The sequence below is a fragment of the Cynocephalus volans genome, chromosome 1 (assembly GCF_027409185.1).
Source record: "Cynocephalus volans isolate mCynVol1 chromosome 1, mCynVol1.pri, whole genome shotgun sequence".
Classification (NCBI taxonomy): Eukaryota; Metazoa; Chordata; class Mammalia; order Dermoptera; family Cynocephalidae; genus Cynocephalus; species Cynocephalus volans.
The window spans coordinates 51,331,234-51,386,712 of NC_084460.1; the positions used below are offsets into that span (position 1 = coordinate 51,331,234).

General features: G+C 43.5%; 1 protein-coding gene across 1 annotated transcript; it reads right to left on the reverse strand.

Annotated features, from left to right (window-relative positions):
* Positions 1 to 15,240: 15,240 nt before the first annotated feature.
* On the reverse strand, positions 15,241 to 42,552 carry CTCFL (CCCTC-binding factor like). Its single transcript, XM_063106922.1, has 13 exons — positions 42,025 to 42,552; positions 41,404 to 41,617; positions 34,090 to 34,260; positions 33,615 to 33,748; positions 31,029 to 31,149; positions 30,273 to 30,422; positions 27,894 to 28,054; positions 24,703 to 24,885; positions 20,767 to 20,890; positions 18,899 to 19,071; positions 17,805 to 18,248; positions 17,322 to 17,478; positions 15,241 to 15,389 (listed from the first exon to the last, which is right to left on the reverse strand). The coding sequence occupies exons 1-13, from the start codon at positions 42,550 to 42,552 to the stop codon at positions 15,241 to 15,243; spliced, it is 2,709 nt and encodes a 902-aa protein (XP_062962992.1).
* Between the last annotated feature and the right edge of the window lie 12,927 nt (positions 42,553 to 55,479).

Genomic DNA, 55,479 nt, shown 5'->3' on the forward strand with positions numbered 1-55,479 from the left:
AAATTTTATTTTAAAATAAACGTATTTGATTTTTTAAAGTGAGTTGAAAATAAGTCAGCGATACCCAGATGTGGTCCAAATCCTGAGGTGGCGTTCCACCGCTGGGTCCAGGACCACAGGGGAAAGGAGAGTCGCTTGGGGGAAGCTTCTGCAATCCAGCCCCAGGTCGCCTGCGGACAGTCATGGCTCTTGTATCCGCGAGGCCCGGCGGCGTGGGTGTCCTGTAGAGAAGCCGCGGCGCCCTGGAGGCGGTGAGGGTGCTTTGCGGGGACCCCACGCTCTGGCCGTCTTTCCACTGCCCCGCTCTGCGTGCAGCCTCCACCCAGACCGGCCTGGTATTTTTAGCACGCAGGCACCCTGCACAGCCCTGAACACTCTGACCAAATTTAGAAATCTCAAGAGGTCTCTGCACTTCCACGCCCTCGGAAGGAGGAATGAATGAAGAGGCTCCCAGCCGCCAGCCCAGCCCGGGCCAAGCCCAGCGTCCGCGGGGCTCTCTCTGTTGACTGGCAGGGAAGCCCGGGCTCACGGTGCAGCGAGCAGCAGCAGCAGCGTGCACGGTCACGGGCGTGGTCTGAGTGCACTTCAACAAAAGCACCCGCCCCGCCCCCGCCCGTGCGTCGGAGTCTGGCCAACCCGCAGAGGGGCGTGGGCGGGGGCAGGGAGAGGGTGCTGAGGGCAGATGCACGGAGGGGCTCAGGAGGCGATTCACTCTGTCCTTATGCAACTAGTTAAAAGTAGTGCGTATTACTGCTGAAATCTGAAAACCTTAAGCACCAAAAAGTTTTTTAAAATCCCCAAATTGAAAAGCCTCAAATGGAATGTTTACATGGGATTTCACAGTTGACCCAGCGCTTCTGAGGCTGTGTGGTGGACCCTCACTGTTTCTGACTGCTGGATAGCCACATCTCCCTAATGCCACCAGATGGTGCCCAGGACGCTGCCTCCACCTGCAGCACGAAGGGGCGTGGACAGAACTGGCCAGTCAGAGCACTGCGTGCCCTGGTCTGGACATCCTGGGAGCCCCATGCCCTAGACCCTCTGCTGGGGTTTACCAGGAGGGGAGCTGCTGGCCGCTTCTGTGCCACCAAGAGAGGATAGCCTATCCCAGATTGGAGTGACACAGGAAAGCTCTGTTTTGGCTTGCGTGGGAGGATCTACTGTGGAACATTCTTTCCCACGAGCCAGTTCATTCCCGAGTGGTCTGAGCCAGTCTGAGATGGGACTGGGTCTCTGCAGGTAAGGAGGCGGTGGTGTGTTGAGCTGATGCCTAAATTATCAGGAATTTTGCATATCAGTTGCTATACATGGCCAATATTAAAATTAAATTATATCAACTTACGATTAAATGCCTTATATTGAAAACAAAGGTAATAAGTACTCAGAACTTATCCCCCTTAATGATTGCACTGCACTTTACTACCGTCCATGCTCCATGCGTGGGGTTACTTACCTCCCAGGTATCTGCAGAAAGGAAATGCCAGAGGGCGGATGCTCCTGGGTGTGTTCCCTGACTCCACACTCAGCAAGACTCCATGGTAGCTTGAAATCTGCCACGGTGGGAATATTTTCACCATGGAAATTGGCAAATGCTACAAATAGGGCTCCCTGCCCAAATCCGTGGTTATTTACCAGCACGCCCCTGAAAGGAAGCCTAATAACACATGCAGGGTGGTATGTGCTCTTCAGGAGCCCCAAGCCACAGGAAGGAGAGGTTTTGAACATCTCCAGGGTGAGGTCCACGTTCTGTCTCTCCTGGCTTCCCCAGCATCTAGCAAGGGCGTTCAATCATGTGTACTGATTGACTTGAGGAAATCGGTGTCCAAGAAGTTGAGGGCTTTGCCCGAGGTCACCTTGTGATGGGACAGGGACCTGTGCACAGTGTTAGTCTTATTCCAGGCCTGTGGCCACCTCGGGATCAGCTCTTCTCCGACGGTGCTCCCCGCACCTTGGTGACTGCAAAGCCCTGCAGGTAGCGGGGCACACATGGCCTGCAGCCAGCATCATGGCTGTTCCAGGCTTCCGTTCTCAGCAGCTTGCAGCCTTGCAAGATGCTTTGGGCAGTGTGTGGGCACAGTGATTAGAAACATGGAGTCCCAAGTCCAAGCAGGTCTGCCCCTTCCAATTCTCTTCCAGTCCTTCTGATTATAAGGAGAATGTCTTATTTTGGGATGAGCTGACTTTTACACTTGGGCAGCCTCCACAACCCCCATCCCGCAACCTCACCAGCATCTGCCCAGAGGTTGAAAATGCTAGGAGGGTTCAATACACTTAATTTGAAGGATTCCTCCTACTTAGGGGGAAACTGATTTTTCGTTTTTGGTAATGGAACAGTTTTCTTTTAAAATAATTGATAAATTAATTGATGATTGTATTGAAAGAAAGCTAGAAAGTACCTAATGATACAGAGGGCTACGGAGGACATTGTCCCAGGCTGATGGCAGCTGTTGGATTTTGGGGGGAACCCTGGCCTGGTTCAGTTTCCCAGAGAACCCGAGGTCTGGTGAGGGAAGGGAGGGGACGGGTAGAGGAGAACCCAGGATCCTGCCCCTCATCCTTGCTCTGGGGCATCTTACTGCTTGAGTTTTCAAAGCTGGAATGCAGCCTGCCTTGAAAAATGCTGGCATTAACGAGGCAGAGAATAAAAGAACACTTTCTTCTCTTCTTCCTGAGTTAGAGGAAGAGCTTAACACTATTTACACAGAGATACTCAGTGGCTTCCAGGAAGGTGGGTGCATCTGCTGTCATTTACTAATTGTCACGGGATTTGTGTGTGTCAGGACGTGGGAACAATCCCTAAATGGGTGGGAATCGTGTGTTTCTGCTAAAGTCCACTTCAGCAATGCAAGTCTTAGGATTAGGTCAACATCCAGTAATAAGAACAAATCCAGCCTTTACAAGACTTTGGAGAATTCCGACAGCATTTACCACTGAAGTTTTACTTTATTGGGCCTGGGAGCCAGGGCCAGCTGTGTGCCAGCTGAGTGGCTGCTTTGCAGGAAGATGGAACAGAGCAGGTGGGTGACATTTATAAACAAATGGAGAAGATTCTCCAACCTGGACCCCTGGACGGATAAGGATTGGTGGCCAGAGGCCACAGCTGTCAACTTTCTCTTCATCAATACTGACTAAAAAGGACCAAACTGGCAAGTGTTCCTTCTTCAGTGGCAGAGGAAGAGGGGGTCACTGCCATGATTTCAGTCTGACTTATGTCATTTTGGGTGGCATCTAAGCAGTGCTGTTGGTCACCAGGGGATGAGCATTGGGGCAGGGCTGTGCAGTTTGCAGCACAGCAAGAGCGGTTCTGCTGCCTGGAAGCTCAGAGGGCTCTTCACTTGCTTCTGATGAGAGTAGTCTCTCTCTCTCTCTCTCTCTCTAGCTCCATCTCTCCCTCCCTCCCTCCCTCTCCAGAGGGTTGAGTCATTTCTCAGTAATTAAACTTCAAGTTTTAAAAATGGAAACTGTCAATCTAAGTGTCCATCCACAGGTGAACAGATAAACACCATGTGGTACATGCATACAATGGAATATTATTCAGCCTTAAAAAGGAAGGAAATTCTGACACATGTACAATGTGGATGAACCTTGAGGATATGATGCAGAGTGAGATAAGCCAGTCAGAAAAGGACAAATACTGCACGATTCCACTTATTTGAGCTACCAAGAGTATCAAATTCATAGAGACTGATAGTTGGAGAAAGCGGGGAAGGGACAGCTGTTTAATGGGTACAGAATTTCAGTTTTGCTAGTGAAGAGAGTTCTGGAGATGGACGCACAACAATGTGAATGTACCTAATACCACTGAAAATGATTAAGATGGCAAGATTTGTGTGTATTTTACAATTAAAAAAAAAAAACTGTCAAGAACAGTGGAAACCCAGTGTGCTGGGCTCTACAAAGACCTGGCTGACTTCAGTCCTGCTCAGCGAGCTCACCGGAGGCTTGCTCTGGCTTCTGATGTCCACCGTGGCTTGAGGTTGTTTCTCCAGACAGAGTATAAATAGCCAAAAGTCAACTCTCGGTGGGTTATTGACAGTAATGACTGAACAGTGGCTAACATCTGCTGATTGCTGTGCCAAGTGCTTTCTTACTTTTTCACCACAACCAGAGGACAGGCTGTGGTAGTCCCTAGGGGCCAGTAGACAACCAATGGTCTGAGAGGCCCAGGATCCATGACCAGTATTCCAGCCCAGGTTCTGTCTGAGTCCAAGGTCCACACCATTCTTCCACTTGGAAGAGTTCAGTGGTCCTGATTTTTATGCCTTAACTCTGCTGCTGAGGGTGTCCAGCAAGGGCTTGGCCAGCTGCAAAGCTGTACAGTAGGGTCGATCAAAGTTTGGGCTCTGAGCCAGACTGCATCTTGGGGTCAAGTCCTCATGCCACTCTTTACCGGTGGGAGTGCTGGGCTGCAGGACTTCAGCTCTCTGTCCGTTTCCTCTTCAATAACATGGGCGTCACAATAGTACCCACCAGCCATTAGGCTGCAGTGGGGACTAAGGGCAATGATGCATGCAAAGTGCCTCGTGTAAAATAAATGTTCTGCAGGTGTCAGCAGATGCAAAGCTGCAGAAGTATTCACAACCATAGGCAATGACTTTCTGGAATCACTGCTGAACATAGCAGAAGCCTTTAAAAAAAAAACACACACATATATATATATATATATATATGCAACAACAAAAAAAATTAAAATGATCCAGACTTCTGCTTTAGATATGGAAACTGGAAAGGGTATCACTTCCACCCTAACAATAAGAAAAATGCCAGATAATTCACAAAATTGTAACTTTCTTGAACACACCAGAGAGCTGAGGATGTGGTGTAACCAAACGTATTAGTCCATTTCTGTTGCTTATAACAGAATACCTGAAACTAGGTCATTTATGAAGAAAGAGGTTTATTTCTTACAGTTTTGGAGGCTGGGAAGTCCAAAGCCCAGAGAACACATCTGGTGAGGGTTGCCTTCTACAGTGACGCAGGGTGTCACGTGGCGAGAATGGGCTGAACAAGAGAGAGTGAAGTTTCCACTTGCTGTCCTTATGAAGCCATCAGAACCACACCTATGGCCATCCATTAAATCATCAATGGATCAATTTATTCACAATGGTACAGCCTCGCAGTCTAATCACTTTTTAAAGGCCCCACCTTTCAATTACCATAATAGGATTTCCCAGTCTCTTAACACTGTTACAATAGAAATAAAGTTTCCATTACATGGACTTTTGTGGAACACATATGACCCATAGCCATAACTAACATGAAATCCAAGAAAATGTGGGTATCTCCAAGGAGATAGGGAATATCATCACTGGCTTATCTGGCATAGCACGGGAGGAAGCCAAGATGGTTGTATAAGTGGGTTTAAAAGATTTCAGCTAAAATTTTAAATGCATTGCAAAAGGCCTCTCATGTGGACTATAAAGAGTATAGAACCCCTGGGCATGGCTGGATGTGGCCTTGGTCAGCTGAGATTTGGGCTGTAGTTTTTGGATACTTGTTCTAGGAAAATTTTAAGCTGGTGATGCACTGGAGGTTACCATAGCAACAACAAAACAAACCCAACTCAACTTCTGACTAGATTGACTCAAATCAACCCACACTAAAGACCTTATAACAGAAGAGGTGTGCCTATTTCTGTGCATAAATACTATTTATTTTAGTCTTACACATGATGTTTGGCTTCCAACCAAAAATTGAGACATATGAAAAAGTAAAAAAAAAATAGAGAGAGAATAAAAAAACCCCCCAACCCACTGACAAGAGGCAGAGCAATAAAGAGAATGAGACTAAACATGGCTCCAAATTTGAAACTACCAGACAGGGAGCTTAAAATAATTATAAGCAATAAATTAAAGGCTCTATTGGAAAAGGTTGAAAGTATAAATGAACAGATAGGGATTTTTAGTAGAGAAATTGAAGCTACAGGAAAGAATCAAACAAAAATCCTAGAAGTAAAAAACAGTGACAGAAATGAAGAATGCATTCAGCAGACCCATCAGTAGAATCAATACAGCTGCAGAAAGAATGAGCAAATTTAAAGAGAGGTTAATAGAAATTACCCAAACTAAAACACAAAGATAAGAAAGAATAACAGAAAAAAAGAACAGTGCATCCAAGAGCTCTGGGACAATATTAAATGGTCTAACATATTTGTAATGAACACCGATGAAACACAAAGATTGTTGGATTGGGTAAGCTATTTAAACATCCATTTGTAATATAAAGACATAAGTAGCTAAAAAGTAAGATGATAGAAAAGGATAGACCTTGTAAACTTTAATAAAAATTCAAATGACTGGACATTGAATTTTAAAAATAGTAAAATTTATAGTAGCACTCCCCCAAAAAGTCATAAAATACTTTGGTTTAAACCTGACATCTGTGCAAGATCTATATGCTGAAAACAACAAAACAACAATGAAAGAAATAAAAGAAGACCCAAATAAATGGAGAGATACACTCCTATGTTCACAGATTGGAAGACTCCACATTGTTAAAGTGTAAAATTCTCCCCAGATTAATTTATAAATTCACCCCCTCAAAAATCCCAGCAACATTTTTTTGCACAATCAACAAGCAGATTTGAAAATTTGTATGAAAAGGTAAAGGATCTGGAAGAACCAAAACAATTTTGGAAAAGAACATGTTGGAGTACTGTCACTACCTGATTTTGATGCTTACTATAAAGCTACAGTAATCAAGTCAGTGTGGCTCTGATGAAGGAGCAGCTCAAGGGGACAGAATGGAGCCCAGAAATAAACTCACACACGTGGTCAATTCACTTTAACACCGCTGCAAACGGAATCTTATGGAGAAGAATAATTTTTTTCAGTAAATGGTGCTGGAACCTCGATCCATACCTTTTACCATTAAACATTTGGCTCAAAATGGATCACAGAGACTTACATATAAAACATAAAATTGTAAAACTTCTAAAAGTAAACCTAGGAAAAGATTTTTGTGACCTTGTGTTATGATTTCTTATGCAAAGATTTCTTAGCGATAACATCAAAAGAATGATTAATCAAAATAAATAAATAAATAAATAAATAAATAAAAGGATACGTTAGACTTCCTCAAAATTTTTAAAATATCTGCTCTTCAAAAGACACGGTTAAGAGGATGAAAAGACAAGACACAGACTGGGAGAAGGTATTTGCAAACCGTGTCTACTAAAGACCTTGTGCCCAAATATATAAATATAACTCTCAAGCCACGCAGTGTAAAAAGTGGTCAAAAGGTGGGAACAGACATTTCACCAAAAAACATGTGCCGATGGCAAATAAGCACATGAAAAGATTTTAGTCATTAGTGAAATGCACATTAATGCTGTAATGTGATATCACTACACATCTACTAGAATGGCTAAAGTCACAAACGAAAACCAAAACCTGACAGCACCAAGTGACAGTGAGTGCGTGGGGCAACCGGCTGCTCGGACCTTGCTGGCAGGACACAGGATGGTACATTCGCTTTGGGAAATTGTTTGGTAGTTTCTTAAGAAGTTAAACATATATATATATATATATATATATATATATATATATACACACACACACCTTATGACCGCCGGATATTTGCCCAAGAGAAATTAAAATATATGTTTATACAAAACCTGCAAGCAAATGTTTATAATGGCTTAATTCATAAACCTCCTAAATGAAACAATGCAGATGTCCTTGTACTGGAGAATGGATAAGCAAACCTGTAGAAAATGCATCCAGGGCCCATGGCTCAGCGGTAAAAAGAAAGGAACAGGTGATGCTCCGTGGGCAGAATGAACCGCAAAGTCGTTGTGTTGAATGAAAGAAGCCACATGCACACATGCAGTGTACGATGCTCTCCACGTGCATTCTGGAAAAGACAGTCAACAGATCGGTGGTTGCTAGGGATAGGGTTAGCTGCAGAAGAGCACAGGGGATCTGTGGGGCGATGGAGGTGTGCTGCGTCTCAGTTGTACTGGGGGGGTCACATGAGTATTCATTTGTCAAAACTCACAGACATTTAAAAGGGGGAATTGTACTGCATGTAACTTGTGCCTCAAAAACTTAAAATTTTTTAATTTAAAAATTAAAAAATATGTCAAGAAAAAAATGTATTGTTGGAAAGAAGCACTAAGAATAATTCTGGTACCCATTTCACTTGGGATAGAAAGTTGTGTTGATAAACTAAGTTCCATTTGGCCAGCATTTGAAGGCCCCACCTTCTCATGACTAACTTCTGATTCTTTATGAAATTTTTTTAAAATAAAAATTTGAGGGGTTTTTTTGAATATCAGCAAGTACCTATCCATACACATCCATCCATCCAAACATTTAACGTCAGCCTACCTGTCCAGTACATGGAAAGAATAATTTTTAAAAAGCACCAGTTGTTCTTATTCAGAAGTGAGTCTGCATTACTCAGAGTGGAATGTCATCCTGATACAGGACAAAAGAAGTTTGGGAAGCCAGACAAACGAATGTTCACCCTGTTCCTGCTTTCTGTGACCCCGCATGCTGTCCAATGTGGAATATAAATCCTGTGCAGTTAGATCCAGAATCTTCTCGCTGTCTCCCTCCCTTCCCATGGGCCACACTGCCTCTGTGAAACAGCTGTCTCATCTGCTCCCACGTCACCTGAGTGTGCAATCACGGTGGTCATGCCGGGGACGAGGCCCAGCGAATTCCATAACACAGGTCACATGTCACTTCCAGAGGCTCCGCCTTCTTCCATTCCCTCTGGAACAAACACCAGTTGACAGGCCTCTGGAGAGATGCTGAGCTACTCTTTTGGGTAGAACCACCCAGAATAAAAGGCTGAGGGCCTGGCTACTCAAAGAGTCTTCAGTTTTTTCAACCTGTGTAAAAGCAGGAAAGAAACCCAGCCTGGAGAGCAGGTGGCCTCGGGAGCTGATTCTGGTGTGCCACACCCTGAGACTTAAATTTGTGGGCTGGGGGAGAGGAGTGTCCAGGAGCCTGTAAATATAAGCTCCCTAGATAATCCTTATGCCCAGAGAGATTTATTTATTTAATTTTTTTGTTGTTGTTTTTTTATTGAATCAAAATTGATTATACATATTTTTGGCATTCAATGCTGACATATGTTGATCAAATCAATATTACTAGTATGTATATCGTTACAAATTGTACTTATTCTTTATGCCCCTTGTCCAATCTCTACCTCTCCCCCCACCCTCCCCCACTAATTACCCTAGATTTCTTCTCTCCTTCTGAAAGAATAATGGTTACTCTGTTGATTTGTTGCCTAGATGATCTGTCCAATGCTGAGAGGTGTGTTCAGGTTCCCCAATACTATCACAGAGCAGATGCTTCTTCTGTCACTCTGAACGGGCTTTGTGGAGAGAGACGTCCTCTTCTTTTCTTTGGTCTCTGCTGGTGAGTCTCCTTGTGTCAATGCACTCCAGTGGCTGATGGGCCATCTGCGTGGTGGTTGTGGCGTCTAGCCACTTTTGTGGTAGCCGTGGTTACTGTGGTGGCTGTGGTGGGCCACCCACATGGAGGTGATGTTTTTGGCATGCTCTTTGGTGCTGGTGATGTGCCTAGTTGTGGGAGGGGGGTCTGGTCCCTGGATCCATGCCCTCCCTGGTTCCCTGGGTGGGTCCCTGAGGCACTGGTGGTGTGCCTGGGCCGGAACTAATTTTTTGTCCTTTTCTTACTTCTAAAACGGGGGAATTTCCTGTGGGAACCTGTACTTGAGCTCTGTGGTTGAGCTAAATTGCTGCTTTGCTGCTGTTTCCCTAGGGAAGGATTTTTGTGCAGCTCAGGGTTTAATGGTTGACCTTATAGGTACTTCTGGCTCTCCAGAGACCAGGTGGGTCTGGGTTGTATAGAAACTTTGATCTGGGCCTGAGTTTTTTCATCAAACTGCACCCCATGCAACTCTGCATTCCTGACCAGTCTCCTCTCAGTGGCCCTGTGCTGATTGGGGAGCGGGTCAGCTGTCCTTGCTCTGTCCCAGGGTTCTCCTGGTGGGCCCGTCTGCCCAATGCCCGTACTGCAAACACTTCCCATGGGATGGGCTGTGTGCCGGTCCCTTGTGATAACTCACCGGCCTCTGAATGGCTCCCCTTTTTCAGCTGTTCTGGCTCCTCGCTCCTGCATGGGACCACCCTATTAGTGGTCTTGCTGTCCTGGAAGCCACCAAGGCCCTCTTCTCCCCTGCTGCCTCCAAGTAACTCCATCTGAAGGACACAGCAGCAGCTTTTTTGCCAGCTCCTGCTCCATGTGCTCAGCAGTTCCAGCCTTAAAGTGGCTGCAGCCCGAAACACTCTGAGCAGTTTTTTCTTTCTCTCATTGTGTTTTCTCCCATCTTCATGAACTCCGTAGGTCTCTCCTCCTCTTCCCTGAGCTCCAGCAGACCCAGCTTGGCTGTTGTTACATTTTTATAGTTGTAAATTGGTTGATTTGTGGGAGAGAGTGACACTGGGGACCATCTATTCTGCCATCTTGACTGGAACCCCAGAGAGATTAATGAACCACCTCTGCTGAGGGCCTTGAACATCAGGGGAAGGAGGTGAGGTTGTATCCACTAGATGACTGGATCAGATGAAGGCCTGGTGTGCCATGTGGAGGATGAGGAGGGACTCCACAAGGCTGCTGCCAGAGCACGAAGCACCCCCAAGAGGACTGTCAACTCCACACCTCCCAGCAAAGGCACCAGGTCTCAACCTGGCAGCTCCTAAACCCTGCTGTGCTGCTAATAATTTCTTTCAAAATTACTTGCATTTAGTTTTAGCATCTGGAGGGAATTCGAAATTCAGTAACCAAATATATCATGGGTTAATACATACTGTGTTACATTTTATGTCAACATCTTTGGGATCATTTCCAAAACTGCAGTCACACAAAGTCAGAAGAGTGAGGTCAGTGATCGTGGCCATTTTTAGGGGAGAGTATGCAGTTTCGAAGTCAGGTGGGGCTGGCCCAGGGGCTTTCAGTGTTTGTCCCGGGGGTAAATGTGCCAGGATCTTAAGCTAAATTGTCTGCAATCACTGATAAACTTGTCCAGCTTCCTCCACCACCTCTGAGAGACTCCTACTTTCAAATATTAGCTTTTTTCTTTTCTTTTTTTTTTTTTTTTTAGGGCATTGGCATCAGGAGGCCACAGACTAATGATGTTCTGTAGCAGACACAGAACACACATCTTTGTTCCTGTATTCCATTTTAAATCGATTTTTGATCTCTCAGGGCAGCTGTATTTAAATCCTTCTATAAGAGCAGCAAACCTAGGTGTACCAGAGTAACAAGACTTTTTCTTTTTTCTGCTTAAGACAAATTATTTAACTGACAAAATGATTGTTTTTATGTAACTGAAAACTCCTTGGATTCCTTTTAAAAGTGTCAGTGTTCACAGACAATCTCAACGCTATAAGCATGTTTCTTCATTTTTAGAGGGAAAGTGGTTCTCGTGCCATAAAACAGTAGATGAGCTTCTTTCCACAAACTATGTGTTTAAAGTTCTCCAATTTCCATTTAGTGAAAGGGCTACCTTGGAAGAGCAAGAGAAAATACAACTTTTTCTATGGAATGTAGTGACTAATGCTGATTGATGTGAAGTAATTCATTGTCTAGTAAGTTAATTTCTGTTACTTTACTGTTTTTGATAGTTCAGGCCTTGGGGTATAACTATAATAATTATCAGGATAAGTCTTTTAATCAGCGACCTTTGGGCTCATACACAAACTGTCATACTTCATTAAGAGGAAATGACAGCAACATGCCATTTGGGCTCATTTGGTTGCTCCTAAGAGGCGTATTTCACTAAGAGAACTATCTGCAGCTTTTCTGTGTGATCTCTTGTGAGCAGCTTCCACCCACTGTGGCTCAATTAGGATGTGTTTTACTGCAGTTTTTGTCCCGACAAGCACGGTGAGCATCCCGTGTACTATCTGCATTGCACAGAAAAATAAGGATATGCATCTTTTGAAATCCTAAATTCTGCAACTTTAAAAGATAATGATTTATTAGGAACCAGGTCCCCAATCATAATCATGCCTTGGAAACGATACAAAAGTCACTAAAAGTAGCATCATAATCTAGGCTGCTGGTTAAAATCTGTGTTTATTTGATACACTCAAAAATAAACTGCAATAAAAGGATGGGGAAATGTGGAAGTAGTCAATTAGATAAGCCAGATGTCCTAAGGCCTTGATTGAACATGTTTAAATAGAAATAACAATGTCCTTTAATAACTAGTACTCATAAAGAATACACTTACGGGGCTATTCAGAAAGATTACCAATGGTTATCAGAAAAAATTAAACATGAATACTGGAAACAGTATCTGGAAAATAAGAAATTCCTGCCATTTTTGAAAGATAGGATGTTGAACTTTATAATAGAAAACAACTTCCGTTTCATCAGTACTAAACCCGGAGTAGCCAGTCTTTCCAGTGACTGAGCTCAAACAATAGAGATTGTTAACATGCATGAGTCAGGTCTTCGGTTTGTTTAGAAACCATCCTTTATATAGTAAAACTGTTGTCAAACAATGTTGTAATTTAAACACTCTCTCCCTGCAAAACAGAGATGTTAAATTGTGCAAGAGGTGTACATTCCAGAATTATTTCCTGCTGAATCTCAAAACTATTTTAAGCTAAATTGTTCTGAAGATGCGTCACTCACCACACATCCTAAAACTCAGAGCCGATGAAAGTGTCCTCACTTACAGGTTTCATAAAGGGCCCTTCTCTCACTTAGCAACCTCAAGTGCAAGAAATCCTCCTGTTACTACTGAAGACAAACCACTTTTAATTTCTCTTTCTGTATGGTACGAAATTAACACAATTGCCAAGACTTTGCTATAACAACTTTGTGTTAGTCACGAATAGTGAATCCATCTCGATGTGTGAAAAGAGAGAAACCACTGCCCTCTTGTGGGCACTGTTGTCACTGTGTCTGTTGCAGAATCAAACGCACAAACGGCACTTCAGGAACAGGTGTTTTGCCTTTTATCCTGGTGTTTGGGGGGAAATTTGGGCATATAACTGAATCAACATCGACCATCCCATCTGAATTTTGTTCTACCTATCTCCCCCAGGTGTTACACATGCAAAACACTTCAATTACCTGTAAAAACCTTGTTTATAAGGAGTTTTGAATGGTGTTTAGTCACCAACTGTGCTTGTATTTTCAAACATGCTTCTTATATTAATTTTTTTAAAAAATTTTGCTGTGGTAAAATACACATAAAATTCAGCATCTTAACCATTTTTAAATGCACAGTTCAGTGGTATCAGATACATTCACATTGCTGTGCAGCCATCACCACCGTCCATCTCCACAGCTCTTTTCATCTTGCAAAACTGAAACTGTGCACCCATTAAATGACTCCCCATTTTCCCCTCCACCCAGCCCCTGTTAACCCCCAATGTGATTTCTGTCTACGAATTTGATTACTGCAGGTATCTTGTATAAGTGGAATCATACAGTACTTGTCCTTTCATGACTGACTTATTTCACTTGGCATATGTACTCAAGGTCCATCCGTGTTGTAGCGTGTGTGAATATTTCCCTACCTTTTAAGGCTGAATAATATTCCACTGTATGTACATAAACCACAGTTAGTTTATCCACTCACCTGGATGGAATTCAGGTTGCTTCCACCTTTTGGCTATTGTGAGTAATGCTTCTATGAAAACAGGTGTGAAAGTATCTCTTAGAAACCCTACTTTCGATTCTTTTGGGCATATACCCAGAAGTGGAAATGCTGGATTCCATGGTAATTCTACTTCAGATTTTATGAGGAACTGCCATACTGTTCTCCACAGTGGCTGTATTATTTTACATTTCCCACCAACAGTGCACAAAGGTTCCAGTTTCTCCACATCCTCTCCAGATAAAGATGACATGTTTAAGGACCATTATTCAATATAACAATGATAGCAATTTTAAGTCATTTCATTTTATTGAGTTATGCAAAACATCTTTAAACAGTCAAAAAATATGAAATTATCACAAAATTCAAGTAGTCACAATGAGAGCACACAACAGACCCCAGAATTTAAGTCTTATTATGTCCATTGAATTAATTTGCTGGCACAAAGAGAATACAGTGCCTTTCCTGCTGGGAAATCATTTCCACAGGTTCACACTGTACAGGCCTTCTGAACTCAGGATATTTTTAACAACAGGTCAACATTTTAAGAATCTGAACTGAATACTAATCAATGACTTTGAAATATGGGAGTGGGAAGAGGTTCACAGCAAAAGCAGCTGCTGAGCTAAGCAAAGAAGAAAAACTGGCTTCTTATAAAGATAGGTACTAGTTAATTTTAAGTGCTAAAGAAGCATTATGCATGCTGCTTGAGGGTGGGAAAAATCTCTTCAACAGGCAAAAGAGAAATAGTCGTTATCAGGTGTTATAAAAAAGTACAATTCTTTGCAATTTACATTATCAGATGTTTATGTTTCTCCTCACTCTGCCAGTTATTTAAATAATATAAACAAAATAGTTTTAGCAAATCAAAAAGGTTATGAACTGACATGCTAATGAGCAATAATGGAATGTAACCAGGGCAATTTCATAGCTGCCAAAGAACATAATTAAAAGAGAATAAAAGAGAACTTGCTCCTATACCAAAGTCAAACAAATTGCTCATTACTGTCTCATCTAGTCTTTCAACTTCTACTCAGTCTTCTTTTTTATAACATTTATTTATAACACTTATTGTTATGTTCATTTACTGTTCTTTTTTTTTATAACATTTGTTTCAAAGAAGTTTTTTTTATAACATTTTTCTGGTTGAACTTAGAACTAATTAAAAGCCTTATGATAGCTTTAAATTTTATAGAAAATTCATCTGTCTGAAAAGGACATAAAGTTAATTTTTAATGTTTAATAATAATATTAGAAACATCGTGGGTATGTAAAATGCAACTTGAAGTTTTCCAGCTTTGACCTGTTTGCTGAAGCACCAGCTGGTCTAAACTACTGTTGAAATGACTATAATCCAAAACTCATTACTCATTCATTGTGGGCCACCTTACCAGTATCAAGTGAATGAATTCATAGGTTTAAGGTGTTACCCTCTGATTCAAGGTTTAAGTCTTTATAAAACATCTGCAGTTTTTAAAAAAATATTCAGATAAAAATAGGCAAAGAATTCTAGGCACTACCTCAAACTTTGGAAAAACTGTGACCATCGATTGTCATGAACTTAATTGTTCCAAGTAGATGCCAAAAATGTCTAACTTGCTTTAAGAGATGAGGGCTATGACAACAAAAGCATGATCGCTGTCACTTATCCATCAGGTTGAGGATCACCTCGCAGGTCGGGTCTCCAGCCAGGTCCATGCTTTCGGCTGTGACTTCTTCGTAGCTAACAGGAACCGTCTCACCTGGGGACTGTCCTTCTTTCAGGAGGGAAGCCTCCTCAGCAGCAGCATCTTGGGGAAAAGGCATGGGGCAAGCAAATGTGAGAGAAAGCCGAGAAACTGGAATGGATAAACTGTGCCAATGTATTCTGCAAATGGTCACTTAAATCTTAACACAGCAGCAAGCGTGTTACAAAACAATCTTTTAATTGATACAGCACAAATACTCTGGTCTCAACTATTTGCTCTAAGACAGGGTTTCTCAACCTCAGCACTCTAGACATTTGGGGACAGAGAGTTCTCCAATGTGGGGTGGGGGCATCCTGGGCACCATAGGATGTTAGCAGCATCCCTGGGCTCTACCCTCTAGATGACAGTAGCACCGTCCTCTTCAGCTGTGGCAACAAAAATATCTCCAGACATTGCCACGTATCCCCTGCACGGCGGGCACAAAATCGCTCCTAGCTGAGAACCACTGCTGTAAAACTGAATGCAGACCTTACAGACGTAAATCGCAGCTGAGCTGCTACCCAAGTCTTGTTTTGGTACCCACAGAATGACACTGTCAAAATGAAAAAAGCCAGCTGCTCCAAGGACATTTGTCCTTGTGGCCAATCAACACAGACTGAGTACTTATACTATGTCGAGTGTCTTGCTAGGTACACCCTATGAGCCACACCCAGGTCCATAATCTGCCGTAACCTGCCCACCCTCCAGCAGCTTATAAACCAGTTAGCACAACTTCGAGAGTTCAAAAACAGACCCCCGTAAACCGACCATACTCAGTCCTCTACCCCTTTCCAAATTACCTCCCAAGGACACCTGTGGAACCTCACATTTAACAATTACCTTGGGTTAGTTCAAAGTTGGTTAAAGATATTTTTGCCTGTGTTTCCTTGACCATTTTGGGGGAGTGGGGGGTGGGGGGGCTGAAGGAGGGTAATAAGACCCAATTCTCATGTATGAAAATAAACTGAGTTCACAAAACTGGAGCCCCCAGACGGTCACTTGCAGAGAGCTACTGATGAGCCGGCAGGGGGGTGGACTCACTATCAGGGCAAACGTAGAAGTGAGACAGGTGTCTGGACAGCAGGGGTTACGAAACCTTGAAATGCAAAAACTGAGTCATATTTTTTGCTAAAGCCAGGTCACTCGTCTTAATTCCCACTTTGCTTTGGCTACAGTAGCTGTAGCTATTTTAAACTATTTAAAAAGTTTGAAAATGTTCAATCTTATCATCATTGAGTGGTGAACCTACAGGATTCTCGTGTCGGCCCTTCTGGAATGTGATTGCTCCACGCGAGCAGCACTCCGGCTGCCCCATCCGTGATCTCGTCTAAATGATGCTCCCGCCTCAGAGACAAGTGAAGGTAAGAGCAGAGAAGTACATGCGGCCCCACCTTCCGTGTCTCCAAAGCTTTTTCCCTGACTTCACCAGGCAGCGTGTGGAGACGTCAGCTCAGATGAACAGCGCAAAGTGCTCCTGCGATGCTGCCGGGGTCACGCTGGGGAAGCCACGCTCTCCTCTCCCCAACTCTTCTCCACAGCAAAAACATCACCTACTGGGTGACACTTTCAAAAGCCATCCCAAATCATTTAGTCTTCTAGTGAAGCCTACTTAGAATTTTCACAAAGGTTTTTAGGGGCTTTAACAGATAATTTTTAAAAATACTACATTTAGTTGTCAAGAGAGGGAGAATTGCAGAAGTGCCCTTTGGGTACCTAATTAGCTGGGAAGTCACGTATTTCCATGGACGGTTTAGGATCTGTCCTAAATGTAGAGCTCGGGTCCTGGTATCTTGGGAACTGCACAGTGACATCTAAAGGACTGAGTTGAGTTTCACAAGTCCACCCCTCCGATGAAGGCTGTGTTTGTAACTCGTTGATTCAAGAAGTGGTGGATTAATGACCCCCTGCTGACACCAGGGCTGGTGGGAGGTGCTGGGGATGAACCCAGACCTACCTTGGAGGAGAGCACAGTCCAGGTGGGAAGCCAGCACTTACTGGAGAGGGAGGCAGGTGCACAGGCGTGGTCCTGCCAGCGCCTATGAGGTGGGACTAACTGGGGGATGGTGGTCAGAGCTGAGATCTGGGGACCTGCTGGTGCACAGGAGTCATCGGGAATCGCAGGCAAGGAAAGGGCTGGCCTGGCCTGGCCTGGCTGAGGGCAGAGAGGGCAGTGTGGCTGGGGGCCGAAGCAGGCAGGGCATCTGAGATTGGTGCTGAGAAGTGGTGTCATGGGCCAGGGTGGGGACAGGGATGGACACAGACATGCAGGAGCTGAGGCCGGAGGTCAGGTGACTCTCAGGGCGAGAGGCAGTGGTCAGTGTGCTCACAGACCCAACTCTCAGTGTGGATCAGGTGTGGAGGGAAATAGGCTAAGGATGGCAGGGACGATGGAGGGGACATCTGGAGTCCAGTCTGGGTGGCTGAATCTGAGACAGCCGAGGAGAGATGCCCACCAGGCAGGTGAATATCCACACCCACCTTCAGAGGTGGGCAGGAGAGGGAGTGCCAGGTCACCAGTGATGTGCCATGGAAAGCAATGGAAGCCTTAGGAGAGGGTATGGGCCTGATTGTGGGCCCAGGTGTGGACGAAGGTGTGGGTGGCTGGTGGTGTGGGCACAGGTGGTGGTGTGGACGGGTGGTGGTGTGGGCACAGGTGGCGGTGTGGATGGGTGGTGGTGTGGGCACAGGTGGCGGTGTGGATGTAGGTGTGAGCGCAAGTGTGGACATGGGCGTGGGTGCAGGCAGATGTGGACACAGGCATGGGTGCAGGTGGATGTGGGTGGTGGTGTGAATGCAGGTGTAAAGCGCAAATGTGGACACAGGCATGGGCGCAGGTGGGTGTGGACGCAGGTGTGGGTGCAGGTGGATGTGGGTGGTGGTGTGGATGCAGGTGTGGGCGTGGATGGGGGCCAGCCTGCTCATCTATGGGAACCAGACTGAAGGTGGAGAAGGAAGAGGGAGGAGAGCTATGGGTAGGAGAAAGAGAAGCGGCAGCTGGTGAGGCCCGGAGCCACAGGATGATGTGTGGAAGAAGTGTGAGGACAAGGGTCAGTGGCGCAGGTGGCCACAGAGTACAGGAAAAGGTCAGTGGACGTGGCAACAAGGGGCCCCTAGTGACCTCAGGTGGCTGATGGGGACAGAAGGCAGACAGGGGCTGAGGAGTGGGTGGGGGTGAGTGCACAAAGTCAGGATTGGGGGACCAGGGGACAGAGAGGTCAGCACAAGACTGGGTGGGTGGGAGTCATGCCAAGTGTTCTAGTTTTTTCTCGAGACTCTGAGCACGTTTAAGGCTGATGGGAAAGATCAGGCCGAGAGGGACAAGGTGGCCATGGGAGAGAGGGAAGGAAAATGAAGGCTGCTGGAGAGGGAGAGGATTCCAGACCCAGAGTCACAACTGAGCCTTGGAAGGGAGGAGTGGCTCTTCCTCCATAAAAAAGTAAGAAAAATGATATTTGACGTCGCGGGTACAAAGACAAGTCTAATCCAGGCTGGATTCGTTACTTTACACCCATTATCATGAGGCTCATTTTTCTTCTGATTTGACTCCACAAGTCCCATGGGTAGCCCCGTGCCCAGGAGGCCTGACATAGAAGGCTCTGGAAGCTGGCGAGGGTGGTGGGAACGCCAGCTGGCAGTGGGAAGAGGCAGGACGGGAAGGAGCCACTGCAACGGGGTCCGTCTGCGAGTGACGGGTCGGCCAGGCCCCTGCTCCGAGGCAGGCACCAGGGGTCTGGGATGGAGAAGGCTGTGGAAACCAGCTGGAAGGTCGCGGATGCCCAGGCCCAGGACGAGGGCTCCGGGGTCCGGTTACAGCCTCGCCCTGCTGGACCTGGGCTCCAAGACTCAGTTCTCTCCTTCCTACGTGGAGGACGATGTCCCCTGCTTAGGGTGGCGGTCAGGATGAAAAGGGACAGGCGTGAGCACACAGAGACAAATGTTAACTCCCAGAGGAGAAAAGGAAGGTGCTGCAGAGATAGGCAGTGCGTGTTGATTCTGGAGAGTTCTGACAGAGCAGGGTGACGGGGCACAGACAGGGGGCCCTCGGTCCTCCAGGTCCCCTGCCCAGCAAGGCCTGGCTGCCTGGTGGAGGCGTGAAGGCGGGTCTGCCATGCAACCAGGGCTAGAGTTTGCCAGATGAGTGAGACGTGGAGAAAGAGTGAGGCACTCGGCACAGTGACAGAGGGACCCAGAATCAGTCTTGTGCAAAGGGGAGAATGAAGGACTGCAGGAAGCTCAGTCCAAGTTGAGTTTCAGATAAAAGATGAATAAGGTTTTTAGTATAAGCATATCCCAAACAGTGTGTGGGCTATACTTACACTAAATAATTATCTGTTGTTTACCTAAAATCCACACTGAACTGGGCATCCTCTATGTGACCTGGCAAGTCTCGAAGGAAGAAAAGGGTAATGATTGTCTGTGGGTACATGTGCTTCAAGGATTGAGGCTGGAATAAAAACGTAGGGCGTTTAGAGAATGAGGATGTGTTTTTGCTGTAACAGCATCTGGTTTTCAATCATCTCTCTCTACAGTTCTCAGGTTCTCACAGGAAATGAGTGGAGGTCAACAGAACACCTGTACAGGTGCCAGGTCGCCCCTCAGAGCAGAGCCATTCACAGGGCATGAGGGACACAGCCAGTCTTTGTGCTAAGCTGGGAACTCACGTCAACTCCCTCAGGCTGGAGGATCATGACCAATGCCTGGATGGACTGGCTGGTGGTCCCTAAAGGGATCTGTCCACATCCTAAACCCCCTAACCTGTGAATGTGACCGTATTTGAAAAAAGGGTCTTTGCAGATGTAATTAAGGATCTCAAGATGAGGTCATGCTGGATTTTCCAGGCAAGCCCTAAATCCAATGACAAGGGTCTCTAAAAGAGACGAAAGAGAAAACACAGAGGAGAGGAGAAAGCCACATGAAGACGGAGGCAGAGACTGGAGTGATGTAGCCATAGCCAAGGAATACTGGAGCCACCAGAAGCTGGAAGACACCAGGAGGGACCCTCTCCTACAGCCCCCAGGGGAGTGGGGCCCTGCCATCCCCTTGATTTAGAACTTCTGACCGCCAGAGCTATGAGAATCAATTTCTGTTGTTCTGAGCCACCTAGTTTGTGCTCATTTATCACAGCAGCCCCAGGCCACAGGGATGTGTCACAGGAACCCAGGTGATAAAATGGGGAGCTGGGTGGACCCTCTGGGGCTCTCCCACTGACTTCCTCCTTCCATCCGCTGCCATCCTAGGAGGCAGCTAAGGAATCACTCCCACTTGGCCAGTCCTCAAAACCTGCCCCACATGGCAGGCAGCAGTGACAGAGCCACGGTCTTGGGGGACAGACAAACAGGGTTTCTGGCCACATCCCCTGCACAGTAACCCTCAGTGCCCAGGAACATTTACAACGAGCAAATCACTGCCAAATTAAAACAAATCCCTTTAAATGAGGTACCAGCTTCCTTTTCCTCCTCTGGTGTGGCCGGCTGCCTTCTCCTTTTCATTCTCTGTCCTTTTCCAGAGGTGGCTGGCTTCTCTTGCCCCAGGTCACACTTCTCTGAATGTCTGTGCACGTAACTCTGTTGGAGAGAAGACACAGAACACACGGTGACAGTCAGCATCGCCAAATGCATTTAAAAACGCATAGTTAGAGAGACAGGCTTTGGGAAAACAGTGGCTCACACGTGCCTTTTATAATCTTGTACACAAAAGATGTCTTTTTAAAGGTGACCCAATGTACTGTACTTAGGTCTAGCCATAGAAGTCAATGAGAAGACAACATTTATTTTTCCAGAATGCTTCTACTCTCTAACATGAGGATTGATATTATACCAAAACCTCAATATATCAGTCAATTTTATGACAGTCAACGATATACCACGGAGACTTTACTGCCCTGCCAGCTCCTCTCCTGAGCCTACTGCGCGTGGTCTTGGGGACGGTTATTAAAACTACGTACAACATTTAGAATTAAAAGAAAAGTCACACATGTCCTAGTCAAACCTATTAGCAGCATATTCTTATGTAATAAACTCTTAGGATAATTTAAAACAAGTTAGAAAATGTTCACTTTTTGAGAAGTTCACATGCAAAAGTAAAAAACTGATAACATGTCTTTAAATGTGCTGCTTATATAAAACATCCCACCTCATTTCCATTTCGACCATGCTGGTTTACGGGCAGGAGTGGGAAGGTACAGGTGAGTGGAGGGTGTTATGGGCTATCCAAACTTCCACCACATTGTGCTTATCTGTACGGGTTGGCAAACTATGACGAGAGGGTCGCATCTGGCCTGCCAACTGTTTTTGTAAAGCAAGTTTTACTGGAATGAAGCCATGTCCATGCACTTACAAATTGTCCATGGCTACTTTTGTGGAACAGTGGCAGACTTAAGAAGTCGTGGCAGAAACTGTGGCCTGAGAAACTGAAAATATTTACTATGGGGTTCTTTACAAAATACGCTTGCCAAGCCCTGGTTTATATGATTATGTATCAACCAAGCCTTTTGGGGGGTCAAGGATGCCTTGGAGAGTGATATAGGCTATGGCTCGTTTCCCAGCAAAGAGCACATACACAACCACACACCCACAGGCTGCCTACAACTTCATGAAGTCAGGGTTAAGAACTCCTGATGTCAGTCACGTATGAAACAAAAAGTAATATACACCCATTTAAAAATAATTGGATTAAGATTTTAAGTAAACCAATATAATATTTAGGCTGTTTTTGGACTCAGAGAGTGAATATGACAAACACCTGTGTCAGAAAAGTTTCTCAGGAGAGGGGGAGCCCAATATTCTGCACCCAGAACAGGGTCCTTACTGGGAAGAAAGAGGGTTTGGCTCTTTGGGGGATATTCTGGTATGAAGATAATATGTGACTATCAAATGTTAAAGAATGGAAATTTGTGAATAATTTACTTTTTAAAAATTAAATTGGATTCAAGGAGCAAGATATGCTATCTTTTATTTTTAATAGCTTTATAAAAATATAATTCACATATCATACAATCTGTCCATTTAAAGTGTATGATTCAGTGGTTTTTAATCTATTCACGGAGCTGTGCAATCATCATCACAATCAATTTTAGAACATTTCTTCACCCCAAAAAGAAGCCTCATACCTACTGGCAATCACTATCTTCCTCCTGGCAGCCACTAATTTACTCTCTGACCTTATGAATCTTCCTATCCTGGACCTTTCACATAAACAGAATCATACAATATGCAGCCTTCTGGGTCTGGCTTCTGTCAAGGCTCGTCCATGCTGTAGCAGGTGTCAGTCCTTCATTCCTTTTTCTGGCTGAGTAATATTCCATTGTGTGGACAGACCATGCTTGGTGCATTCATCAGCTGATGGACATGTGGGTAGTTTCTTTTGGCTCTTATGAATAATGCTGCTATACACATCTGTGTTCAGGTTTTTGTGTGCTCCTTTGTTTTCAGTTATTTTGGGTATGTATCTGGGAGTGAGATTGTTGGGTCATATGGTAACTCTATGTTTAACTTTTTGAGGAGCTGCCACTTTCCAAGGTAGCTTCACCATGTCACAATCCCACCAGCAATGTATTCGGGCTCCAGTTTTCCCACATCTTTGCCAACACTTGTTATTGTCTGTCTCTTTAAAGTACAGCCCTCCTAATGGATGGTCCTGTGGCATCTCATTGTGGTTTTGATTTGCATTTCCCTACTGACTGGGATACTGAGCATCTTTTCATGTGCTTGTAGGTGATTTGTACATCATCTTTGGAGAAATGTCTATTTAGATCCTTTTTTTTTTTTTTACTTTTTAAAATTTTTAATTTTATTTATTTATTTATTTTTAAAAGATGACGGGTAAGGGGTTCTTAACCCTTGACTTGGTGTTGTCAGCACCACGCTCTCCCAAGTGAGCTCACTGGCCATCCCTATATAGGGATCTGAACCCACGGCCTTGGTGTTATCAGCACCACACTCTCCCAAGTGAGCCACAGGCTGGCCCTCTTTGTTTTTAAATTGGGTATTTGTCTACTTATTATTGAGTTATAAGAGTTCTTTATATATTCTAGAAACAAGTCCAAATATGCTTTCTTGAATGGAAGAAAAATGTTTCAAAACTTCTGGTTTTATGTTCCAAGGGGCTATATGAGACTGACTCATTCTCTTATTTCTTGTTTCTTGCACCAAAGGGCAGTTTCTACTCTTTAGAATTCTACTGTTTAATTTTAACTCTTTAAAATGCTAACTCAGTATGAGTGATACTGTTTTGAGAGTGAGGCCATCACTTTTATCTGAAATTTTGAACTCATAGGGTTAACAATCCAGAACTATCCCACTAGGCTACTCAGAAAAACACAACTACCCTACGATGTTCTTTTAAGAAAAAAGATTAAGTTTTCCCTTATAAAAATAGTGAACTTCAGATAATTCAAAACATTTATAAACTGGGCTGGAGCATACCTTGTCCAGGGATCTAGTTAGCCATCTGTGGTGGTTTTAAAATGTCCACAAGTTCTTCAATACTCTTCCTTTCAAAAGGTACTTCACGCCCCCTTCCTTAAGTGTAGGCTGGACTTAGTGATTCACTTCTAGTGAACAGTAATAATTTTGTGTCACTTTTAAAACTAGATTGCAAAGGGCACTGTGGCTTCCTTCTTGTTCTCTCTCACTTGGTCATGAGGACGATCAAGCAGCCCTCAGGAGGAGTCCTCATGGCAAGGAACTGAGGCCATGCGCCCACAGCACGTTGGTGCGCCATCTTGGGAATGGACCTTCCTGCCCCGCTCCAGCCTTTGCATATAGCAGCCCCCATCGACATCCTGCTGCAACCTCATGAGAGACCCTGAGCCAGAACCACCCAGCTAAGCCACTCCCAAATTCCTGAGCCACGGAAACTGTGAGATGATAAATTGTTGTTGTCAGCCACTAAGTTTTGAGGTAATCTGTTACACAGAAATACATAACTTATACAACACCTAAATGAATAAAACTGAAGAGTAAATCTATTTCTCAGCACAGTTCCAACAGCACTTCTCTAAGAACATCTAAGAAATATTTGAAAATTGCATTCTCTCTGTGAAGAAGCCTAAATCTAGTTCACAGGAACCATTTAAAAATATACTAAAAGCTGGGGTTTTTAGGGAGTCAGAGAACCCCCTAAAACTATTTGCCTGATTTCATGTGTTGGATTGTCCTTTTTCAGGGGGAGGGGAGATCACACTTTCGAAAGATTCTTCAAGAGTTCTGTGACTCCAAAATACCGATAACCACTTTTTTTTTGTAAGACATCAAAGATGCTATCATAAGTCCTGGCAAGTTTTCTAATCAGGTTTAAACTCTACCCGTGTGACACTGTCCTTCTGAGATACAAGAATTTTTTCATGGAGAACTTACTGTGACTTAAATAAGCTTACCCAACGGGAAAAGCCTTTGCCACACTTAGGACATTTGTAAACAGTCGGGATGAAATTTGAATCATGGTGTTTCTTGAAGTGAGCGTTTAGAAGTTGCTTCTGTCGAAAACATTTATCACAGGAAGGACAGACAAATGGTTTCTCTCCAGTGTGGATACGTACATGAACGGTCATATGACGTTCCTAAGATGAAAGAGGAAAAAAAGAGCTTATCTATTTAAAGGAACTTTTTTTTTTTTGCTATTAGACATTCTTATTTATTTTTATAATACCTTTTCCCCCCCAAAGATGAGCGTGCTATTGAGCAAATTACTGCAAACGTATTTTCAACAAAGCACCGCTAACTCTCTCAGTGCATGGCTATCTGCGAAACAAACTTGTACCCAGTCCCTCCTACCGAGTTATAAAGGTCTTACAATTAATTCCTCACTGGTTCTCCAGTCCTGTGGGGGATGCAGTAGCACACATCTTGGGGAGTGAAACGATTGATCATTTTTCCCCTCCAAAAGAGGTTATGTATTTGGAGTCTGCTATAGTTTGAATGTTTGTCCCTTCCAAAACTCATGTTGAAACTTAATGTAACGGTATTGAGAGATGGGGTATTTAAGAGATGATTGTGTCAGAGCAGAGCCCTCATGAATGGATTAATCCACTCGTGGACTAACAGACTAAGGGGGTCTGTTATAAAGGCCAGTGTGGCCATCCCTCGTGTGCCCTCTCACCCTGTGATGCCTTCTGCCATGTTATGAGGCAGCATGAAGCCCTCACCACTTAAACCAACCAGATGCTGGCGCCATGCCCTTGGACTCCCCAGGCTCCAGAAATGTAAGAAATAAATTTCCTTTCTTTCTAAATTACCCAGACTCAGGCACTCAGTAATAGCAAAAGAAAATGGACTAAGACAGAGTCTTTCTCCTATGTAATTGTTTACAATTACCTAAGTTTACGAGGAGTATTCAGAACCTGCAAACTTAAAAATCTAATGTTAGAGTTTAAATTCAGCGGACATTTGGTGTTGGAAGTGTGTTAAGTATCTGAACATTTTCCCCTCTACATCCCAATAGTATTTTACCCCCAGAAATTTAATTTTTATAACTGCATTTTTATGTTTTTTTAATAGAAACATAATTGATTGTACATAGCACTGAATATCAACACTGACCCACATATCTTAATATGATTTTAAAGCATAATGGTGAAGATAATTGCTCTTGGCATAGAAATAACCAGAGATTTTAACTAAGAGTTAGAGGAATAAATAATTTGGGAAATCAGGGCAAAATTATGTATAAGGTGAAGCAAAAATCCACATTTTATTTGTTTTATCCAGAAAGCTCTTCTAGTTCCTTTAACAAATGTGAGCCTGGGGCCTCAGAACATTCTATGCTCAAACTCCACTAAAAAAAAAAAAACCCTCTTTTCTTTATTCTAAGCATTTACTAGTCATAGCCCACACTTTAAAGCACATTAAGTATTGATTTCCACTTTTGATAACCATTGGTGACACAGTCACAATAGCAGACAATGCTTTAAAGCAAAGGTTTGGTTCTCAAACTTCTGGTCTTAGGACCCATTATGCTTTTAAAAATTACTGAACCCTCCAAAGAGCATCTGTTTATGCAGGTATTATGTATTAATATTGATTAAAAATCAAAACTGAGAAATTTAAAAATATTTAGAAAAATTTTAAAATGTATCAGTTCATTTAAAAATAAACCAACTACATATTAACATATTTCTATAAAAATATATTATCTATTTTTTAAAACAAAAAATCACCAATGTCTGGCTTAATAGATAAGGTTGCCAGTTAAAATATAGGCCACAATATTTGGGACATACATATGTACAAAACTACTCACTGTTTATCTAAATTTCAAATTTAACTGGGTGTCCTGTATTTTTATTTGCTAAGTCTGACAACCCTATTTAAACAATTCGGGTGGACTCCCACCTCTGCTACTCCCCTCTATCTGCTGGGGTATGCTGAAGTTTATATGAAAGAAAATGTGGTCTCACAGACGTGTAGTTGAAAAAGGGAGCAGAATTTTAGTAACTTTTTCAAATAATTGTGGACACTCTTTGATATTAAACCCAAACTTGAGTGGTAATTTCTTAAAGGTTAATTGCAATGTGGAATCTGAAACCATACCAATGAACTGTTCTGTTTCATTGATATCCATTGGTCTATCTTGTACTTTGAATGGGTCTTTCACCCATGCATGATTCTGTAACATCATGGAGTTGTCGTTTGGAAAATATCAGTTTACTGAGTCATGAAGATGTTCTAAATGTTGACACATTTCATGACACTATATATAAATATATTTTTAAAAATGTTTTCTTAAAATCATCCCAACCTTATCAGAAAAGTCTTAAGTATTAGAAAGCTCTAAAGCCCAAAGTCATGAATATAAATTTTCCAAAATTCTAATTCTAATTTTCTCCTGAAAGGTGAAGTGGTATCAGTAGTAACACATTTCCCTTAAAGGGGCAGGCTCATGTTCATTTTCAAGAAAATGTCCACCAAATGCCTAATAACCAAGTTAGCAGAGTTCATCTGTCACTTGTTCTTTCAAGTGGAAATGGTATTCCATGAGCACATGGCTAGTTGAGCTGGCAACGCAAATAGTGCCACAGGGCTTTTCCTCCAGATGCCCACAGGGCTTTGGAAGACAGCAGGGCTGCTTTACACCAGCTTCCCATCTCATCAAACAGAATGTTAAAAAGAAAGTACCCAGGATCAAGATATAACACAGTTAAAAACTTTCACTACTTCGTCAAGGACATTCTTAAGTGAAACTACCCTATATTTTTGCTGTCAGTGCATGAAGGTGAAAAATACAGTGAGGACCAGTCCGACTGGGTGTCGATGCTTTGATTCATGCTAAGACACCACCATTGCTTTAGCACCATGGGTGCAAATGTTATTACAGTGAAAAGGGCAATGACAACAGCTTGGATCATGTGGGCCCCTAATTGGTTGTAAGGACCTCTAGGGGTCTGTGACATACTTTAAGAACTGTTGCTCTAAACTATTGGCTCATGGCTGTTTTCTGGCTACTCTGAATAGGCTTATTATATTAAAGCATGACTTTTTTCAATATTTTCCAAGAGGTAGAGAACCCCACTCCAGCCCCCCCCCCTCTTCCATGTCCCACTGCCTCCTCAAATCGACTCCAGCACGGTACCTCCTTGCACGCGTAATTGCAGTGTTCGCACTTGAATCTTTTCTCATTTTTGTGAGTTCTCTGGTGCTGAATGAGGGGATAGCGTTCATGGAAGACAGCAGAACAGTAGCGGCACTTCATCTCTGCAGCTCTGTAGGTGTGTAAGTTGTGCAAATGGACACCTAAAACAGTTACAGAACATGGCACACTTGAAGAGTGTTATTGTCTGTTAGACCAGCTGCCCCCTACCTTAAATCAGGATTTCTCAGCCTTGGCACTATTAACATTTGGAGCTGGTGGGGAGGGGCTGTCCCATGCATCGTAGGATATTCAGCAGTAACTCTGCCTCCTCCCCAGTAGATACTAGCAGCACCCCTTCTACCTCAATTCTGACAGCCAAAATACATCCAGATATTGCCAAATGTCCCCCAGGAGGTACAATCATTCCCAGTTGAGAACCACTGCTGTAAATGAACAGAATACTAAAACATCATTTTAATGCCCTTTCAATATGGAGTTAAATATTATATAAGGCAGGTCATATTGGACCTAAGGTGTTCATTTAACAAAGCACCTTGAGAACCTTATTATGATATAGGTCAATTTTAGCATAACGTTAAGGTGGCTTTACATAACAAAGATATAATCTTTGTATTTTAACTTAAAAAAAAAAAAGCCAGATGTTCTGTTAGAGGTCAATACCCTGTTATTTCCTATGCTGTAACTGACCTGAGATATGTAGTGAATAAAGTCTGATGGTACATTCCAGAATAACTTTTGCTCAACTGAGTCTAAAACATGGTAGTTTTGTGATACTTTGTGTAAGAGGCTGAAGAAAAATGGACAAGTGCATGACAGAGGTACACCCTACCATACTGATTCAAACATTTAAAGAGCTTGGCTTCCTTCTACGGCAACAGGAAGGATGATTTAGCACGTTTACAAAGCATCTTACAGGGGATATACGAAGTGTGTCACCTACTGGCATGAGATATAAACTATATCACTTTTTCACGGTGTCAAAAAAGTCTTGTATTTTTTCTAGACAACAGACTCATGATCCTTGTGCCCAACCAGTTCCTACCAGGCTGTGTTTCATGGTGTACTGGTATCTATGGCAACACTGACAGAATGTTCCAGATGAAAAATAAAAGTTAAGACTTTGTTAAAGACCTTTACTCTTTCAGAAATGTTTATAAAACAGTTCACCTCATCTCCAGAATTTCTCTGGGCAAACTGGTGAATTTTTATTTTTTCTAACATATGTTGGGGCCATGCCTTTGGGAAAGAGAGAAAAGGTCACAAAAAAAAGGGAGGCCTAGGAACCCTGAAGCAAAGATGAGAGGCTCATTCACACTCTGTTCCTGCTTCTCTCCCCACTGCTAAAGACTGGCTGGTTTTCCCTGCAGGTGGCTGAAACCCCAGATCTGGCCTGCAGAACTGTCCTGACGATTCTATTCTTGTTCTGTGTTGTTCCGTACTGATAAGAGGGCTTGTCATGTTAGAATATGGACTTCAAGTCATAGGCCTGCCTCATTAACTGAAGTGAGTTCCTTAAGGGGAGAACTACGTGTCGGTTCTTATTTTTGTACTCTAGGCTCCCAGAACTTGTTAAGCTCACGCCAAGGGATTACAAAAGCTGGCTGAGTATCTCTGGCGGAACACTGAGTCAAAACCTATAACCTGGCCGTCTCCTAGCATCCCCAGTCACGTGATTCTCAGGCAGTTCACACTATGTTTCTGAACCCCAGTGTCCTCATCCGTAAAACAGGCCCAACATGGAATAAAATAACAACTGTGAAAGTGCTTTATTAGCTTAAATATCTGTGAGGTCTTATCATGGGTAGCCGGCCTTCCATGTTTGTGGGTTCTGCATCTGCGGACTTGACCAACAGCAGATAGAAAATATTACTTAAAAAATAACAATACAACAGTAAAAAAAAAAAATACAAACTGGAAATACAGTATAACAACCATTTACATAGCATTTATGTTGTTTTAGGTATTATACGTTCTAGAGATGAGTTAAAGCATATGGGAGGATGTATGTAGGTTTTATTCAAATACTACAACATTTTATATCAAGGACTTGAACATCTGCAGTTTTTGGTATCCACAGGGTCCTGGAACCAATCCCCTGCCTATACCGAGGGACCACTGTGTATGGAACCAGCCTTGGGCCAGGACTCTGAAAACGTTACAAAACTGCACTTGTGCAACCTAGCCACCAGGTGGTGGCATAGGACCCCTGAAAGAAAACTCATCCCAGGGAGAAGGTCCTGAAGACCTTCCATCTCCCAGCAACTTGATGCCTCCAAGCATCTAGGACTAACAGCTGCAGGTTTACAAAGAGCCAGCAAATACTGCAGTAACAGAAAGATCATTAAACCAGATACTCACGCAGGTCACTTTTCCTCGCAATGATGGTGGCACAATGAGGGCACTGGTGTTTGGGGACGTTCTCACTATGCTTCTGCAGAACATGTATTTTCATGGTCCCACTCTGGGTGAATCGGGCATGGCAGATGTGACATTCGTACGGCTTCTCACCTGTGATACACAAAGGACATCCGGTGCTGGAAGCTGTTCTTTTGTTCCCAAGGCTCCCTTTTCAATCCCCTTCTCATAGGTTTAAACCCCCAATTAGTGTAAGACTCCTAGGTCAGGCCCACAGTGGTCCAGAGACAGACCTCCCTGATAACTGCAGACTCCTCATTCGTCCAAGGTAGGGACAGAGCGTGTGTCCATGGGGTCATGTGAGGAACCAAGAAATACACATAAACGCATTCGTTATACAATAAAACATACAGTACACTTGTTACGATACCAGCACACTTTGTTTCAAGTTTTGCCTGAAAGTTAAAGGATGAATTAAAAAGCTGACTTTTAAATATCCGAAAAACCTACGGAAACGAGTACTTTGTGGTGTTGGGCTTATCACCATGCAGCTGCAGCAACGGCGTCTGTGCCGTCTCCCCTGGCGCCAAATGAATGCAGAGGTATCGTGCAAATCCCCTTGTCAAAAAGGTATGTGCAAGTCCACTTTTAAGTTCCAACTTTAATTTTGCCACTGAAGAGTAATTTTTAGAAGCTCAGACACTTTGAAAAATGAAACTCTCCTGCACCTCCTCGGCCCTGGATGTGAGAAGCGTTTACCTGAGTGTATCCGCATGTGCCGCTTCAGCTTGTAGCTGTCTTTGCTGGCGTAGCTGCAGAGGTGGCACTGAAAGGGGCACTCTCCTGTGTGCGAACGTACGTGGCGCTTCAGTTTACTTGCCTGATAAACAAATGAAAGATATTTATTGCCAAAGAAACTAGAAAGCTGTAAAGTCTTTGATGAATCAGCATCATAAAAAGAGATTTAAATTAACCAGATTTTAAACATCAGAGCATAGCTCACTTACTGAAAAACCTGAAAAAGTCATTGCTTTTTATATTGTCATTTGATGTATGTGTCTAAGACCCTTTGGGCTCTAGTGAGCAGGAGCTTCAAGAGACTTTCACATTCAACTTCACTTTACAAAGGGAAAATTAAAACCTAACTGCTCAATGCCATACGTAATATTATCTTTATTTCTAAGGCAACGTACTGTCAGTGGCTGCAAAGGGCAGATCACACTAGAGAAGCACAAATGTCAAAAAATTTTTTTTCTTTTCTGCATAAAGCGAAAATCTTAAATCATTAGCTCTTAAGTGGAAGGATGTCCGTATAAAGCACTTCATAGTTACAAGTCCTGCAGACACCCTGACTGGCCACAAGAATAACGGCACACAAATGGCAGAAGGTCTTCCTTGACATTAAGTGTAGGAAATAAGTTTTAAGTAGAAGAAAGTAAATTCCAATTTGATTAATTACGTATCCCAGGCAATTAGTTAGACAGCAAACACCACAATACCTTCTATCTGACCATTTTTCGTCTGAATGTTTTATTGCCTTGTAGACTATTCTAATTCCACATTTGCTTATCGCAGGCCCATATCTACTTGTAGCAGGAAACAGGGCAATCAAGCACACTCCAGCTGCCTGTCCACATCAGCCCTGCTCTTTTTTTTTTTTTTTTTTTTTTAAAGATGACCGGTAAGGGGATCTTAACCCTTGACTTGGTGTTGTGAGCACCACGCTCAGCCAGTGAGCGAACCGGCCATCCGTATATGGGATCCGAACCCGGGGCCTTGGTGTTATCAGCACCGTACTCTCCCGAGTGAGCCACGGGCCGGCCCAAGCCCTGCTCTGATCTCAGGAAGGCTGCACTGGGTCTGCTTCCCCAGCACGTGATGAGGACACAGAAGCCTGAGAAGGCACCAAAGAAGGATTAGAATGGAAAACAAGATCCAAACTGGAAAATGTAGGTCAGATTTTCAGAAAGGCGGATGTCTTCAAGTACATTAGAAAGCAAAACAAAAAGAATTTTAAAAATTACACTGTGAAAGGTCTGAGTACGATAAGCGGTGGGAACGATCAAAGAAAGCAGTGCGTGAAACTGACGCTCACGGAGGCTTCTAAAGGTGGGGTGGGCAGATGAGGGGACTTCAGAAGCTTTCAAAAGCCGGCATGTGTGCCATAGCTCCGATACATTCCAGCTGGCGTATGTGTAACAGGATGTATGTAAGGTGGGGGATAGTCTACCCTGCCTTAAAGCAGACCAGCATGGCAAGGCTTGGAAAATCCAAAAATGGGGCATGTGACACAGCAGAGTGTCCACGTGCGGGTGCGGAGGCGGGGGCAGACCACCCCACGGGCCACGTGCAGACACTGACCCCGGGGAAGGGTCGCAGCAGAACTGGGAAGTTCATGCTGAGAACTGGCAGGGCACCAACCAAAAGCCCATTCCAGGCTCAGGATTCCCGGGTGGCTTCATTCTCTGAAACCTTAGTTTTATATTTGCAAACCACAGTCACAACCTTTAACTCAGATGAGAAATAATTTTTTAAAAATAGTAATAGCAGGAAAAAAACTCTTGGAATCAAATTCTGACTCTGTGAAATCTTCTAACTTATGAAACACGGTTGCATCATCACTGTATTTAAACTTTAGCCGTCCCCTTTAACCTTGTTCCGTTCCAGCAAATTGTTTATCTCTCCCCGACCGGCTTCAACACCAAGACCAGCCTGCTTCCTCACACACAGTGGAACCCTTCCAAGTTAAATGGTAGAAAACTGACATTGACAAGTAAATGTAACATTCTGCTGTCGTTTACCTGCTAGGAGGTATAAAAACAACCTAGTTGAAATGACCACGACACATAACTAAAGTTTGTGAAGGGTGGTCTCCCCGTAATTAAGAGTGGAAATGGCTATGCTTAAATCATCAAGCAATCTGCTTTGTGTCTGACCAAGTGGCACAGAAGTAAGATCAATAATTACCGTAAAACTTCAGAATGGATCTGCATTCTGTGTTAGAGCAAATACACTTGATTTTGTGTCACCTAGTGCTACATAAAATACTAGACGGGACTTTTTGACAAATCTGAGAATTATTTCTGTCTATAAGTAATTTTATTTTAAATTTGTACACATTTATGTATCATTTTCACTATTTAGTAACCAAAGAAAAAAATAAATTCAATTTTCTATTTTAAATTTAGAAAGTAGAATACATATTATTTCCTGCATAAATTTTATACGAATCATATCTCCAGTAAAATCTGTTTTGTAACAGATTCTACTGTTACACTTAGCGAAACTTTCAAAGCAACTCCATACTAAGACACCACAAAGCTTCAAGTATGAGAGTGGACTTACCTCTACACTAGCGTACTTGCACAGGGAGCACTTAAAGGGCTTCTCGTGAGTATGTTTGTAACGCCTGTGTCGGACGAGTTCTCCACTGGTGACAAAAGCCATGTCGCAGTCATCACATTTATAGGGTCTGGTTCCTGTAAAATCACATATCTGATACTTACAACACAAGATCTAATCAGAAAATTTCTAAGAAATCTATAACTTCTAAATTACACTCAGTCTCAAAATGCTTTAAAAATTAAGAGGCTCTTTAAACTATAAACATCACAGGTGCATGTGAGAAAAATCTTTTCAAGATTCAGTGTTTTTAATCGAAATTCAAAAAAAAAGAGACAAAACTAAAATATAAAACAATACATTATGTAAAGCAGAAGTAGGTGGATTTGCATTCTTATATAAGCCTTAGCATACATCATTCAAGGGAGACACGAATGATGTATGTTACACTATGTCAATACCTTTCCGGTTGTCTTACCTGTGTGGGTATTGATGTGATTCCGCAGGAGGGTAACGGTGCGGAAAGTTCTCAGGCAAAGGTGGCACATGTGGGGCTTCTTGGTGGTGTGAGTTTTCACATGGTGATTAAGACTTGACATTTTAGGAGAGGTGAACACACAGCTATCGCAGTGGTAGGTTTGTTTTGCTCCTACAGGAGAAAGATACAGAATTTATATATTTGCAAAAATCTTTCCTTAGAAGTTCAAATTCCACTTAAACACATTAAAGTAATTTTGCACCTCCTTTTAGCCTAAAGTGATAACTTGATGACAGAAACACAATTTATTTTACAAGCTGATTAAAACAATTCAGGATAAGGTTCCTGGATGATGAGTGACACATTTTCACGGTGACAAAATCAGCACCTTCTGCTTCCGGCCACATGGTGGCCAAGGTCCTCTGCTCATCCTTCCTGCTGGGGGAGTGGAAATCTCTTAACATTTTAGAATGCTATGTAGATCGAAGGGACATGAGGCAAAGCTTCGTGCCTCCCCAGGGCGGGGAGTCCAAAGAGATTCTCCCGTAACAATGGGGCACTGAAGGGACACCTCTGTAGGTGAACTGAGGACAACCCATCCTACCCCTGCATTCTTCACCCCAGCCAGGGGGTTACCGGTGCTTTCTAAAACCACAGCCACTAGCCATGTGTGACTAAGACTGGATTTAAAATTGTTAAAATTAATACAAACCTTCCCTCAGAGAACCCACTTGCCCTCCAGTCTTCAAAGAATTCCCACAAATAACACCTAAAAAAAAAAAAATCTCATACTGACTAAACAAGATATTGATGCAAGAGCCAGCAGAAAAGCAGAATGCTTAGACCTACAAAGACTTCAGATGTTATAATGATTAAGTACAGAATACAACCGGGTGGAGCAAGGAACTCCCAAAATCTATCCTTCCACACAAGCAATGAAAAAGCTGGCAGAAACCGGCAGAATCACCTTTTTTTGGGACACTGGAAAACAATCAAAAACTTGCAGCAACCACAGGAATACTTAATAAAAAAAAATCTGGCTGGTTGTCAGTAAAAACAGAGAGATTTATGGAGTTTTAATTTATTCTCGTCCTGTTCCCTGGTCCCTAGTGGTAGCCTTGAAACTCCAAGTCAGAATGCACAATACCAGGACTGAAGACATCAGAATGAACCTCATGAACAAAATTTAAATTATTTGTTTTTGATCTGCCTGGTGTCTCCCTGGAAAACCACTTCAAAAGCCTTGCCTTTATCTCACCTAACTTGGAACTCACCCAGTGCTAAAAGGCTGCCCAGGGAAAGGTAGGTGGAGGGACATTTGTTGAAAATACTTGCAGGCAATGAATAACAGTTAGGGCAAATAACAGACTAAACAAAAAACTTTGGAGAAAAGGCTGAGGAATGAGATACTTTGGAGAATAAGGGCTTTGAAAAGCTCCAACATATTCCAGGGAGTATAGAAGGCCATGCATATGCCCAGGGCTTAGGTATGACCTGAGAAGACCCTAAGCTCTCACCCCTGGCTGACCTTGAGGTTCTGAAGAAGCAGGAAGTGAAGGCTAAGGCAGAGTTGTAAACTTCCTAGATAAATATTGGAAAGGCTAACTCAAGCAAACACACAGAGCTCTTCAGCAAAGACTGGGAGATTTTTTTGGTTTCAAGTGTTTAAGGAAATCTTGGTTTAATTATTAGCAGAGACTTCTGCGGCTATACAAAGCAAGAATACAGACTTTGCAAAGTTAGTTCGGAAAAATTCCCAAAGAAACAACATAACAAGCAGCAGCAATCAACTCTGGGGAGAGGAAGAATCTGATTTATAGACTTGCCACATTATACTGTTAAAAGTGTCCAGTTTTCAGCAAAAAATTACAAGGCACACACACAAAAAGAAAAACCTTAGATAGCTTATACAGAGAGAAAAAAAATAGAAATTGTCCCTAAGGAAGTCCAGACATTGGATATACCAGCCAAAGACTTTAAATCAACTATTTTAAATATGTTCAAAGACCTAAAAAAAAAAAAACTGTGTAAAGAACTAAAAGAAACCATAAAAATGATGCCTCACCAAATTGAAAATATAAAGATAGAACTTATTTATAAATGAGAAATTCTAGAATTAGAAAGTACAGTTACAAATGAAAAACTCATTGGATAGTCTCAACAGCAGATCTGAGCAGAAAGAAAGAAGAACTTGAAGGTAGGTCAATTGAGATTATTCAGTTTGAGGAACAGAAAAAAGAATGAAAAATGAGGAGAGCCTAAGAGACCTATGGGACACTATCAAGCACACCAACATATGCATAATGACAGTCCCAGAAAGAGAGCGAGGAAGAAAGAATATTTGAAGAAAAAACTGCCAAAAACTTCCCAAATTTGATGAAAAACAATCTACACATCCAAAAGGCTCAACAAATTTCAAACAGGATAAACTTAAAGAGATCCACATCAAGATAAATTATAATCAAACTGTTAAAAGACAAAGAGAATTTCAAAGGCAGCAAGAGAGAAGTGACTCATCACATACATGGGAGTGTCAATAAGATTATAGCCTGATTTTTCATCAGAAACCATGGAGGCCAGAAGGCAGTGGAATCACATATTCAAAATGCTGAAAGAAAAAAAAAAAAAAGCCTGTCAAACAAGAATTTGATATCTGGCAAAATTATCCTTCAAAAATGAAGGAGAAATTAAGATATTCCAAGATAAATAAAAACGGACCAAGTTCTGTAACTGGCAGATCTGTGCTACAAAATATGCTAAAGAGACTCCTACAGATTGAAATGAAAGGACACTAGACAATAACAACTCCATATGAAGAAATAACACTGATAAAGATAGCTACATATGTAAATACAAAAGACAATATTCATGTACTTTTTATTTGTAACTCCTCTTTTTCCTATCTAATTTAATAAATAACAGTGTAAAACAATAATTATAAATCTACGTTGATAGGCATACAATGTATAACTATGTACTGTGACAGTAACAACAGAAAAGGGGGGTGGGGAATACAACTATATAGGAGCAAAGACTTTTTTATATGCTATTGAAATTAAGTTGGCATTAATCCAAACTAAACTGTTATAATTGAGGTGTTAAATGTAATCCCAAGAGCATGCAAAGAAAATAACTCAAAAATATATAATAAAATAAATAACAGAAAAATTAAAATACACTAGACAGTAGCTATTTAACACCAAAAGAAAGCAATAACAGAAGAACTGAATAATAAAAAGATATGGCATTTACAAAACAAATAGAAAAATGGGAAGTAAGTCCTTTCTTATCTGTGAGTAGATTAAACTCTTCAATTAAAAGGCAGAGATTAGCATAAAGAATAACAAACATGATCCAACTATTTGCTTTCCACAAGAAACTCATTTTAGTTTCAAAGACACAAGTGGGCTGAAAGTAAAAGATGGAAAAATATTCCATGCAAACAGTAACCAAAAAAGATCTGGGGTGGCTATACTAATATCAGACAATGTAGATTTTAAAAGGTGTGTATTCTTCAGGATAGATTGACCATATGTTAGGCAACAAAATACATCGCAACAGGTTTAAAAAGACAGGAATCATACAAAGTATGTTCTCTGGCAATAATGGAATAATATTAGAAATTAATACCAAAGAAAATTTGGAAAATTCACAAATATGTGGAAGTTAAACAGCACACTCCTAAATGACCAAGGGATCAAAAAAGAAATCTCAAGAAAATTATAAAGTACTTTGAGATAAATGAAAGTAAAAACACAAGACACTAAAACTTATGAGGTACACCTAAAGCAGTGCTCAGAGAGAAATTTTTAGCTGTAAACACCTTCATTTAAAAAAAAAAAAAGAAATATTTCAGGTCAATAACGTACTTTACACCTTGAGGAACTAAAAAAAGAAGATAAATCTAAACCCAGAGCTAGTAGAAGGAAAGAAATAATAAAGATTAGAGAGGAGAAAAATTAAATAGGAAAATAGAAAAAAAATCAACAAAACCGAAAGTTGGTTCTTTGAAAAGATCAACATTGACAAACCTTTATCCAGACTTGTGACCAAGGGAAAAAATAGAGAATACTCAAATTATTGAAAGGAGAAAGGAAAGTGGGACATTACTACCAATCTCACAGAAATAAAAAGGATTATAAGAGAATACTATGAACAAATTAAACAATCTAGGTGAAATTGAAAATTCCTAGAAATATACCAACTGCCAAAGCTGACTCAAAAAGAAAGAGAAAATCTGAATAGATAACACTGAAGAGATTTAGTCATCAATCAATCAAACTTCCAACAGAGAAAACCCTAGGACCAGATTGCTTCACTGATTAATTCTATCAATTGCTTAAATATTAACTCCAATCCTTCTCAAACTCTTCAATAAAATAAAAGGGAAGAAAACACTTCCCAATTCATTCCATGAGGCCAGTATTACTCTGATATGACAGCCAGAAAGACATCAAGAGAAAACTACAGACCAATATCCTTTACGAATATAGATGCAAAAATTTTCAACAAAGTACTAGCAAACCAAATCCAGCCACAAAATAAAAGGATTATGCACCATGACCAAGTGGGATTTATCACAGGACTAGAAGAGTAGTTCAATATACAAGAATCAATCAGCATAATACACCATATTAAGAGTGAAGGAACAAAACATGTGATCATCTCAATAGATGCAGTAAAAGCATTTCACAAAATCCAATTCCTTGTTCTTGATCAAATATTCAACAAACTTGGAATAGAAGGTTTGTAGGTTGAATTGTGGCCCTGCAAAAATATGTTGAAATCCTAATGCCAGATACCTGTGAATGTGATCTTATTTGCAAACAGGGTCTTTGCAGATGCAATCATATTAAGATGTGGTCATACCGGATGAACGTGGGTCATAATCCAATATGACTGTGTCTTTATAAGAGAGGAAAAGGGACAAACACACGGGAGAATTCCATGTGATAACAGAAACAGAGATTGGAGTGATGCATCTATAAGCCAAGTAATGCCATGATTGCTTGCAACATTAGAAGCTAAGAGAAAAGGCATGGAATACATTCTTCCCTGGAGACTTCCAAGAGAGCACGGCTTTGCTGACACCTCGATTTCAGACTTGTAGCTTCCAGAACTGACAGAGTATGTTTCTGTGGTTTTTTTTTTTTTTTTTTTTTTTTTTTTTGTCATTTTTTCGTGACCGGCACTCAGCCAGTGAGTGCACCGGTCAGTCCTATATAGGATCCGAACCCGCGGCGGGAGCGTCGCTGCGCTCCCAGCACAGCACTCTACCAAGTGCGCCACGGGCTCGGCCCTGTTTCTGTGGTTTTAAGCCACTCAGTTTGTGCAGCTTTGTTATGGCAGCCCTAGGAAACTAATATAGGTGGCAATTTTAAAAAGGGAAAAGGATTTGAATAGGCATTTCTTCAGAAAAGACATACGAATGGCAAATAAGCACATGAAAACATGCTCAAAACCATGAGTCAATAGGGAAATGTAAATCAAAACCACAACGAGATACCTCTATACACCCACTAGGATGGATACAAATTAAAAAACAACAATGAAATGGAAAATAAGTTTAGTGAGGATGCGGAGAAGCTGGAACCCTCATATACTGCTGGTTGGAATGTAAATTGGTGCAGCTGCTATGAAAAAGACTTTGGCAGCTTCTCAAAAAATTATACATAGAGTAACCATATGATCTAGAAATTCTGCTCCTCAACCTAAAAGAATTGAAAACAGGTGTTCAAACAAAAATTTGTACGCTAACGGTCACAGCAGCACCATTCACACTAGCTGAAAGGTAGAAACATCCTAAACGTATAGATAAATAAATAAATGTGGTGCATCCATAAAATGTAATATTATTTGGCCATTAAAAAGAAATAAAGCACTGATACACGCTACAACATGGATGGATGCACCTTGAAAACATAAGTGAGAGAATCGAGACACAAGAGGTGACACTATATGTGCATGATTCCACTTACGTGAACTGTCCAGAACAGGAAAATCCACAGAGACAGAAAGTACATTGGTGGTTGCCAAGGGTTGGGGGGAGGGAGGTGGGAAGTAACTGCCCATAAGGGTATAGGTGTGTTTTGCAGGTGATGAAAACATTCTGGAATTAGATAGTGGAGATGGTTGCAAAAATTGTGAATACATTAAAAACTTGAAAATGAACAAGGAATTAGAAATTTTGGGTGTGATCTCTTGACTTAAATATATGAGAAACTAATATATAGCAAGGGGTTGCAAATTCAACCATCTATGAAAGCCAGAGTCAAGAAACATGAATGAATCGCCCTGACCACATGTAAGAAGAATGGGGCGGGGGTGGGGGGATGGCCGTCTGGCTGGAGGGCACACCACTCTCTTTCTAAATGGATTTACCTCTCAACCCCAGCCACCTGTTGCCAGGAGGAAGGAGGAAACAGAGTGCTGAGTGTTGGACAATATGACTTTCTAAAAATAGGCTAGAAATTGAGATTTTGGGGTGAAATCTTTTGACTTAAATGAAAAACTAGTATTTTTTTTTTTAAAAAAGAAGCCAAACAGAACTTTTTTTTTTAAAGATGACTGGTAAGGGGTTCTTAACCCTTGACTTGGTGTTGACAGCACCACGCTCTCCCAAGTGAGCTAAACGGCCATCCCTATATAGGGATCCCGTGGCCTTGGTGTTATCAGCACCGCACTCTCTCAAGTGAGCCATGGGCTGGCCCTTAAACAGGTCATTTTTGAGGGCCAAATTCATCCTGTGGGCTACTGTGATGTAATCTCAGCCTTAATATGGCTTTAATATAGCCTCAAGGTCTCTCCTAATCTGGCTGGACCTACCTCTCTCAGTACTTACCTACCTAACACGAGTGGCTCTCTGGACACAATAGAGTTGTCCACCCTCACCCACAAAGCATACACTTTTGGAGCTACACACACAGACCATTTCCTGTTCCCCAGAATGACGATCCCCACTCTTAATGATTTCCTAGTCCTGCTTCCAGGACTCACCTAAATACCACCTCCTTTAAAGGCAGCCTCTACTGCCTCCTGCCAACCTGTTGCAAACTAGAGAGCAGAGACCAGGCATTCTATTCATGTGCACAATGTTTTGTGGGAACATTTTTACTGTGCTTTTTAAACGTTTGTGTGCAAAATGCAAAACTCTTTTGGATTTGACTCACAATAGAACATCAGTTTAAAATTTTTCCCATTTACTGACACTTTGAAAGCAAATAAAAAAAAGTAATCCACTTAAAACTTCAGTTATCATCGCCTTCCCATAAAGAAAAACAGCAGCCCAGTTTCATTCAGGATGAACTCGCCTACCCTTTGTCTTTCTTCGATTTTCTGTAGAATTGGCTTTTTCAACATTTTCTTGCTCAGATGTAAGTTTATCTTCTTGTTCTTCCATGTTTAAATTTGAAATTGTTGGAACAATATTGTCTCTTCCTTCCTCTCCGGGCTTCGCTGCCTGCTCTTCGGTTCTCTCAGCAAATCCTCCTTCAGCCAACAGCTGGTCCTCCTCCTGACCTTTCTCAAGCTAATAAACAAAAATAAGTTTTCGAACAAATAAGATACTGTCTGATTAAACACTTCACCTTGATGATTCATAGAATGCATAAAAAAAAGCAAAACTTAAAGATTATGCATTGCAACCAAAATGCTTAAGCCGTAAACACTTAGCATCAGGGCTTGAGAGGTGAAATACAACTTTTTTTTTTTAACACACGTACCTTATAGTATTCTAATTAATGTAAATTTTAAAGTTCTTTAAAACAAAGAACATAAGGTCTCTTAAAGTTTTCTGGGGAAGTATTTTCACTGCATTTTATTTTAAACTGCAAAATACCGTGTCCATACATAGAATTGCACAAAGGCGGACTTAAGAAAATAGTTTTCTTTTTTTATTTTCTGCGTAAGGGGTTGGTTTATTAAAGCCAGCCGTACCTCAATCAATCCAGTGCTTTCAGCCAGGTTCACCACTAACTCACTGTCATCGCTGGCCACCATCAGCTCCTCCTCCAGAAGGTGACACTGCACCACCTCCACTTCCTGGATAGGAAGGGCCACACACTGCTGCATGAGCTGCTGGGGCCCCTCGCCCAGGAACAGCAGCCACGGCAGCCCGCTCCCTGCCTGCTGCACCACCACCTGCACCCCCTCCTGCTGCTGTGTGCTCAGCCAGCCAATGTCCTGCAGCTCCACATCTGCAGAAGTGAGGTCGACTGTCTGCAGGGACAGCATATGCCTCCTGCTCTCCTCCGAGGTGACCGGCACCAGCTCCAGCTCTCCTTCCATGACCTTGGCCTGGAGGGCCCCATAGGCACACTCAGCCTCCAGCTCACCAGGGGTCCCACGCTCCTTCACTCTGCACACTCCATCTTCCTCCTCCTCCTTCTCCAGGCCATTTTCCCGCATCAACTCCAGCTCTTTGATTTTGGTGAATTGCTCGGAAGTAATCTCAGTGGCTGCCATGATGACCTGGCCTGTTTGAAAAAGCAGCAAGCAAACAGGTCACAGTGGAGTTGGGGCCTAGCAGGCTTTGGGGTTGATCGTGGTCTAATACTGTTCTGGTCTCACATGGATTTGGTCCTAGCATGGTACAATCTATGTTGACTTGGCTAGGCCCAGGAAGGGTTGAGCCTAAGCAGTCTTTAGATTACAGCAGGCTTTTGTTCAAGATTCTAGAACTAACAGGTTTGGCCCTCAGCAGGTTAAGGGACAGTGCACATTCTATCTTAGCAAGGTTTGGCCCTCAGCAGGTTAAATGCCAGTGCACAGTCCAGGCATAGCAAGCTTTGGGTCTAGTGGCCTTTAGCCCACCCAGCCCTGGAGGAGCAAGCCCCAGACCAGGCACGCACTCCCTTCCCATGGCCTTGTGGCACCCCCACCCTCCTGACTCCTCCAGGACAGCCCTTCCGTGCCAGTCGCCGGCCCTGGGCCTTTCCCACCAGCCCCGCCGCCCACGCTGGGAACAGCCTGTGCTAGCGGAGGGGGCTGGGAGTGTGGCCCAGTACGGGCCCCTCACCGTGGGAGGCGTGGCCTGGGCACCCAGCCCGCCCTGTCCTGCGTGGGCTCCGCCTCGCCAGCCGCTCGCTGCAGGATGGCTGCAGCTCACGGCCCGCCACCGCTGATGGCTGCCATGGGCACGAGGGTCGAGGGCGGCTGTGGGGAGGCCGCAGGGCGGGAAAGGAGGGGGCGGAGTCAGGGGGCACCAGGGGGAGGTGCACAGTGTGGGAGCAGAAAGTGGTCCTGCAGGGGGCGCTGAGAGATGGGGGGGAGGGGAGTTATATGGAGGAGAAGTGAGGGGGGCCTGCAGGGGGCGCTGAGAGACAGGGGTAGGGGAGTTATATGGATGAGAAGTGAGGGGGGCCTGCAGGGGGTGCTGAGAGACGAGGGGAGGGGAATTATATGGAGAAGAAGTGAGGGGGACTGCAGGGCGCACTGAGAGACGGGGGGGAGGGGAGTTATATGGAGGAGAAGTGAGGGGGCACTGAGAGATGGGGGGAGGGGAGTTATATGGAGGAGAAGTGAGGGGGCCTGCAGGGGGCGCTGAGAGACTGGGGGAGGGGAATTATATGGAGGAGAAGTGAGGGGGCCTGCAGGGGGCGCTGAGAGACTGGGGGAGGGGAATTATATGGAGGAGAAGTGAGGGGGCCCTGCAGGGGGCGCTGAGACCTGGGTGGGAGACATAAGGAGAGGGAGGAGCGCCCTGCAAGGGGAGCTGAGGGGGGGTGTGGGGGGAGATGAGTAAGTAGAGGAAGTGGGAGAGGAGGAGAAGAAAGGGGGCGTCTTGGGGTGGGGATATGGACAAGGTGTGAGGGCGGGCAGACCTTAAAGGGTTCTGGGAGATGGGGCGGGGGTGGATGGAGAGAGCGGGAGTGAAGGGGAAGGGGCCCTGGAGGAGGCTGCGGAGCTCGGAGCAGGACACAGACGGTGGGTGGGAATGTGGACCGGGAGGACACATGGACACAAGGACGGCCGGGGGTGGAGGAATGGCGGCAGGTGGGATGGAGAAAGGGAGGGACCCCAAAATGGAAGTCAATGGGAAAAAAGTTGAGGGGTGCATGAGGGGGAGGAGCTGTGAGCGGCACGCTGTGGAGGGGAGGGGAGGTGTGGAGAGAGGCGCTGGGGCCCGAGGGTCCCCTGAGCGAGCCCCGGGGCGCTGGACCACCGCACAGCCCAAGGCTTTTCCAGCCCTTTCGACTTGACACAGTTCTTTCCGAAAGGCAGGTGGGAGGGAAAGTGGAAGCCTGAAGGCGAGCGCGAGCGAGCGGTGTATGGGGAAGAGTTAGGACTGAAAGGAGCCGCAACTCTGCGAATGGACTAAATGCCACTGAATTGTTCCCTTCGAAACGGTTCATTTCATGTTATGTGTGTTTCACCTCAAATTATTTTTTAGTGGGAATCAATCATTTTGATGGTCTCCAGAAGAACTTAGGTTCATACCTCCAACCAGATATAAAATAAATGCAAGCCTGGAGTCAATAGAAGAATAAAATAATTGAGGTTCACTGGTTTTTTTTAAGTTATGGGTTTACAACATTCCAGGAAATCGTTCTTTTCTGTTTCCACTTTTTTTCAGAATTCAAATGGAATTTTGTTTGCTGATTATGAATAAATATATTTGTATGCTGCGGGAGAAAGAACACAACTTAGTGGCGAAAGCAGAGATTTGGGGACGAGGGTGAGCTAGGCGTCCAATACTACTGCAGTGATGAAAAATGACCTCAGTGAAGAAATGGCTTTCATCTGGCCTTCCTTTATTTAAACATATCTTCCAACAACCAATGTTGGACTTTCTAACCATCAATAATCAGAGAACTTTCTGTATCCATAAAAGTACTTTCTGTATGTTTGCCGGTTCTCCAGAGTCCCTTTTCATAGTTCTTTGTATCTTGTTTGTACATAATACATACTCAATTTTTTTTCCATTTTCAGTATTACAAAGAATAGAACTAAATTCAGTTTTAAAAGAAGCTCATGTACCAGCAGTAATGCATTGTTAGATTCTTGGATCACTAGTTTTAACATTATGTCTGGGATTTCTGTTCCAGGATATGTACTATATGGAGAAGATAAATATTTGAAGGTCACTGGGAAAATACTGTGTTATAATTACTTCTTTTAAATCATTTAAACGAGTTTTCTGCTTGAACATTCACCACCTCTTTAGTGCCTTCTCGGGTTATAATTACATTATTGCTGTAACACTCATGCAGCTAGAAAGTTTTTTCAGTGTTCATATTATAGATTCATGTTTAAACATTTAAATACCTATCTAAAACACATGTTTTAAAGATGTAAGGCCAGTGGGAGGAGGGACATGGAAAGGGGAAACTGAGTTAGACTTGGAGGGGAAACGGGGTTTTAAAAAAGGAGAGAGAGACGGGAGGGGTGAACAGGAGGAGAAAGGCCTAGGAGAGGAAAGACGGAGAAAGCAGGGAAGACAAGACTGCAGTTTTCTAAACTTCTCTTCCCTTCACGAGCCTCCCTGTGTTGCCGAATAGTAGAATATTTGGGGGGAGGTTCCTCAAGAAAGGCGTGCCAGATTTCCTGCTAATGGGCCTGTGGAGCTTAGCAGATTGTTTAGAAAAGTAAGAGCTGTGATCCCATTTGTACTCTGAGCATGTGCAGCAGTTTCTACCAGTTAAACTTTCGATTTCTGCTTTTTAGGGGATCAAGATAGAGGACAGGCAAGTTACTTGCATTTAGTCTGGGATGAAATGAACAATTCACTTCTGGGCCCACACCCTTCTTGTTAAGTCTGAACTCCTCAAATTGGCTTCAGTTCTCTCCTTTATCTACCTCCACACACCTTTCCAACCTTTTCTCCTGCAATGCCCTATGTCTGCTCTGTTTTCAGACCCATCTCTTAGTTATCTCCAGTGGCCATGCTGGATGTAAGCTGTGCTGAGTGTCTCTTGTTCCTTGTATCCAGGGCTTCCCAACAGCCTTTGCTTTGCTCTTTGTAGCGTCACTGCTGAGTCCCAGAATCAGGAGAACCAGTGGTGTGGGCACAAAGCAGCCCCGAGAGCTAGAGCATAGCCCTGCTGAGAGCCGGGTCCTGCTTGCGATGAATACTTTTCCATCTCTTACAGATGCCTGGGTGTGGGGATGGGCCAGTGTGGGTTCTTCCAGGGCCTGTCGTAGAGCTGTTGGTCACTTGCCTTCTTCAGGTGACAGTGATATTTACTATGCCTTTTGGACCACGGTGTCAGGGGACTTCCACTTGGCGGACAGATGATTTTTACTTTCCCAGCCACCTGCCTGATGGGTTGCTGGCAGTCCGTGCTGCTGTGCTTGTATTTCAGGGTGGCGGTGGTATTGTTCCTTGACAGGTCCATGTCATCAGCTTGTCATCAATCAGTGTGGCTCAAAGGAAAGACAGGCCCTGTGAAGTGCATGGAAGTTAGGGGCTGCACCTGTATTTTTGTGTCCCCCCAAAATCTGTATCTTGAAGTCCCAACCCCCAGTACCTCAGAATGTAACCTTGTTTGGTGGGACCTGTAAGAGGTAAGTTAAGTGAGGCCCTATGAATGGGCTCTAATCCACAGACTGTGTTTGAGGTCGAGCCTCTGAAGAGGAGATTAAGTTAAAATGATGCTGAGAGGATGGAGCCTTAATCCTCTCTGACCAGTGTCCTTATAAGAAGAGAAAGAGACACCAGGCAAGCACACACAGAGAGGAAAGGCCAGGTGGGATCACAGCAAGAAGGTGGCCATCTGTAAGCCGAGGAGAGGGACTGCAGGAGAACCAAGCCTCCCAACACCTTGATCTTGGACTTTCAGATTCCAGAACTGAGAAATAAATTTCTGTTATTTAAACCACTCATTCTGTGGTATTTTGTTATGGCCGCTCTAGCAGACTAATGCAGGTTCACATTACACAAACTGGAGCAAGTGTAGACGGCCATGCTAGCAAGTGTAGACAGCTAGGCTAGCAATTGGCTGCTGAAGCAGATGTTGGAATACATTCTACTCAGTCAGCTCTTTTGTCTGAGAACGTTCCCCCCAGTGCATGCTCCAGACCAAGTGGGCATGGGGGCGGATATGCTGTCTAATGCTATTTGGAACTGTAAATGATTTAAACAGAGATATACAAAGTATAAATATAAGAATATTTTGAAACAAAAACTTCTATGGACAGCAGTGAACGAGCTGTCCAGTGTGGCTGTCATTTTCCTTAAAAAATATTCTAAGTCTTCTCACTGCTCCCAACGTAGTGTCATGAGGTTTACCACTTAATTTTTCCCTGGTTTGCTTAACTTGAGTGTGAAGTCTTTACGAGGTGCTTGGTGAGTACTCAAGTGTTTGAGGTACCCACGTGAAAAAGTAGTTCGGTAATGAGATGGTGAGTGAAGGCTGGAATTGCTGTAATGTCTGTGCAGGAAGGGGACCTTGAGCTGAGGATGAGTGCGTGACCTCAGTTATCTCTCAAATCTTCCAGAAAGCCAAGTGAGGGAGCCATGTCATAATCCTCTTGTTGCAGAGTGAGGAACGGAAGGGTTAAAAAGTTGACTCAAGTGATGGGAGCTGTGATTCAGAGCATCTTTGTCTTAAATAGTAGGTCATTTGCTATTGATTATGTTTCTTGTTTATTGCCACATGGGAAATTATATATGTATGTCTGTATATATAATATGTAATGTAAATCATAAGGAAGTTCCACCTGGGCAGGGATCTCAAAACAGTTGTATCTGAACTGCCCGGGATAGCACCTGGAACAGGGCCCTTAACAACTGTTTGTGGAATAGCTGAATGGCGGAGTCTGTTAGCTCTTAACCATTCCTTTTCAGTGCCACTCTGGCATAGGGTGGATCTGATTTTTATGTCCCATGGCCTTATATAAATAAATGCCATGTTGGGTTTTCTCTTGTTGCTCTGCAGTGGTATTTACCTGAACAATTGAATAATGTCTATGACCTCTTCATTTTAAGAAACGTTTAGGGAACTTTTTACTTCATTTAACAGTTGTTCACATGCAATAGGTATTTATAGTTATCCTGATACCTACATTGTTGGAAAATGGGGTGCATTGAAGGGTTTCCTGAAGTATAATCTGTCACCCAGAATTTCCCGCTTTGACACCGTATATGTCATATGCCTGAGGTAAAGAAAATTTAACACATCATAGGCCAGAAGGTAGTTCTTAGTACTGAGATTTGCTAGTACTGCCTCAACTGCAGGTGGTACTGTGATTACCTCCATTCTAAGAAAAAAAGAGCTGGAATGTTGATTGCTACATTGTCAAATATGAGAGTTGTTGAATTGTTGGAAGGAGACACCAAGTTTTTCTTCTGCATGATTGGTTTTTTTCTGTATTTATTTATTATTACTCTGAAGCCTGAACTGGTATGTAAACTATTATTTAATCCACTCTTCCAGTGGCAAGTTTGGCTCCTCTAAGTGTGACAAAGATAATTTGTATCCAAAAATTACATAAACAGTTTAGCTCTCTCTTGCCTAAAATGTTATTGCAATCACTCTGATTTCAACCAGCAGGTCGCAAAGGAGTGTTCATTTTGGAACATGTCAGTAACCTGTTGAACAAACATTGTTTTTATAGAGATCATTCTCCTTTGAACTTTGGTAGGAACACAGAGAGGATGTACTCTTATTTACAGGGCAGTTTAGCATTATTCTTGGACTTGGCCACAGGAGTGAGGATTTAGGAGACAAACAAAGCACAGGAGAGAATTTTTAAAACTGGTTGGCATGTTTATGAGGGTGAAGAGGGAGAATACAAGAATGGAAATTTGACTGTTATGTAAAAGTGTACCAGGTGTTCTGGAACTCTCTAGAAGTTTACCACTATAGCTTCTCTGTCTTCACACTCTCACTTAGGATCTCACCCAGTCTTGATGCTTTCAGTGCACAGTGCATGCATGATGGCTCCCAAATGTACCTCTCAAGTGGGGGCTGCTGCCCTGACTCCAGACTCTGGGACCCACCTGTCCCTCCCTGTCCCTGTCAAGGCATCTAGTGGGCAACGTAACTTGTCCAAAACAGAACTCTTGATCCCCTCCACCCTGAAACTTGTTTATCCTAGTCTACCCATCATGGTGAATGAGGATCCTTCTAGATGCTCTGGCCAAAAACCATAGATGTTTCTCTTTCTCTCACAACTGCATCCATTCCATCAGCAAGTGGATACCCTCAAAAGTATCCCCAGAATCTGACCACCTCTCCTTACCTCCCCTGCTCCACCCTGATCCAGGCCACCGTGGTACCACACCTCCACTCAAAATGTCACTGTGACCCAGGCAGAGCCCCCACGTGGGAGCTGGTGCCCCACCCTCTCTTCTCCTATCAGACTTCAGGGTGGACCATCCTCTCTTTCACCTGCTCCCACACATGCCCCTTGCTGTCCCTCAGGTTCCTCAAGACAGCTGTCACTGCTGGGACTTTGTATCTGCTGTTCCTTCCATGGAACAGTCTTGTCCCAGAGTAGCAAAACTTGTTCTTTTGGTGCCTGCAGATCTATGTTTGACTCCCCCCTCTCTGAGGCTTTCCTAGAACTCTCTCTTTAAAATCACACCCTCAATTTCCCTTGTCTGCCTAATTTTCCTCAGCATTTAAAAGTTGCAGGCATCTCCTCCAAAAATTGAATGCTTGTGGTCTGCTGACAATAAACATAACTAAAATGTACACTCCCCCAGGGCAAGGTTCTTTCTGTTTGTTTTCTGTTTGTTCTGTCCTCTATACCAGATCAATGCTTAGCACATGTGGGGTGACCAACAAGTGTCTGTGGAATGAATGATCCTGAACACACAGCTTTGAATTAATTTTATACAGTAATTTTACCTGGTTCTAAGAGCTAAGTGTTCAAAATAAATGTATAGTGGGTTTGGTTTAAGCTTTAGTGTAAGCTTAGTTGTCTATATTAATTTAACATATTATGCATCTTAGCACTTTAACTTCTCTATTTGCAGAAATTATAAAAGCTGTACATTATAATAAAACAATATAAGATAGAATCCCTAAACTAAAGCTGAAATATATTCATGGTTTACCTTTACTACTGAAAGTACCTCTGGCTTTTTATTGGCCCATGTTCCAAAGTATATTTCCTACAGAATTAAAATTCAGAATCATCACTCTGGAAAGGGGAAAGGATAATTTTCATTTGGAACAGAGGATACATTTAGGTTGATAAAGAGTTCATGAGAAGAGTTTGCTATGCCTTCCGTGCTGTGGGACACTTGCTGAAAACTCCTGTGCGGCAAACAAGCTTCTCCCCAAATTTGCGTCCTCACAGCTGTCCTTCTACACTGTCCCTGGGAAAAGCTAATTAAATATTTGTGAAAGGAAGGACAGAAGGAAAGAAAGAGCATGTGGCAGTGGACAAAAAGCCCTGGATGAGTAAGAGGGAGGCTGGAGAGGGCAGATAAACCAGGTCTTCCAGAGGATGACGCTCAGGCCAGAACATGCTCCCCGAGCCAGGGCTGCACCTCTGGGGGAGAAGACATTGTTCGGTGCAGCTTGCCTCCACAGTTTTCTCGACCGCAGAACTGCCGTGATTTAGGAATCGCTTTGATTAAGTTGCCTGAGGGTAGAAGGGGAGACCCCAATCAAGACACTAAAGCAGGTAGCCCAATTGCTTTGCGTTAGAAACGGAGAATTCATCTTTTTGCTTTTGCTTATTGGTGTTTTTGTGTTTGTTTTCAAAGGAGTAGGACACGGAAGGAAAAGAGCAGACAGGAAAGGGGAAAAGGGGGTGGGGGCAAAGAATACTACAAAATGGCTAAAATGTCATCTACAGCAGTTATCTTATCCAACAAGAAGTTGTGTGTATCTCCTCCAAGCTGTCAGCAGGCTCTGCAGCACATGCAAAGACCTTGGGGGAATGGTGTGTGTGTGTGTGTGTGTGTGTGTGTGTGTGTGGTGTGAAGTAAAGAAGCTGGCTTCCACATCTGCATGTGTGCAGTGCAGGAAAGGACAACATCGTGTGATGGGGAGAATGAGCTGCATGTGGAATTAATCCAGAACTGAGAGCTTGAACACAGTGTCTACCATAAGAATTGTTTGCTTTTGTTTTTATACTTTTTATTTTGAAAATAATTATAGCTTCACAGGATGCTGCAAAAGAGAAAAAGTATACAGGTGTTACAGGCACCCAAGGTCAGCTGTTCTCTGCTCAGAAACAAGTGACTTGTACATCCCAGATGTTGATGCGAGGAAAGAAGCTTTATTCAGAACGAGCACCTGAGGAGACAGACTCAGACTGTCTCAGGAGCCTCAGCAAGGTTTTTAAAGGGAAGAGCATGGGAAACAGAGGGGGAGGTTATTCCCGTCAGGGGGCTGCTACGTGCAATCTTGCAGACTCTGGGCTTTCATTACCTCATGTTTAGACCTGTGACTCTTCAGCTATGGAACATGGGTGTTATCTGGTTCCCACGAGCTGGATGGCACCAAGGTCTGCAGTGTTTTCCCATGAGCTGTGCTGTGCGTCACAGTTACAGAGAGATGTCTTTATGGCTAGTATTCTGCTGTGTTCTACAAAATGGCTCTTCTAAGGCTAATTATCTACAACTATTTGCTGTGATGAGCTCTTACACAGGGAGGTCCCATGTACCCTTTATCCAGTTTCCCTTAGTGGGTACATCTGTTCTCTCTATAGTACAGTAAATATCAACACCAGGAAATTGACATTGGCAGTAAACAATCCACAGAGTTTATTTAGATTTTCACCAGTTTTACATGCACTAATTTGTGTGTGTGTGTGTGGTTGTATCACATGTGTAGATTCATGTAACCATCACAATCAGGCTGCAGAATGATTTCATCACCACAAGGATCCCTTGTGCTACCCCTTTATAGCCACATCACCTCACCCTACCCCTATGACCAAAAGAATTAAAACTCTTTGGGAGCTAGCAGAAATCTTGGGAAGGACATTGGCTTTTTCCACAAGACTCACATGGGAGGTTCACGCCTACTTACTAGATATTAAGATTAAGGGCCGTCTGGATTCCTGTCCCACAGCCCTGGAACTGTGCTGATGCTACTGACCATGACATTGACTTTAAACCTAAATAGCTTATACTCCAAAGTCCCCTCCTTTCTCAAAGCCAGTGGGGTCCCACCTCATTGCGTGTTGGTAGATAGCCTCTGATGTAGGGGTGGGGATGGTCCCTGAGCATAAGGGGTATCTATGTGTAGAAAGAAACAAGGCGTGGGAAGGTGGTAAAGAACCAGCTCCCCTCTTATCAGACTCCTTTTCCTCTGCAGCCCCGAATCCTACTCAGTGCCCAGTGGCAGTGATTGCTTCAATAACTCATTGCAAGGTGCCTACATTACAGACAAGTGATATATTTTAAAATCTAGGACAAAGGTTGCAAAGTGATTTGCCTGTAGGAACCGGGCAAGTTAATGACGTTGGCATCTGAAGAGGGATGGGTGTCCTCTCCCCGGGGGGTGGTTGCTCCGCAGTCCAGCCAACTGCGACCATGAACAGCTGTATCCTCATCTTTTTCTAGAGAATCCAGATCTAGGTGTATAAGTAAATTCTCCTGATTTTTAAATAGTTGCAACTAATTAAAAGAAATTTCGGGTCCTCTTGTCAACCAAAGAAAATATTTGCATGAATCAGATTTGGCCGGTGCCAGCTGGTGACCTCTACTCTGATTTTTTTTGGTTTTTTTTACTAAAAGATGACTGGTAAGGGGATCTTAACCCTTGACTTGATGTTGTCAGCACCACGCTCAGCCAGTGAGCTAACTGGCCATCCCTATATGGGATCCGAACCTGTGGCCTTGGTGTTATCAGCACCACGCTCTCCCGAGTGAGCCACGGGCCGACCCCTACTCTGATGTTTATTCTCATTTTCTTTCAGTCATAGAACAAGAAAACACAGAAGGAGGAAATTGGACAGTTGGTGCATGGATCATTCTTATAGGACTTGCAAACACTTTATTACCTTATTAAGTCATTGCTCTTCTCAAATGAGAACTCTGGAAATGATAATAATTAACATTTGTTTAGTGTTCTAAGGCTTACCAAAGCTACGTTGGGTATACTTCCTTGATTTACCTCCCAGCAAGATGGGGGCCTGGATAGCTTGTCTAAGGTCTCGAGGTTGGGAGGTGGGCAGTGTAGACAGGACTCGGACCCAAAGCTGACTTTGGATCCTATGCTCCATTCCAGTCATGGGTTTGCATGTAAAAACCTTCAGTACCCTACACTCCTTTCCTTTGGCTCCCTCTCCCCAAACTACTGTGCAGACAGAACAGCCCAGTTATGCCAGGCATTCTTGACCCTTCTCCATTAGCCTCAGCCTGGAGAATCCAGTCCACCATCCCACTAACTGTGCCCACACCCCCGAGTGAGTGTGGAGTCGGGGACATGAACCAGCAGTTCACCGTCGGTCAGCTTCGTCCCATGTTCTCCTTGGGGTGAATCAGTCTGAGGGGTTTAAGTGTTGTCCGTATGTATGGCCACAGGTCAGGGCTCCTGTCTTAGGTTGGGTTCCCCTGGAAGCAAAGCTGAGAGTCATGAGGGCTTGGATGGAGGTGGTTTATTTGGAGAGGCTTCCAGAAAGAAGTGAGGGAACAGGGTGGATTATTGAGGCCACTGCTGTAGTCCATGGAAGTTCCTTTCCTGAGGATCCCAAATATCTTCCAGAATGTCTCCAAGATTGTCCACCTGAGTGACCATGGGTGGGGAGCGTTCACCCACCAACTCCCATGCTTAGCAGATGAAGGGTTCTCTGGGGGGGGTTCCCCCACTTCCTGACTATGTTTGCATGTGAATTAAAGGAATCCCCACTTTGAGGGAGGCCCTTAGGCCACGAAGGATGTTCTGTGCTCCCTGTCGGTGCCTGGAGTGTCTGAACACACACGGAACTGTCCCTACAGGCGTGCACAGAATCAGGTTGGGAGGGGGCACCCCAGAGCTACTGCCAGAGCCCCCCAGTGGCATGATTATTCCTTCAGTGGTGCTAACAAAGAAATAGTGATCTTTTCCAACAGGGAGGAAAAGCTGGCTCTCTCGGACGTAGTGTGTTGAGGTTGAGAGGTTGTCACAGCTTCCTGAGGGAATGTCATGTGGGATTTAGACTATGGGTAACTTTAACTGTATTCAGAACCTAACCCCAGGTCGTTCCATAGGGGACTTTTCCTCACCACCTTTAAATACTCCTTATTGTAGGTACCTGTCCTTGACACACACGGACACACACGACACACACAGACAGAAACACACACACTCGCTCACATATACCTCTTCTGTTGCTTTCTCACTTGCCTCTCTCTCTGCGATTCCACCCTCCCCTGCCACCGTGGAGCCCCCCCCCCCCCCTGCTGCTCCCAGAGCCCTCAGGAGGTCGGAGAAGCGACAGGGGCTGGCTCCCATAGGGTGGTACAGACAGACCAAGACAGACCACCGTAGAGACTCTGGCTCTATTTAGGTTTGATAGGAAGCCCTTGGAGAGATTTAAGCCAGGGAGTGACATGATGCAAGTTATACTTTAGAAAGTTCTTTTCTTATCTTGTCTCATGGCTCAGTGTACCTTCCAGGGTCCCGAGGACAGTGCTTTTGACATCCTAGCTATGCTGCAGTGGTGATCTTTGCGGATGGGAACATTTGTCATGTTTCCATTTCCACTGGAGGAGAGCCAGGATGGGGGTGTCATCCTGTCGAGGGTACTGGCTGGCTGGTGTACGTGACACTCAGTGAGCAGGAAAATGACCGAGTGCAGGGAAGGCCAGCCGCTGCCTGCATCTGGAGTCCTAAGGAAGCTGGAATTATTTTCTTGCAGCTATAAAGGTCACAAACACGACTGAGCTGATCCTCAGTGATCTGCTTGAATGATGCAAAAGTTCGCACAGCTGAAACATTTTTCTTGTCAGGTTATCCTTAATGGAGATGCTCGCTTGGGACCTGTTTAGTCTTTATTATTTTAAACAGCCTGTGCTAAAGCATAAAGGAATTAGTCTTTGGTTTGTTGACCTTGAAAATTTTATCTACAGGGAGGCTGAGAGTCTAGCTCCTTCTTTTCCGATTGCCTCGTTTTCGCCGGGTGCACGACATCTGTCTGACCTAGCTCCTGCTGGCAGATTCTCTGGCCTTGAACCTCCTTCCTTTCTTCGCTGCTGCCCCCTGCACAACAGTCTGCCCAGCCCTCTCCATTCTCATAAGTGCCAAACCCAGGCCCACTGCCGGGGACCCTTCCCTAAGATGTAAACATGGCCGACTCCTTCTCATCAAAACTGTGTTTTTCCTCCAATGTAACTGCTTTCAAGAATACTCCCCTTCCCAACACACGATCTCTATCACAATCCTGTGTTTCACGAGCTCTGTCTGATTATCTGATTTCTAATATACGTGTTTGCCTGTTTCTTCTTTGTTTCTTCTCAGGATGCACCCTCCAGGAGAGCGGGGTCTTGTCTCTCCTGTTCCC

Bases quoted from the DNA above. Each gene is read 5' to 3' on its own strand.
- CTCFL (XM_063106922.1), bottom strand. From the start codon at position 42,552: ATGGCAGCCACTGAGATTACTTCCGAGCAATTCACCAAAATCAAAGAG. The intron at 20,891-24,702 runs GTAAGCTTATTT...TCTCTCCAACAG, and splicing joins GCAAAGGCTTTTCCCGTTGG to AGTTACGTGCACAGACATTC. The intron at 15,390-17,321 runs GTAAGTGCTGGC...CTTTTCCCCAAG, and splicing joins TGCACCTGCCTCCCTCTCCA to ATGCTGCTGCTGAGGAGGCT.